This window comes from Aethalodelphis obliquidens, unplaced genomic scaffold (genome assembly GCF_003676395.1).
Source record: "Aethalodelphis obliquidens isolate GAN/ISIS:26980383/991018 unplaced genomic scaffold, ASM367639v1 scaffold28, whole genome shotgun sequence".
Classification (NCBI taxonomy): domain Eukaryota; kingdom Metazoa; phylum Chordata; class Mammalia; order Artiodactyla; family Delphinidae; genus Aethalodelphis; species Aethalodelphis obliquidens.
In genome coordinates, this window is record NW_020837972.1 from 15,893,472 (window position 1) to 15,965,299 (window position 71,828).

Here is a 71,828-nt window from a genome sequence, read left to right on the forward strand (position 1 = left end):
GCTTCAGTAGTTGTGGCGCACGGGCTCTAGAGCGCAGGCCCAGCAGCTGTGGCACACGGACTTAGTTGCTCCGCAGCACGTGGGATCTTCCCAGACCAGGGCTCGAACCCGTGTCCCAGCGGACTCCCAACCACTGCGACACCAGGGAAGTCCCAGAACATGGGCTTTTGTTTTTGTTCCCACCCTTGCTACCAAGCAATCACAAATCTTTCTGTTGCTTTCAGTTTATTTTTTCTGGATATTTCATATACATGGAGTCAGGGATTATGTGATTTTTTTTTCTTCTGGTCTGATTTCTTTCACCTACCATGACTTTATATTTAGCATAATATTTTTGAGATTCATTCATGTTGTTCTCAGTAGTTTGTTCTTTTCGTTTTTAATTTTTTGCTGAATAGGATTACATTGTATGAATATACCATATTTGGTGATATAGTCATCAGCTGGTGAACATTTCACTTGTTTCCACTTTTTGCTATTATTAGATGTGGTTTTAATTATGAAATATTTCAAATGTAGAAAAAAGTATAATAGCAAGCATTTATATAATGTTTACTGTGTGTCAGCCATTGTTGCAAGTGTGTTAGATACAATGGTGTATCTAGTGTGTTTGACACCCAGAGAAGGTCAATTTTGACACCCCCCCTTCTTTCTTCTTTTTTATTAAGTTTAATTTTTTCAAGCAGTTTTAGGTTCAGAGCAAAACTGAGGGCAACTAACAGAGAGTTCCTATATACCCCTGCCCTCACACATGCACAGCCTGCCCCACTATCAGCATCTCACATTCAGGGTGCATTTGTTACAACTGATGAACCTACCATTGTCACCCAAAGTCCATAGTTTACCTTAGATTTCTCTCGGTGATGTACATTTTATGAGTTTTGACAAGTGTATGACATGTATCTACCATCATAGTGTCGTATAGAATAGTTTCACTGCCCTAAAAATGCCCTTTGCTCCACCTCTTCTTTCCTCCCCTCTATCCCTGGCAACCACTGATGTTTCTACTGTCCCCAGTTTTATCTTTTCCAGAATGTCATATAGTTGGAATCATACAGAATGTAACCTTTTCAGATTGGCTTCTTTCACTTAGTAATATGCATTTAAGTTTCCTCCCTGTCTTTTCATGGCTGTGCTCCAATAATTGACAAATCTGTTTACACTGTGTATGGAACATGAATACGCAAAGATGATCAGCTTGGCAGTCATTGACAAGTTTTCAGAATTTAAAGGTCAAGACCAGAAACTGTATATTATTCATTTCTTTGCTAATCCAACATGTAGGGTAACAGTTTTTAAAAATACATTAATATAATTAAAAAGTATTAATCCGTTAACTTTTTGTCCTGTAATATTGGTTTTATTTTTTCATTAAAAATTTTACTAACATCATTATTTAGATGAAGTTTAATAAAATAATATTTTCACTGTTTCTTTTCGGGCCATTATTATTAGTCATTCATTTCAGGACTCTTACTGAAAGTTAAAGCGAGGGAGTGGTCAAGAGAATGAGACAAGCCACAGACTTGGAGCAAATATTTTCAAAATATTTTCTGATAAAATCTGATAAAGGACTGCTATCCGAAATACACAAAGAACCCTTAAAATTGAACAATAAGAACACGAACACCCTGGGAATTCCCTGGCCATCCAATGGTTAGGACTCCGCGCTCTCATTGCGGAGTGCCCAGGTTCGATCACTGGTCGGGGAACTAAAATCCCACAAGCCGCGCCCTGCGGCCAAAAAGAAAGAAAGAAAGAAAAAAAAAAGAACACGAACACCCGGACTAAAAAATGGACAAAAGAACTGCACAGATAACTCACCAAAGAAGATACCCAGATGGCAAATAGGCGTATGAGAAGATGCTCAATTTCATACGTCATTAGGGAATGGCAAAAATCACAAGATAACACTACACTCATATTAGGACGGCTAAAACTCAACCTAGTCTTTATTCACTCTGCGCTAGTGAGTAATTTCCCATGGTAAAAATACGTCCTTTTGCACCCAAAGAGTGAAGCCGTACTCCCAAAGGTACACGCAACACCTGAGGGGAGGGGGCGTGGCGCTTTCAGCCTTCGCGCTCGTGCGAGACTAAAAGCAGTTAGGACTGCCCCTGGCGCCTGATTAAAATATCTAATTTCAGCTGTTGGGAATTTTTTTCCCCCCGCATCCTACTAGTATATTAATTTTTATTTATGATAAATATCAATACATTTTTATTAATTTCTGAGAGTCCTCTCAGACTCATTTCAATTGGGCATGCATTCGTCCTGAGTTGCCTTCTGTCCCCAGCTCATTGTAAGCCCTCCATAAAGTTTGCAGCTTAGAATGATGATGTAACTTTTGCTAAAAACAACCCCCCACCCCCACCCCAAACCAAATCGTACCACCTCACAGGGGGCTTGGCGGGGAAGGAACTGAGGGTTTTGTTTTTGTTTTCGTTTTTCTCAGGCATTTCGGTAGCTGCCTATTATCCTGGGGGCGGTGCCGCGTGTAGACCCGATGGACCCTGGCGAGGCGGCCATCTTGGAGTCTTCCCGAAGGAGCTGCAACCTTCTCTTCGCGCTGGTGCCGCGGCGGCCTTGCTGGGCAGAATGAATGTGATAGACCACTTGCGAGACATGGCGGCAGCGGGGCTGCACTCCAACGTGCGGCTCCTCAGCAGCTTGTTACTTACAATGAGTAATAACAACCCGTGAGTTGAGGCGGGGAGCGGCCTGGGGCTGAGGAGAAAGCGGCGCCGGTTTGGGAACGGGGGCTGAGGGGACCTGGGGATTGGCGGGAAGGAGCGGCTGCGGGCCCCAGCTGAGGTTCCGAGGTCAGCGAGGGCCTCGTCGGGCGGAGCCGACTGAGGAACGAAGTTGAGTTCTCTGGGTCCCCGCGTTGTGCCGGGCGCTGGGATGCGCTCCCTGCGGGGGATGCGGCGAGCGGCTGCTTCGAGAAACGGAAGGCGGGGGCTCTGAGGACCACCTTGGCTAGGGTTTCCCGAAAGTTGGGAGCATAGGTTTTCCTAAGGAACTTGTCGCCCGGCATAGCGACTGTCACATCGCTGGGCTGACTCATCCCTTCCCAGCTCCTTCCCGAAGAACGTTTTCTCGCTCAACGAGGCTCAAAGAAGCCCAATCGCCTGGTTTTAGACCCTTGTCCTGCATTTGAGATTGATTTTTTCCCTGGGTGTGTCAGTAGGGTTTATTTACTTTCTCGTCCCTGCAAACACCTGAAAACGGGAGACTTCCTTGATGGGTGAGAGTGGCACCTTTTGAAGGACTCGCATTGCCCTTTTCACGTTTCCAAAGCTGCCGCTTATGGAGTCTTATTGCGGATGAAGCACAGGACTATTTCCAGCCTTGAGTGCATGTCGCCCCTGTGCTTAAATTTCTCCCTTTTGGTTAAATTAAAATTCCTTCCCACGGCCTACAAGGCCAGACATCTCTCTCTCACTCTGTCTGTGCTCCAGCTTCCCTGGCTATTCTTTCTGTTACTTGAACACACCAAGCTCGTTCTCAACTCAGGGGTTTTGCATTTGCGGGTCTGCTTAGAGTCCTCGCCTCAGAGCTGCCTCCTCATTTAGGTTTCAGCTCAGATATCCCTCCTAGAGAACTCTTTTTTAAAAAAATTTCATTTTTTTATACAGCAGATTCTTATTAGTTATCTATATCATACGTATTGGTGTATATATGTCAATCCCAATCTCCCAATTCATCCTACACCCCGTCACTTTCCCCCCTTGGCGTCCATACGTTTGTTCTCTACTTCTGTGTCTCACTTTCTGCCCTGCAAACCGGTTCATCTGTACCATTTTTCTAGGTTCCACATATATGCGTTAATATACGATATTTATCTCTTTCTGACTTACTTCACTCTGTATGACAGTCTCCCTCCTAGAGAACTCTTGTCTGGCCACCAGAATTGTCCCTTACCCTCACCATTCTATCCTTTTGCCCTGTGTTATATTCTACATCACTTTTTTTTTTTTAACCAAGATATAATTGACATACTAGTCTCAGGTGTACAACTTAATGATTCGATATTTGTCTGTATTGTGAAATGATCATCATAGTAAGTTTGGCTAACATCTGTCACCTCACATAGTTACAGAAAAATGTTTTTCCTGTGATGGGAACTTTTAAGATCTATGTTCTTCATCACTTAACACTTAATGAAATCAGCACAGTGCCTGTGTGCAGTACGTACTCAAACGTTTATTGAAGGTGCTAAGGAAATACGTGCAACCTCAGGAAGGTGAAATACCGTGTTCAAGTTCACACATCTAGTAAGTGGAAGAGCCGCAATGTCTGAATTTTGGTCCTTCTGACTCTAAGGTCTCCATTCTGACCCACCACAGTCTACTGCGTCTAAATGGCATTGTAATCTTCTACTGAGGGTGGACCCATTTGCATTTGGCCTGCTCTGGAAGCTGTCTGGGCCACTTAAGGGCGTTGCAGCTGTTCCTGCCTATTTAATTTCCATTAGTGCTTTTGGACCTCACTATGGGAGACCCATCATTTTACCACCATCCACTTAGTGTTGACAGTGAGGAGCCCTGGTCTCTGTCGGCCTTCTTTGTTTATTCTGGAGCCTTTCACCTGGTTCTGAGTGATTTGTCAAAGCATACAGTGTCTACCATTGGGAATTTATGCACCAGTTAGTCATTATTCTTGCTTCTTGAAGATGTTACAGGATAGTTAGAAGGAGTTTGGTCCTTTGATTAGACTTGGCCCGTTCTTTATTTTAGGCTAAACTGGCAGTTTCCTTCCTAGCTTCAGGAGGTGTTTAAATTCTGACCTTTATCATTTATATTTTAATATTTCTTAATTGCCAATACACACCATAAAAAAAAATCAAACAGTACTGAAGGGGTATGCAGATAAGTGTCTGACCCTGAGTCTTGACCCTCACTTCACTATTTCCCTTCTCCACAGACAACAACTTAACAGTTTTTCATGTATCATTTCAGAGATAACTTAGGCATGCATAAGTAGGCATGTATGTTACAATATATAAACATCTGAATCCTTTCTCTGAGTGTAGTATTTCTATCAAATCAACTATTTTCTTTCACATCTTATTTTTCACTAAATATATAGAATCTCAGAGTTGGAAGAGATCTCAGCTATCTGGACTGTACCTTTCAGTCCTTGACTTTCCTTTGTAACTTTATATCCAGTGTTTAGCCTACCTATCCTTTTTTTAAAATTATTTTTTTACTAAGATAAAATTTACATACCATCAGATTCACCCTTTTAAAGAATACATTTCTTGTTTTTTGTTTTGTTTTGTTTTGTTTTTGCGGTATGTGGGCCTCTCACTGTTGTGGCCTCTCCCGTTGCAGAGCACAGGCTCAGCGGCCATGGCTCACGGGCCTAGCCGCTCCGTGGCATGTGGAATCTTCCTGGACCGGGGCATGAACCCGTGTCTCCTGCATCAGCAGGCAGACTCTCAACCACTGCACCACCAGGGAAGCCCCCATTTCTGTGGTTTTAAGTACATTCACAGAGTTGTACAACTGTCACCACTGTCTGTTCCAAAGCATTTGCATTACCTCCAAAAGAAACCCCAAATGTATTAGTAGTCACTCACCAATTCCACTTGCCCCAGCCCCTGGCACCTACTAATCTATGGTACCTATTCTTGAGTATCCTTCATTTACTGAGCAGTTAACTGTCTCCAGAGTTCTTTGACTCTGACTGTTCTTTCATTTTAAGTGGCTGTAGGTTTTCCCTGTCAATGAAAAAATGTAAACTCTAAATGGGGGAAGGATGGGATTGGAGATTAAAAATACGAGTTTCCCATTAAGATTGGTGGCCAGTCATAGGCACTTATAACACTTGTGAGCAATATTCAAGGTTAAAGAAAAGGTTCTGAAATGTATTGGTTCTGTTACGCTGTCCTTAAACCCCTGAGACTCAAGGAAGTAAAAATTCTTGTTAGTGAAGTTTACTTCTGTATGTAAAAAAAAAAAAAAAACCTTTCATCAAATAAGGCTAATCCTCTCATTCTGTTCCACTCTGTCCCACTGGCTTATCCTAGTCTATTCCCATACTTCGGTATTTTAGTATTCCCATTTTCTTCAGTATTTGAAGAGTTTTAAGTACCCTCCAAACCTCTTTTTGTTCAGCACTTAGCTAAAAATGATTCAGAGTGGTGAGTTTCTCTTTTCCAGGTTCTTTAACCCTTCTTTGGTAATATTTAGTAATATTAGTTAAGTCATGATTGCTCTCTTTTGTCTGTATTACCCTAAAAATTGATGTTAATATGAGAGTTATGGATATATATCAGACTCTTCAATTAAGAGGGCTTGGGTTAAAGAAGGGGAGGAAAAGATACACAGTTGACCCTTGAACAACTTTCAGGGGAGGGGAGGGGGTGCCAACCTTCCCCACAGTCAAAAATCCACGTATAAGTTATAGTTGGCCCTTTATATATGCATTTCCTCCATATCTGCAGTTCTGCATACATGGATTCAACCAAGAGTGGTGTAGTACTGTAGTGTGTGCTATTGGAAAAAATCTATACATATAGGTGGACCCTTGTAATTCAAACCTGGTTTGTTCAGGGGTCAACTGTATTACATTTCTCTTTGTATATCTCTGTATTACTGAATTTGATTTAGATGTATCGATTGTTTTTATACTAAAGAGAACAATTTAAGGCAATTTTCTACATGTGTTGACCATATTGACATGAAGTATGACTCTTGCCTCTTTTTTGGGGGAGTAGCACTTAAGGTAAATTTACTTTTTTGTAAACTGTCAACATAAGGTGTATTAGGCTTATGTAGACACTAAGGAGAGCGTTCTTTCTTACATTTCAAAACAACCCATGTAGGGGGTATACTTTCTTTGTTTTCTAGTGAGTTATTCTCCCCATCTCAGAAGTACCAGCTTTTGGTGTATCATGCAGATTCTCTCTTTCACGATAAGGAATATCGGAATGCTGTGAGTAAGTATACTATGGCTTTACAGCAGAAGAAAGCCTTAAGTAAAACTTCAAAAGTGAGACCTTCAACTGGAAATTCTGCATCCACTCCACAAAGTCAGGTAATTGGAAGTAGATGTGTGATGTGGTTTTGGTTGGTTGGGTTGTTTTGAGAGCAAGAGACGCTGAAGGAATTTGAAAGATTGCTGATTAGATGTAGAAGAAGTAAAATAAAAAGTAATTTTAAAGGGGAGCTGACTGGAGAAACAAAGATGAAAAACCACTTAGATGCAAGAATGCATCCAACCAAGCACTAAGGGCTAGAAGCAAAGTTGACTCTATGGATGAATCTAAAAATAGAATTAAATTTTAAATTAATTAGTTTAAAAATTAAATGGAATTATCTAGGCTCTAACCAAAGCCTTTCATTGTTCCTTCCTTTTATTTTATTATTTATTTATTTTTTGGCTTAGTTTCCCAACCAGGGATTGAACCTGCGCCCCCTGTGTTAGAAGCGAGGAGTCTTAACCACTGGACCGCCAGGGAAGTCCCTGTTCCTCCCTTTTATACAAACAGAACTCAAAATCTAAAGTGTTTTTAATAATTTTAATGAAAGTACACTCTTAAACTGTAACTCAGTTTTTAGGATAGTGAGCACCTGGGGAAATTTATATAAAATAATCTTATGAATTCCTACTAGTTTTGGTTGCTTGATAATTAAATAAATGAAGGGTAAAAAATTATAATTTCACCATTCGACAGTCATCCCATTGCTAGAAATTAATCCTAATAGTAGATTCACAAAAGGTTTACAAGGATATATAACTAAGGCTGCTTATTGTAGTATTGTTTATAATGGTAAGAAACTGGAAGCAAAAGTGTTTATCAGTAGGATCTAGTTAAATTATAATATAGCCCTAGGATGGAATATGATGGAAATATTGAAGAAATGAAATATAGAGGTGTATGTGCTGATGTGGAAAACACTGTGTATATTAGTAAAGAAAATAAGGTTTGAAGCAGTGTGTTCACTACTCTTTTTGTTTAAAGGGGATAGTTTATTTATTTTATTTTTATTTTTTGGCCACACCCCACGGCTTGCGGGACCAGGGATTGAACCCGGGCCCTCCCTGGCCCTGGGCAGTGAAAACACGTTGTTCTAACCACTGAACCTCCAGGGAATTCCCTAAAGGGGATAGTTTATAGTTATATAAGTATATCTTGGTGTATGCCTAAAATATATATGGTTAATATACATGAAAAATTTTCTGTGTGCGTGAAGGAAATACATTTAATGGGAAGCTTCAGGGAGAGGGGAACTTTGACTTTTCAGTTTGAATCTGTCTTTAAATTTAAATTACACATGCAACTTATTTAAGAGAAGTGTCAGTAGAATGAACTGGAAGTGAAATTATGAGTTGTGTTCTGTATTTTTCCACATTAAAAAAAGATACAAAGTAACATCATTGCTTTTTTTTTAAAGACTGTACATCTTCCTCTTGTTTCTTTTTATGTAGAACCTTTGTTTTTGTTTTAAAACGAAGCTTTTTTTTTTTTTAATTTATTTAATTTTTATTTATTTTTGGCAGCGTTGGGTCTTCGTTGCTGTGCGCGGGCTTTCTCTAGTTGCAGTGAGCAGGGGCTACTCTTTGTTGCGGTGCGCGGGCTTCTCCTCGGGCTCCAGGTGCACAGGCTTCAGAAGTTGTGGCTCGCGGGCTCCAGAGCAAAGGCTCAGTAGTTGTGGCGCATGGGCTTAGTTGCTCCACGGCATGTGGGATCTTCCCGGATCAGGGTTCGAATCCGTGTCCCCTGCATTGGCAGGCGGATTCTTAACCACTGGGGCACCAGGGAAGCCCAGAACCTTTGTTTTTGTTATTAAAGAGCTGATTGCCAGGAATTCTGTTTTCTGACATTGAATGGAAGTCATGTGTATTATCCACACAGACTCATTCATAGAAGTAGTTAACTCCTTTTTTAAAATTTATTTATTTATGGCTTTGTTGGGTCTTAGTTGCTGTGCGCAGGCTTTCTCTAGTTGCAGTGAGTGGGGGCTATTCTTTGTTACGGTGAGCAGGCTTCTCATTGTGGTGGCTTCTCTTGTTGCAGAGCACGGGCTCTAGGCACGCGGGCTTCAGTAGTTGTGGCTCGCAGGCTCAGTAGTTGTGGCTCACGGGCTTAGTTGCTCTGCAGCATGTGGAATCTTCCTGGTCCAGGGCTCGAACCCGTGTCCCCTGTATTGGCAGGCAGATTCTTAACCACCACACCACCAGGGAAGGCCAGTAGTTAACTGTTTTTGAGCGCTCTGTATGCTTAGCACCATGCTGAACCTTCCATGTGAATCAAATACATTTAATCTTTAAAGAGTCTTTTAAAAAATTGACATACAATTCACAACATAAAATTCATAATTCAGTGGGTTTTAGTGTATTCACAGAATTGTACAACCATCAGTACTGTCTTAATTCCAGAATATTTTCATCACCCTAGAGAAACCTTCTGCCCTTTATCTCCCCAGTCCCTGGGAATCACTGACCTTTCTGCCTCTGTGGGTTTACCTGTTCTGGACATTTTATATGAATGGAATTGTGCAATATGTGGCCTTTTGTGGCTGGCTTCCTTTACTTAGCATAATGGTTTCAAGGGTGATCCATGTTACAGCATGGAATAAAGAATCAGTTCTTTATTCCTTTTTATTGCAGAATAATATTCCATTGTATGGATATGCCATATTTTAACTGTTCATTAGTTGATGGGCATTTGAGTTGCTTCCGCTTTTTAAAATAATTAATTAATTAATTTTTATTTGGCTGTGTTGGGTCTTCCTTGCCGCACGTGGGCTTTCTCTAGTTGCGGTGAGCGGGGGCTACTCTTTGTTGTGGTGTGTGGGCTTCTTGTTGCCGTGGCTTCTCTTCTTGCAGAGCCTGGGCTCTAGGCGCATGGGCTCAGTACTTGTGGCTCGTGGACTCGAGTGCAGGCTCAGTAGTTGTGGCGCACAGGCTTAGTTGCTCTGCAGCATGTGGAATCTTCCTGGTCCAGGGCTCGAACCCCTGTCCCCAGCATTGACAGGTGGATTCTTAACCACTGCGCCACCAGGGAAGCCTTGTTTCCACTTTTTGTCTATTATTAATGCTGCTATGAACATTTGTATACAGGTTTTGTGTGGACATGTTTTCAGTTCTCTTGGCTGTATACATAAAAGCAGAATTGCTAGGTCATATGGTACTTATGTTTAACAATTTGAAGAACTGCTGTACTGTTGAAGTAATATTTTGAAGAGATGTTTTCATTTCCTCTTAAGTGTCTTCCATCTGAAATTGAAGTAAAGTACAAAATGGCTGAATGTTATACAATGCTAAAACAAGATAAAGATGCCATTGCTATTCTTGATGGGATCCCTTCAAGACAAAGAACTCCCAAAGTAAGTTGAATTAACAACTTGTTACATATTTTTCTCTTCCCCAGTCCTTCCAACCCTTTTCTGCCATGTTTTCAGGGATTCCATCTGAACATTTTATCCTTGTCTCTAATTGCCACTTTGTTCACCTGTTCTCCCTGTTTAGAGAGATGGAGGAGTGACTTTCTTATGAGACCGTGAAAATTCAGCTAATGAAAGTGGTAGCTGGAGAATAATATTACATATGTTTATTTTTTGGTGTTTCTTATCGTAGGAAATATGATTTGCAGTATACTTCCAGGTAGCAGTAATACTTTTTAGAACCTCATTTTTTGCATTCTATAGGTATACGCATTTGATAGTGTGTGTTCCTTTCATTTTCAGAATTAAGACTACAAGATCCTTTTGTACGTTTGATTTGTCAACATATTATAATGTATAGAACACCTTCAACTGAAATCAAAAGTTCTGGTGTCTTGTCTGAGTTTAGGGCATTCAAGCTGTGTGCAGTGTGAACTTGGCACAAGTTAAAAATCTGGCTTTCCTTTTTTTTTCCTTACTGAGGATAATGGTACTTTCTCTGGTATAAGTTAAGTTCATGTATGTGAGAATACTTTTTAAAAGTACTATTCCATAAGGAGTGTTATATTGGGCATCTCTGATTACAGGTTTTTTTGAAGTCCAGTTTAGAAAAACAATGAAAATCTTAGCTCTTAGGAGTAAATTCACATCAGTATTTAATATTCTTCATACTCTCATGTCCCCTACCGTCCTCATTTCATTGAAAAACTGTTCTGTGCAGTGTGTGCCTAACAATAAGGAATTTTATAGGTATGATGTCTATGTACATCTTCCTGCCCTTAAAAGAAAAGGAATCATAACCAGTAGGGACCTGGTGTATTTAGTTAGTGTTTTTTCACCCAGGTGTTACTGAGTTTTAAAAGTAAATAATCAAACTTTATGAGAACGTGTTGAAGCATCTCCTCATGTTGAGGATTTATTTAATATTTTCTGAATTTTCAAAAGTAAGCTATTTCCTCAGTATATTTTATGGTGATAGCTGTTATTAAAAACATTTGTAAGTATATTATAGATTAACTTGTCTCATAGTAAGCTGGGCGCTCTATACTAAATTATGTTCTGGTACGCTATGAAAGTGTTACTCCAAGAATAATTTTTTTGTATATGTAAAGAGTGTCTTCTTTTGGAAAATGCTGTTTTGATTATAAACTTTGCATGGTACCTGTTCCTTATCTTATTGGAAATGTACCGTAATTTCTTCCCTGATGACTTGAGGGAGTTCAGGGACATTTTTTAAAATGAGTAATGGCAAAGAAGCTGAGCTTTGTATCCAGCACTTTGGTGTTTACAGCCATCATTTCAGGAGAGACCAGAGGAGTCCACATATGTTAGGAGTACATATCTTTTGTTCTTCATTCTGTAGAGCTGTTGTAGCCAGGAGCAAGCAAAGATGTGTGCCTCACACATAAACCTAGAATATTTACAGTTTTTCTTTCTTGTCCGTTAGGGAGTTAACTGGCTTCTCAGTCTGTGTAAAGAACAAGGAAGTGAGTCAAAATAAATGTTTGTTAATGTATGGTAAACACCACCACACATTCTTTCACAATTTTAAAGGAAAATTCCAGTGTGAAATTATTATATCTTGGAAAATCTTCAACTTTTAAGAGAAACATACCAACAAACAATTTCTCACTCAGTTTTTAGAACACGATGACTGCTTGTGTTTATTACTGGTAGAATGTGGCTTTAATGATGCCCACAAGTAAGGATCTGTTTTAAAAAGAATTGACTTTCCTACTAGGTAGTACTCAAAACTCACTCTTTCAAAGTGTCAGGTAGTTTAAAGGGAATTTTAATATTTGTTGAGACAGATGGTCCGTCCGTCGTAGTTTGCTAATAATAAGCAGTCAAGAAAGGATATTAAATTTAATTCTTTTATTTTTTTCAAGTATTGACACCAGTACTGGAGTTTTCCTTTAAGTACCTTTTTTTGCATTTCATCATAGCCTAAAATGGAAAATCTGAGGCCAAATAAAAAATAGTTTTGAGTCACTTTGCACGTTAGTAGCTCGGGCCGTTGTGCCGTGCCATCTTCCCGCCTGTGCCAGGGACCTGCCCGACTCATTGGCCGCCATGGCATCACATGAAGGCAAGCTTTTCGTCGGAGGGCTGAGTTTTGACACCAACGAGCAGTCACTGGAGCAGGTCTTCTCAAAATATGGACAGATCTCAGAAGTGGTGGTCGTGAAAGACAGGGAGACCCAGCGATTGAGGGGCTTTGGGTTTGTCACCTTTGAGAACATCAACGATGCCAGGGACGCCATGATGGCCATGAACGGGAAGTCTGTGGATGGGGGGGCAGATCTGGGTCGACCAGGCTGGCAAGTCGTCTGGTAACCAATCCCGCGGGTACCGAGTTGGCTCTGCTGGGGGCCAGGGCTTTTTCCGCGGGGGCCGAGGCCGGGGCCATGGGTTCTCCAGAGGAGGAGGGGACCGCGGCTACAGGGGGAGCTGGTTCGAGTCCAGGAGTGGGGGCTATGGAGGCTCCAGAGACTACTACAGCAGCTGGAGTCAGGGTGGCAGCTGCGGTGACCGGAGCTCGGGCGGGTCCTACAGAGACAGCTGCAACAGTTATGCTACACACAACGAGTAAAAATCCTTCCTGCTCGAGATCGTCCTTCCAGTGGCCGTATATTTAAAAATTTTGGGAGCTCCGCTGAATCGTTAATGTGTAGTGATCACACGTCCTTGTACCCACTTTTGTAGTCTTACTGGTTCTGATCTTGTCAAACACAGCCTGACTGCTTCTGGCCCCCAGATGGCCTTGTTACTACACTTTGCTTTTTAAGGAAGCGCTTTCCATTTTTAAGAGTCTTAAAAACGTTTTGAAGAGCACTTCCAGTTTTACTTTTACCATTTTACTGTGAGCCAAGAGGTTTTTTTCAGAAAATCACCAGGGGTTGTGAGAGTTTTGTTTTTTGTTTTCGGTTGTGTTGCTTTTTTTCTTTTTCTTTTCATTGGGGTCGGCCCCGTAAAGTTGGGTGCCCCGAGTCACTTCTCTTTGAGATTGAACAGACTCTGAATCTGCTCTTTGTCCGAAGCTGAGCAAGTTGTAGCTTTTTTCCAGCTCGGTGTCATGTTTCTGAGTGTAGCGTGATAGAACCGTGCAGGTGGCAGCAGAGCACCCGGGCTGCCCTGGCCTGGGCGTCCACCTGTCCTGTGGGACCCACAGTAGATTTGCAGACATCCCCGAGAGGTTCTTGAAAATGTGTATTTATATTGTCCTTTTTTGCCGGAAGACGTACACATGTCCTGTCAATGTTGTATCTGAAGGGGTGAAGGAATTCTTACAAGCAGTTTTCTTTGGCTTCATGAAGCCGATTAAAGACCATCTGAATGAAAAAAAAAAGTTTTATTTCCAGTATCCATTATTTCATTGTTTGATTCAGTATGGATTAATGGCGTACTAGATTTTTATATACTATGAGTTCATAATTGGAACAGATGTTGATGTTCTTTATCTTCATAGTAATTTTTAGTAAGTGTCTGGCATACCAAGCTACAGATAATTGAGGAGATTGGGGATTGGCTTTTTTTTTCTTTTGTGCCCTCATGTTGACTGCTTCCTTAGGGTAATGATCTGGCAAACAATGTGTTCTATTTAATACCTATTAATTTTAAATTGGAAAATTGTGTTTTTGTCTTTGTACTATTAAGAATATTTATCCCTTCCCTGTAACTTCTATATTCTTTGGAACTTTTAGGTATTCTCAAATTTTCCCTGTTGCATTTTTAGGAAGGGTTTTTCTTTTTCTTTTTCTTTTCCTTAACTAGAGCTTTTCTGAGTTACATATTTGAATTGTGCTAAAAATGCATTCACTAGATTTAAATAGTGTAGCTGATCTCAGGATCATCATCACCTCTAGAGGTCAGTTAGAGTTTGATTTTTGTAGCATTACTTTGATCAATCAGACAGTACCTGTGGGTCAAAGCTTTAAGCATTAGAAAGGCTAGAGTCTAGCTGCTAGACCAATTGTCAGAGAGAAGCGAAGTGTTTTATTCTGTATCTGTCATTTCCTTTTTGGGGAAAATTCATCTGATCTTTTTTAATTAGCTGTGTTAAGAATTCCTCACTTTCTCATGCTGTGATATTAATTGCATTTAGAATATATAAACTTAAAAAATAAAATACGTAAACAAGCATTTTTAGGGTAGTTCATCTTCTGTCTTAAAAATCAAGGTAATTAGAATTCTGTAACATTTCTCAAATGAAGGTTACTTCCATTTCCAGAGGCAGCATCTTTGGTCCAGTATTTTTGGACCTTTTGGCTGGGTAAGTGAGAAGAACTTGGGGGGAAATGGGAGGACATAGGAAAAACAAAGTAGTAATTTCCTCTTTGGTTTGAAGAATGGGGTTGGGCTTTATTTCCACACAGCTTTGGGTAGATTTTCCAGTAAAAAGTAGAATAGCTGATAATAAAAATCAGGACTTATTGATGGTGAGATTTTGTTTTTAAATATATACTTACCTTATTGTCCTTTCTTTTCATTACAGATAAACATGATGCTGGCAAACCTGTACAAGAAGGCTGGTCAGGAGCGACCTTCAGTCACCAGCTATAAGGAAGTGCTGAGGCAGTGCCCATTAGCCCTTGATGCCATTCTAGGTACAGGTCATTCTCCCTGTTTTCATGGAGTGTTTACTCTCTAAGATAATCTTGGCTGTACATTAGAATAAGTTTATTTTTTTTAAAGTTGACCATGCTTCACCTCCAGAGAGTGAGTCAATAGGTTACTGTTGCCGTGTATTCTTTCACTGATCAAGAAATACTGTAGTTGTTCTGTCATGTCCATCTTGCTTAGAATAGGGAAAGGGTTGCCTTATAACCTAGGGAAAGGGTAGCCTATTGCTTTTTGCATTGTAGAAGAAGGATGCTATGCCTCACCTTCTTTCTCCTACTTTTTGTTGGATTAGGTTTGCTGTCCCTTTCTGTAAAAGGTGCAGAGGTGGCATCAATGACGATGAACGTGATCCAGACCTTGCCTAACTTAGATTGGCTTTCTGTGTGGATCAAAGCGTATGCTTTTGTGCACGTTGGTGACAACTCGAGAGCAATCAATACCATCTGGTGAGAGCCACAAAGTTGATTCAGTATTCTTGGGGCCCTTATATGGGGGTTTTATGTATATAAATTAGCAAAACAGAAAAATGGATGCTTATCTGTTGGTATTACAGCCAATTGTCCCTAGGCTTTGCTAGTCTGTTAATGTGCTGAATGGTCCCAGATGTAATAGTCTCTGTTAAATGTAAACTTGGACCAAGTTTAGCTCTGTACTTGCAAAAGTAATAACCCTTGCAAAACAGACGGCCTTAGTGTGTCATACTTGAACCTGGAAGAACATCTTTTCGGATGCCCCAGAAGCATAGATTATTGCAGCATCTGACCTGGGTTGCCTCAGGACTGGGATTTTTCTTTCTAGTCAGGTAAAGTCCAAGGACAAGAGTGGGGTTTGTGTTAGGCAAAGTCATTTGGTTGAATAATAAGTAGCTGTCACTTTGAATGACATTACATTTAACACCGTATAGTATATGTTATCCTCTGAAAAACTGCAACCAGAAAGTTTCTAGGTAATGAGAGAGATTTCTGCTTTATTCTGTGTATTTACTATCCAGTCTTGTATAACTTTAAAAGCTCAGAATAAGAAAATCTAGTTACACTTTTTTTTTAGTCTTTCCTTGTGAAAAATCTTGTACATACATAAAAGAAAATAGTGCCCATATACCCATCACCCAGATTCAACAACTAAGAGGATTTACAATAGACTTTAAGGTTCATTGTTTAATATTTTAAAGTTCACTAGAGAAAAAGTCCTTATTGAGAGATAACGTGGACCTACTGGGAAGCTTGGCAGATCTGTACTTCAGAGCTGGAGACAATAAAAACTCTGTCCTCAAGTTTGAACAGGCACAGATGTTGGATCCTTATCTGATAAAAGGTAAGTAATTCTTGGGGCAGGATGGAGGTCTGTAGAGGGGCAAATCAGAAGATAGGGAGAAGATGTAACATGATCTTCTGATACAGTTTTTTGTAAAAAAATATTTTATAAAATTGATTAGAGTAGCCTTTTACCTTTTTTTTTTTTTTTTTTAGGCCTTGACAGTGTCTCTGACACTTGGGTAATTCCATTTTGAGCAGTTGTTTTTGCTTGAATTTAAGTGTCATCACCCCACAGATCATTATTTAGCTTTCTTTGTTTGGGGAGGGATCATAGCCCTTCCTTATGATTTACAGATTTATGATGTGCCTGACTGAGAATTTGGATGGCATCCCCAGGACCGTATATCCTTTTAGGGAGTTTAGCTTTACTGTGTCCTTAAATGTAGTTAAAAAGGAGTAAGTGAACAGATACTAAGAAAGTGATCAGGTGGTTAAAGGAAGTAATTAGAAGTGAACAACAAAAAAATCATTGATTTAAAAGAAGATTGCTGCTGAAGGAGGTAAGCCACAGGGACTTCCAAAGGATGGCTGTTGGGTGAGTGGCAGTGAGTGAAGGGTAATGTGTGCAGGAATAGTAGGAAATAAGGTTGGATAGATAGGCTGAAGTCTGCTTGTAAAGGCCCCAAAAAGGTCATCAGAAAAACATGGCCTTGTGACAATAAACAGTTTTGTAGACTCTTTTTTTTTCTTTTAATAAATTTATTTATTGATTTATTTTTGGTCGCATTGAGTCTTCGTTGCTGTTCACAGGCTTTCTCTAGTTGTGGCGAGCAGGGGCTACTGTTCGTTGTGGTGCACAGGCTTCTCATTGCGGTGGCTTCTCTTTGTGGAGCACGGGCTCTAGGCACGCAGGCTTCAGTAGTTGTGGCACACAGGCTCAGTAGTTGCGGCACATGGGCTTAGTTGCTCCACGGCATGTGGCATCTTCCCGGACCAGGGCTCGAACCCGTGTCCCCTGCATTGGCAGGCGGATTCTTAACCACTGTGCCAGCAGGGAAATCCCAGTTTTGTAGAGTTGACAGAGCAGGGAGGGGAACTTCACAAGCATGTAGATGGGGAAACAGATCCAGAAAGATGAATTTGTTTGCCCAAGGTCCCCTCCTGCCCATTGTTATTCCTCTTCTTCAAATTGCCTGTGCCCATGATGAAAATGATGTTTTAGAAGTAGTAGCCCGGCAGTAGAGTCAGCATCTTGGAGTTAGAAGCTCAGACCCGAGTCCAGGGGCCAGCAGGGAGAGCTGCAGTAATCTTGGTTTGAGAGGCATTTTCTTTGGAATCTGAAGGAATATTAAGGAATGGAGGGGAATGGTGGTAAGAGATGGGTGACAGCGAGCTTGGGGCTTTTTTTTAATAGAACATGAGCGAAAATAAGGGGGGGGTAGGGCTGGGGGATGATCTTAAATGAACTAGACTCCAGAAGGAACTAGATGCTTTTTCTAGAATAGGCTAACTTTTTCTGAGACCGTCATATTAAGTGTGTACTCCTGACTGTGTCTAGACCTGTTGGAAGAGAGAAGTTAATTTGATGCCTTTTTTTGGCCTTTTCTGGTTATGTGTTAGGATAGCTGTATTATCACACCACAGGATATAGGGACAAATAGTTCCTGAAAATAACAGGCTTTCAAATTGTGAGGTAGGTCCTTCTACTCTTTTTTTTTTTTTTTTTTTACTTTTGGATGTGTTTTGTCTTTTTTTTGTGTGGTACGCGGGCCTCTCACTGTTGTGGCCTCTCCTGTTGCGGAGCACAGGCTCCGGACGCACAGGCTCAGCGGCCATGGCTCACGGGCCCAGCCGCTCCTCGGCATGTGGGATCTTCTTGGACCAGGGCACGAACCCGTGTCCCCTACATCGGCAGGCGGACTCTCAACCACTGTGCCACCAGGGAAACCCTGTTTTGTCTTTTTAATAGTCATTCTGTAGGAAACTGGGAATGCTGGTGGGAGGAGCTCATGATGGTGGAGAGGGCTCAGACCTTGCTGGAGCTGGGGCCTCAGTGTGGACTCTTATGAAGGTTACACCTCCTTCAGAAAAGATGCCTGCTGCTTTAATGAGCCTCTTCCTTTGTAGGAATGGATGTATATGGCTACCTCCTGGCACGAGAAGGGCGGCTGGAGGATGTGGAGAACCTTGGCTGCCGCCTTTTCAATATTTCTGATCAACATGCGGAACCCTGGGTGGTCTCTGGGTATGTTTATGCACTCCCTTTTCTCCCCAGTTTTAGTAGATTCTTTAGGAAATTGTGGTTCCTCCTCAATAGAATATAGATTTGAAAGCTTTGGTTTAAGGGATAATCAAGACTTGGATTCAAATCATGGTCTGCCTGTGACTTTGGATACATCATTTACTTCTCTGAGTCTGTTTTCTCATTTGGAAAATGAGGATAATACCCCTGCTTTATGGGGTAGGTGTTTACTGAGATAGTGAATGTATCATGCTCAGCACTGCACCTGAACACGGGCAGCCATCAGTGAGCAGGCCAGGAACTGTGCTGCTGTTATTAACCTGGCTTTACAAATTCTCTGAATGTCTCTGACCTGATAACATACCCAGATTGTCAGGTTCTTTTTTTTTTTAATTTTATTATTATTTGGCTGTGTCGGGTCTTAGTTGCAGCTCATGGGCTCTTCGTTGCAGTGTGTGAGCTTCTCTAGTTGCAGTGTGTGAGCCTGTGGGCTCAGTAGTTGCGGTGCACGGGCTCTAGAGCATGCAGGCTTAGTTGTCCCGTGGTATGTGGGATCTTAGTTCCCCAACCAGGGATTGAACCCATGTCCCCTGCGTTGGAAGGCTGATTCTTAACCACTGGACCACCAGGGAAGTCCCCATCAGGTTCTTTTTTGTAATTTTTCCCTTCCGTATCAAGATTTCTCCCTTAAAAATAAATATTCAGTAGATTCTTGTTGTTCTGTTTTTTCACTAATATCTTAGGCTAAAGTTGTAAGGGGTTTGTAGTAAGGATCACGTAGAGGGCCTTTTCTCTGATTTTCCTTTTTGAAGAAGTTTCTTTATGGTCTTATCTCAGATAACTTTTGGTTGTTTTTTCCTCCAGGTGTCATAGCTTCTATAGCAAACGCTACTCCCGAGCCCTCTATTTAGGAGCCAAGGCCATTCAGCTGAACAGTAATAGTGTTCAAGCTTTGCTACTTAAGGGAGCAGCACTCAGAAACATGGGCAGAGTCCAAGAAGCAATAATCCACTTTCGGGAAGCTATACGTCTTGCACCTTGTCGCTTAGATTGTTATGAAGGTAAGATAAAAAATATAGATGAATGGTGTGGATTTGTAGATGTGGCGACAGCACTCAGATGGAAGGTTTTGTTGGGCCAGCAGTTTCCAAAGTTTGTTGTACATTGGAGTCCTCTGGGGGAACTTTGAAAAATCCTGATGCTAGGTCACTCCAGTACTGTTTAAGTCAGAATATTTGCTGTTGGGATATAGGCATCAGTACTCTTTTAAGATCACAGGTAATGCCATTGTGCAGACATATTTGGGAACCACTGCATTAGGCATTATAAATTCATTTATGGCCGGACTTTTCACTCCATACTTTAAATCCAGTTTTTTCATGTTTTGTTTCTGATTTTTGGTTAGGGTATAGTTGGGTTGGTTTTTTTTGTCATGTTTTGTTTCTCAAACGTGGCCCACTCATTAACGTGAGTTTCTCTGTGCTGGCACTGTGCTGGATTGCTTGGTACGTCTTTATTGGTTTTTTTTTTCTTCTTTTTTAAAATATTTATTTATGTATTTGGCTGTGCCAGGTCTTAGTTGCCGGGTGTGGGATCTTTATTTAGTTGCAGCATATGTGGGATCTGGTTCCCTGACCAGGGATCGAACGCGGGCCTGCATTGGGAGCGCAGAGTCTTAACCACTGGACCACCAGGGAAGTCCCTGTCTTTATTCTTTTTTACAATTGTCTTACCTTGGGCCAGAAATATTACTCATAGGGTAACTCAGTATCCATATGACAGTGTTGGTTGTGGGAACTGGTCAGTTCATTGTGACCTCTGGAGTAGGCATGATCAGGGTCAAACTTTGTTATGTACTATTTTAAGTTCGTGTGAACTGCCCCTAGGAGTTCAAAGCTATGCCAGCTTCAGCAGCATTTGGTGACTCAGTCGGAGACGTTAAAATAGATCTTACAAGATGCAGTTCCTCCAAAGCATATTTTTATAAGAATTTAAAAATAAACCCAGGAGTCTAGGAGTGATTTGCTCTTAACAGGAAGATGAGTTCAAATTTGAGAAATAAAATTTGGAAGTTGGTGTAAAGAACAAATCTGCTTAGATAGCCAGAGAACTATGCCTGTTGTGGATTTGTTCTTAAGAAACTGCAACAAACCAAGCTTTTGGTTTCAGATTAAATTCTTGATCCTGAAACTGTAGCTTCCCTAGCCTCCCAGCTGCTTTTATCACGCTAACTTCTGTCTGCTGTGTGCCTGTTTCACAAGAGCCTAGGAATGCAGCTAACTGCATTACCACAGTGAGTGGTTGGACACAGGATAGTTAGAGTTGTTCCCCAGTTGGCCAGTGAGGCTTTATGGGATGCCTTCACTCAAGCCACAATTTGGAAATTTGGATCAGGGTGACTTGGTTATGCCTTCTGGTGGTTCTTGTAGCCGCCAACCAAGCTTTCTTTACTGGTGGGGGCCCTGGATCAGTGAAGTGCATTCTTCACATTTCCCTCTGAATTTCCAGTGGGGCTTTAGCAGGAAAGTAAAACTATTCAGTAGGTAGTTACAACCAACCACCATATTCTGAATCCACCACGTTACCCTTAAGAGTTAGGTAATTTCTGGTTAAGTAACCATAGTGTGTGGTAGAATGTGCACATATATTATAAATGCCACTAGGGTGGAGGAGTATACAGAGAAAATCTGCCAGGGAGTGTGTGGGTTTGGGGTTTAAGCTGTTTTTCTGTTTTGATGAGTGCTTTGGACGAAAAAGTACCTCCTCTGTTCTCTTTGATTTCTTGGCATGAACAGTTGAGAGTTGACTGTACTTGAAATGTCCCCGTGGAGCATCTTGCTGTGGGTATGGAAAGAGGCAGGAGCTGCCGATCTCAGTGTATTTGATCCATCTGATTAAGCCCTTTCCATCCAGTTTAGGGAAACCCTCAGCAAATGCTTCTTGAGATAACGTTTATGTTTCAAATGAGAAGGTCTTCCTTTCTCCTGAGGTTGCTCCCTAGGTCCTTTAGTTTTTAGAGCTGGACATTCGCTGTGGACTGTAGGAGCCCTCCCCCTTAAATGTAGGACTAAAGGTGACTGAGCACAGCTGGAAATTAACAGTTTGTTAAGAGGCAGCAAAACCTTGGGTTTTGTTGGAAACCTCCTCTTTCACAGTATGTTAATGTCACATTAGTTAGTGTCACATTCGTTCCTCTGACTTGCAGCTGGGCTGCCTACATGCTTTGGTTTACTTGTGCATGTTTGTTTCCTTCACTAACTGAAGGTGCCTTTGCGCTACAGGCTTTTTCCACGTCCGTCAAGTGCTCTGGGGAAGAGCACCTCTTAGCTGTTCCATCAACATACCCTTCAGTCTGATCTCACCATCAGACTTTTCCCTTGGCCTGCCCTTTGTTTTAAACTTTGAAGGTTTGTAATTTGGAAGGCTGTCAGATGGAAGTATGGCTTGGAATGGTAATGTGGTTGAACTTTGTGTTATATTTTTTCAGGTCTCATCGAATGTTACTTAGCCTCCAACAGTATTCGTGAAGCAATGGTAATGGCTAACAATGTTTACAAAACTCTAGGAGCAAATGCACAGACCCTTACCCTTTTAGCCACCGTTTGTCTTGAAGACCCAGTGACACAGGAGAAAGCCAAAACTTTATTAGATAAAGCCCTGACTCAAAGGCCGGACTACATTAAGGCTGTGGTGAAAAAAGCGGAACTGCTTAGTAAGTGTATCTTGTTTACTTCCCTGTTCGTAGTTAATTGTGTAAAACCTGATCTCAGTTGGATTCCCTAGTCCCAGTTGGTTACAGATGACCAAACGGGTGTGTGCTTTTTTTTTTTTTTTTTGCGGTATGCGGGCCTCTCACTGTTGTGGCCTCTCCCGTTGTGGAGCACAGGCTCTGGACGCGCAGCCTCGGCGGCCATGGCTCACGGGCCCAGCCGCTCCGCGGCATGTGGGATCCTCCCGGACCGGGGCACGAACCCATGTCCCCCGCATCGGCAGGCGGACCCTCAACGACTGCGCCACCAGGGAAGCCCTGGGTGTGTGCTTTTGCACTAGGTCTGAGCCCATGTGAATTGGTTTATATTTAGCACAACCAAATGTAATTGGCTTAGAATGACTTTCGTGGAGTGGCTCAAACCAGGTGTACTTGGTTAGTACCTATTCAGCTCACTTTGTCCTGAACTAATTTGGGCCGAATATAACTGGTTTTAACCAATTTGAACTGTTTTGACCCATCTTATGACTTCCCTTTTTTTTTTTTTTTTTTTTTGCGGTACGCGGGCCCCTCACTGTTGTGGCCTCTCCCCTGCGGAGCACAGGCTCCGGACGCGCAGGCTCAGCAGCCATGGCTCACGGGCCCAGCCGCTCCGCGGCATGTGGGATCTTCCCGGACCAGGGCACGAACCCGTGTCCCCTGCATGGGCAGGCGGACTCTCAACCACTGTGCCACCAGGGAAGCCCCTGACTTCCCTTTTAGACTTGGTTTTTTAAGTCCTGATTTATGATGAACTGAGTTTAGGGTAGTTTAGCAAATAAAATCCATTCTGGCTTTTTATATGAACTTTGGTCGTGAGTAAGTTTTTAAAAATCAGAACTCAAACTGCAGAGTTCCTAATGGAATAAGAATTCAAACGACCTTGTTCTCACTTCCTGCCACACCACTGTTCTCTTGACATCTATAAATAGATGTTGGATTGTGATCATTGTTGTGGTTTTGTGTATATGACTTGCGATGGGAATATATTTCGAAATGTTGTGTAAGTAGGAAAATGAGAGTCTTTTTCTTTTCAGGCAGAGAACAGAAATATGAAGATGGAATTGCTTTGCTGCGGAACGCACTAGCTAATCAGAGTGACTGTGTCCTGCATCGGATCCTAGGAGATTTCCTTGTAGCTGTCAATGAGTATCAGGAAGCAATGGACCAGTATAGTATAGCACTAAGGTAGGCACTTAGCCTCCCATGGGGGGAAGGTCATTGAGGGGTAGAGGAAGCAGGGAACAATGTAACAGGAGTTCTGGAAACACACACACTTTGTGCCCATGGTTGAAAACAGTAATAATAGTAATGGTAGAGTTGTTTGTAAATTTATGACTTCTGAAGTCTTTTCCTTAACTGATATTAACATTAAAGAACTGTTTCACTCATAACCAGCCACACCACTATAACATCTGTTTTCATTTGTGTAGATCATCTTCCTGGCCTTGCCAACACATATACGTATTTTTATAGGGTTATACGTAGTATATATTTTATATTCTGCTTTTTCAATCAACGTATTGTAAGTACTTTCCCATGTTTCTACCTACTGTAGTAGTTAAGAACTTAAGCTCTGAAGAATACTACCTTTACCACCTGTTATCTTGGGCAAGTTACTAACAGATTTCCTTGTCTATATCTACCTTATTAGGTATTAAATGATTAAACGAGGATTAAATGATTATTCCGTGTAAAGCTCTTAGCACTGTGCCTGGTATATAGTAAATACTAAATAAATAGTGGTATTCTTACTGCTTAATACAGAAGTGATTTCTTTGAGGGTCGTCTGTGTGTCTATAAAGTTATGGTGGAGGCCTGTCTTTAATCGAGTCTGATCACATCTATTTACTTGTTCAGCAGTTAAGCACCACTCATGTGCCTGGCATCTCAGTAAACACTGGGGATGCTGTGATTCCGGGAGCTCTCAGTCTCAGACGTGCAGACTGATAGATACCATGTGCTAAGTGCTTTCAAAGCAGTCTCTAGAAGGCAGGGTGGGAGTGCAGAGGGTGGGGAGCGCTGCGTGTGGGTGAGAGCTGTATGGAAGGTTTCAGAGAATAGGAGATGTTACAGTCAATCTACAGTTACATAAGTAGGGACAGGATTCCAACATGGGTTTCATTTGCTTTTTGGAAACCCAGAAGCAAATGTGAAAATAAAATATAGAAGCGGAATTTGCTAGAGATTGGACACCGGCTGGCCTCAGTGATGGTCACAAAGGCAAGAGGAGAGATTGCTTAGGAACCAAGTAAATAAATGTTCTGGACCCTCTGAACTTTGAGGGTTTTGGCATGCACAATACTCTTAGCTGCTACAGTCAAATGCCCAGGTTGGGTAGCTTTGGGTCCTGGGGTCTAACCTAGGAGTTGACAAATCTGTTCCATGGTAAGCATGATGATTTTGGTTGACTACTGAAATGCTGATATGTTTAATTATATCATAAGAATATGGAACAGTTTTACTCACAGAAAAATAAGTATTTTTTGTAAACTTGTAACTTAAAAACCTAATACTGTTAAATTATATTTGAATTTTTCTGTTAATGGTTGTTTGCTACTTTTTCATTTGTGTTATCTAGTATCTTCCTCTAGCAGAATGCTAGGGGTATTAAGTGTGAAAAGGTTTAAGAAATAAATGGAGAAAACTCAAATTGAGAATTCTAAAACTTAGGACAAGATGCCTTTTTTCACTTCTAGTGGTGGACTCCCTCAATCTTCCCTATGGAACTGGAGTTGTTTGGAGAGGCCAGGCATTAGCAGTTTCTCTGTGACTGGGTGGTCATTTCACTGCTGTGCCAGGGAGAGATGACACATCAGCCAGCAAGAAGCAAGGCAGAGATTCAGGCCTCTCCTTTGTTTTGTTGTCCCCTAGTTTGGACCCCAATGACCAGAAGTCTCTAGAGGGGATGCAGAAGATGGAGAAGGAGGAGAGTCCCACGGATGCCACTCAGGAGGAGGATGTGGACGACATGGAAGGGAGTGGGGAAGAAGGGGACCTGGAGGGCAGCGACAGTGAGGCGGCCCAGTGGGCTGACCAGGAGCAGTGGTTCGGCATGCAGTGAGGCAGGCACAGCTCCGTGGCCACACTGGCCTGCCCCGCTCTGAGCACTTCCATGGACTGAAGGAACCTGTAGGAGCCCGCTCTCTGGGAGGACAATGATTCAGCATGTGATTGCAGCAGGGGTCTCTGCCCCTTGCTCCGTATTTCTAGTAGTGACTTCATTTTTAAAAACTGAGCCTGACCAACCTTCCATATATCTCCATCCTCCTCTGCTCCAGTCAGGGAGGACCAAGTGAGCACTCAGAGGCCCGTGGATGTGTCGGGGCTTCTGGGACAGAGTGCTTTTTATAGAACTAACTTCTAAATCTGAAAGCTCGAGGAATAGAAAGTCTTTTGTCTGTGATGTTGTGGATGGGTTTAAAGGAGCGACCTGTTCCCCAGAGCAAGAGTGTCATCTCCCAGCAGCAGCATGGACTGGCCCTTTCAGAGAGGGTTTCCTGTCCCAGAAATCATTATCCTGGGTTGTCCAAACTTCCCTAGTAACCTTGCTTCTTTCTGCAATGTTAGTAATGCCTTAAGCTGACAGTTGCTGTTTTGCAGAACAGTTTTCCTATTTGCTAATCTGGTAACTTGCCTATGAGCCTGGGCCGAATCTGAGAAACAAGTGTGACCTAGAGCATGAACAGAGGCACAGTTGGGGTAATTAATAAAACTGTTTTTTGTACAGTAATGATGTTGGGTTGGTCAGAATGGAAGCCCTTTATAGTTTCTTTTTTTTGGTCTCTTATTTACAGTGCATTGATTCAGCTCTAGAATTATTTGCCATAAATAGACTCTCTTTTTCCCAGGGAAAGGATTGGGAGGAAAGGGAGCTGGGAGGATTGGGAACCTCAGGTAATACTGAGCTGGTTCATCCATTCGCATTTTTGATTGGTAAATTCCTGGGGAGAGTCTTTGGCCAGATTTTAGACTGAGTCTGCCTATCTCTGTCAGGGGCGCTGAGGTCAGTGTCTGGTTTCAGCATTCTATTGTGGGGTCAGCAGGGGGCTCATTCCCTGGGCTCGGGTGCTGGGAGACTACCCACCCTCTCCCCGTTGTTTAATATGTGATATTTTTGGAGGTGAAGGTAGTGGGGGGTGTCACAGCTAACCCCAAATTCTCATCAAAATAAAATTAGCCAAAGGTGGTACAAAATGGGAATTTGACATAAATGGAAAGTTCTGTCTTAATGTGTAAAAACATAGAGTGTACAATAGTTTAGGAGCTTAGAACATCTGATAACTGCAATTTAAAGTGGGCAAAAGGTTACTGTTAAAGTATCTTTCAGTATGAGAACCAAAGCTTGGGCAGCATCATTTGATGGAGCAGTTTTTAAAGAGCCCAGCAGGCAGTTGGAGTCATGCCAGGTGAATGTGTGGCCCAGAGAAGACACTGCTCATTTGTGCTCGCTGCAGGATGCAGGCTCGTGTCCTTCCTCAGCTCGCCTCTGAGCATCCATGATCAGTTAGTGCTTTGGGAGAAAAGGTGAAATCTCTCCTCTGGGGAAGAAGCCCAGCCACACCCTCCTGACCTTGTTTCTGCATGTCAGGCTCATCACCATGAGCCCTGAGATTCTCTCAGGATCAGTCTGTGCCTTGGAACCCACACCTGTGCACCGCCTTCCATCAGCAGCCTCACGTTCCTCCCCTTTCATCTCTGCTGGGAGCCCCTGGATCAGTCTGGCCTGTCCATCCCAGCAACACCCTGCACTGGATTCCTCAGGCCCTCACACCTGCAGCTCCAGTATTTCCATCTCGGCAGTGCTGGGGTGACAACTGGGTTGAAGTGACAACTGAAACTATTTTTAGAGCACCTGACATAGGATTGAAAATACTCTCAGTTTACGTCAAAGAATCAGAGGAGTTTGAGTTGGAGGGTGCTGAAGCGCTTCCCTGCCAGTCACTTGCTCTCATAAACAGAAAACCTCGTGAGAGTGAGGAGCCCCAGGAAGCAGGGGCACAATCAGGCTGACCAGCTCTGTCGCTGTCCCACTGATCCACTTGCAAGAGACCAAGCAACCTTATAAGGGATGCCCTTCCACATGCCTGCAGTCACCACAGGTACCTTTTGCTGTCTGGATTTTCGCACAGCCAATGTGGAGATGTTTTAATTGATGCTTGTCATTCCTCCTGGCTCCTTCCAGATTGTTTGAAGCATAGGTTTGGAATCAGACTGGGTTGGGTTCTAAAAGTCTCAGCTCACCTGTTAGTGCTGTGGGTCAGGGGCCAGGTGGTTAGCCTCCACGTTCTGGGCTCCCTCATCCTCCTCTGGACTGAAGACTGAGTGATCCTGTGAGGAGTTCAGCATGGTCCCCATTGGGAACATTATCGCCATCACAAGGGTAATGGAGATCCCAGTTCTTTCCTGGGGAACTGGGGACTGGTGGTATCACTCTGAAGACTTCTTGCTCTTCTCTCCTGGAGGTCCCTCTGCTGAGCAGGGAGGCAGGGTCCTAAGGAAGGTGTTCCAGGCTCTCCACCTTGGCCCTTCACCCTTCACTTCTGAACCCATGCTGTGTGCCAGGGACCTGGCAGATGTGACCCCTACAGAGCTTATGTCAGGAGTGCTCCTTGCCAGCCTTAGTTTGGAGGCCACACTCCTGCCTCTGAATTCTTCCCCAGAGAATGAGGCCAGCTTTTGCCTGAATCAGTAATTCTGAAACTTGATTATGCTTCTCAGTGATACAGATCTCTAGGCTGGACACCAAACTTTAATCAAAGTCTGGGCCCTGGGCCCAAGAGTCTGCATCTTTAATCCCATCCCAATTTACTATTCTGATGCAGGTGTTCCCTGGTCCAAATATTGAGAAACCTGGGAGAAGGGTTTGAGGGCCCCAGAAGTTGCAGGCCTGACCTTAGAGGGCCCCTGGGGGCCTCACTCTGTAGTTGCCTGTGGGTGGGGCAACTCCCATGACCAGGCCTCTTGAGCCCATGTCCAGGCCTGCTTGCTGACCCCGAAGCCATGGGCACTGACTGCTGCATTCTCTCTGCTGACAATAGGCAGTGAGGCCTGACTCAAGAACCTCACTTCAGCGTCCAGGGACAGCAGCCATGACCAGGCCTGCCAGGAATCCCTGGCACTGGGAGGGCCTGTTGAGGTAAGTACCTTACTAAGGTTTTCCACTTCCCCCAGGAGCTTCCCTGCCCTGGGGCAGTGGAAGGGGGTACCAGTCATGGGCCACAGAGGGCAGGCTTTCATTGTCTAGACGCTCTGACCTGCCCTGGCTACACCTGGGCCTCCACCATTTGGGGCCAGGGTGTGTGCAAGATGTCAGTTGTTGCCATCACAGAACATGTTACTTATTTCACAAACTACATGGTACCAGCAACACCAGGAAAAGCCGGAAGATCACGTAAGTCTCCTTAGCAGCCGTTAGAAGAAAACAGTTTAAAAATAACCAAGTACCCTCATGCATTGCTGGTGGGAAGATAAAATAATATAGCTGCTGTGGAAAACAGTCTGGCAGTTCTTCAAAAATTTAAACATTTGCCATATGAACCAGCAATTCCACTTCTGGGTATATACCCAAAAGAATTGAAGCAGGGTCTCAGATGCTTGCACACCTGTGTTCATAGCAACACTATTCACAATGGAAATAACCCAAATGTCCATTGTTGGATGAATGGACAAACAAAATATAGTATATCCATACAAAGGAATATTATTCAACCTTAAAAAGGAAGGAAATCCTGCCACATGTTAACAATATGGATAAACCTTAAGGACATTACGCTAAGTGAAATAAGCCAGTCACTAAAGGACAGTAGAATGATTCTGCTTATGAGACCCCTAGAGGAGTCCGATTCAGAGAGACAAAGTAGAATGGTGGTTACCAGGGCCTGGAAGGAGGGGGAATGGGGAGTTTAATGAGTACAAGTTTGGAATGTTGAAAAAACTGGAGGTGGATGGTGGTGATGGTTGCATAACAAACTACTTAAAAATGGTTAAGATGGTTAAAAATGGTTAAGCTGGTTAAAAATATATATATCAAAAAAAATTAAATGGCCTGTAATTCTGCCATTCAGATAACCCTGTCAGCCCATGTGTTTGTAATATATAGGTGTTATATAAACGTACACATGGTTAAAATTAAGAGAGAAAGGTGTAAAATTAAAAATATATCTGCTTCCCAATCTCTACTGAATCCTAGTGTCTCCACAAAATAAATTTTCTGGACTACATTTAGAAAAATAGTCTTGAGCTTTTACCTAATGATAATGGTATGAAAGTTACACTAAATTGGTCATGCTGTACACACAGAAATTCCTTCCAGCGGTATCACTGCTCTTCCTTGCCTTAACAGTTCCACAGAATCCCATTCTGTGGATGGAACCATTTCTATAACCCTTCTGCTGTTGGTAGACCCCCGTTTCCAGCTTTGTATGTAATTATTACAGTGTGAACTACCATGAATATGTTTTGGCATAGTACTCCAAAGATAGGTCAAGTTCCTTGTAGTGAAATTTCTGATCTCAGAGTATGTGCATTTAAAGGCTTTGATGGATGCTGTCAGATTGCTCTCCAACAATAGATGGGAGTGCTTGTTTCCTGAACCTTCAGGAAACACTGGTGTCATCAAGCGTTTTTGTTTTTTACCGGTCGTCAGTGTGATAAAAGCTCTATCATTTTGATTTGCTATTTCTTGCGCACTCGTCTGGCCTGAGCTATAAGGTAAGCCCTGTGCCTGTGTTATCACATTTTAGCCTCACACTCCTGAGGCATCACTGAAATTAGCCGCATTTCACAGATGAGCTAATAGTCTTCATCTGTCCAAGATTTCTCATCCTAGAGTTTGTGTGTGTTCTTAACTGTGATCTCTGCACAATTTTATAGTCTGTTAAGGAAAAAATGGGCTCTAAGCACCCCTTGCTGTCCATCTTAATCCTCAGTCTCGCTGGATTTAAGGGCTGCCAAACCGTCTGGCAAGGGCAGCATCAGAGCCGGCCACTTAAATCTTCCAGTGTCTGTCTCTTTATAAACAACCCTGTGGTGACCTCCGTTGTGCTCACAGCTTTTTCCTTCTTTGGGTAAATTCCCAGGAGGGGAATTTCAGAGTGAAAGGATATAGTGATCTGTTTTGGAACTTTCAAGGGGGCTGACTAGCTGGTCCTGTTTCTGTGAAGCGAATCTGTAAGCTCAGGCCAGCCCTGTGGCCTCCCTGTTTCTGGTTGGTGTGCCCCAGCTGCCCCAGTCTACCTAGGGAGTCCATCCATTGGCTTCAGGTTAGGGGTGAACCAGGAGATTCCCAGTCTCTGGAACTCCCATCTCACTTCCTCTTGCTGGAGTGGGAGCTTATGGTGGACTCTGGTGAGGTCTGCGGAGGCCTCTACCTTTGCTTTCTCAGGCCTTTGGAATTTGGGGACCTCTTCCCTCATGGGACAGCCCTTGCTGGCTCTGTGTGTGTGTGTGTGTGTGTGTATGTGTGTGTGTGTCAGTGGTGATTGCGGGCTACTTGTGTCCTCTCTGAGCCTCCATCCTTCTTTCAGTCCCTCCTTGGAGGAATTCCACCCTCCCCACTACGAGGGCTGAGCCTCTCAAAGGGAGGGCCTGTCCCTACCACCAGGTAGAAGGCTCAGGTCAATGGCCTGTCACTGGCTACTTAACCTCTCTGTGCCTCCATCTTCTTTTGGAAGAGAACTTAGGGAGTCGGGACCCCTCTCTGGGTCGTCCAGTGTGTGGGGCTTTGTGGCAGGGCTGTCAGCATTGGAGCCTTTGGGTGGGTCGTGTGGGAGGGGAGTGGCCTCCCAAGGCTAAACCTTGGTCCTTTTGGGGTCAGCATCCTTGTGGACATGAGCCCTGCCCTCTGGCCCCCTTTGGTGCTGGATGAACAGATTTGCCCTGAGCCCCTCTCAGTGCCAGGTTTAGTCCTACATGGGTCTGTGGCCCAGAGAAATTATTTTTAATTTTTGGATCATTTTCCACTTATGACTTCAGTCCACTCTACCCACCGGCCCATCTCCCTTGTCAGGCCCCTGGGGCAGTGGGGATTTTGTCCAGGAATTGAGAGGGAATGGTAGCAAGCAGGAATCTTTTCTGAGAGAGGCCTCTGCCCTCCCGCCTGGGTGGTGCCCAGACTGAAGCCCCATCCTTGATGGGCTGAAACAAGCTGATCTCCAAAGCCCCACAGGCCCCTACGGCTCCCCAGTCCCATGCTGCTGCTTTGCTGAGCTTGATGGTGTTTGACGGGAAGGGACAGAGATGACCCCTATGCACAGTCCCCATCTGGAGCTACTCTAACCAGCCGTGTTGACCAGAAAGACAGCTTCTGTCAGCTTAGGGGAGGCCAGAGGGAGCCACCTCAGAGGACAAGGCCATGTGAAGACCCCTAACCAAATATAGGAGAACCGCCTCCCCTGAAGAATAATTGTGCCAGGGCACTAGGGTCGGAGCCTGCCTAGGGGACAGATAAGTTTTTCCTTTCTTTTTAAATAAAAATGTAAAATTTGTAAAATATAGCATATATATAGAAGTATATGAAAATATGTAGAAACACACATGTACACTTTATCCAGGACAAGAAATAGAACATTTTCACAATCCCAGAAGACCCGTTGTGCTCAAAACTGATAACATCCCATTGCCTCCCTCCTTCTGCCTGCCTTTCCCCACTACCCCAGCCAGAGGTAACCACTATTTTGAATCTTGTTTTTATATACTTCCTTTACTTTCTGACCCTGGAAGTTCAAGTGAACCTTCAACAGATAGCTCATTTTTCTTACCTGTAATATTGTTTTTCCATTTTATTTTCAATTTTACCATGTTTTTATCCTAAATAATACATTTATTTGCTGTTCTTGAACTTAATGTAAATAGAATCATGTTGTCTATATTTTTCCATGATACCCTTACTTAACATTATTTTAAATATTGATTCATATTAATACTCCTATAGCTTCATTTTTAATTGATAGACATTATTTTTAGAACAGTTTTAGATTTAGAGAAAAATTGAGTAGATAGTACAGAGAATACCCATATACCTTGCACACAGTTTTCCCTGCTAACATCTTACATTAGTATGGCATGTTTATTACAATGAATGAAGACTGATACATTATTATTAACAAAAGTCCATAGTTTATTCAAGTTTCCTTTAGTATTTACCTTATGTCCTTTTTTGGTTCCAGGGTTCCATCCAGGGTAGCACATTACATTTAGACATCATCATGTCTCCTTAGGTTCCTCTTGGCTGTGAAAGTTTTTCAGAGTATCCTTTTTTTTTTTTTGATAACTTTCCTTGAAAATTTGGTGAGGAGTGGTCAGGCATTTGTAGGATGCTACGTTCATTTTTCATTGCTATATAATATTCCACTGGGTGTATCCAACACCCCCATCTTATTAATTCTGCCAATGACAGACATTTTAGTTTCTAGTTTTTTTCAAACAGTGCTGCTATGTATGTTTTCATATGTGACTTCTGTGCATAAGCACAGGCTTGTGTAGGGTTACACTCAGAGGTGGAACTGATGGGTGTAAGGTATGCACGTGTTCAGTTTTACCAGATATTGTCAAACTGTTTTCCAAAGAAGTTGTACAAATTTACATGCACACCCACATCTGCAGTCCTTTGTCCTATTTCCTCACTGGCATTTGGTATTGTCAAACCTTAATTTTCTCCTGGATGTGGGATGACATAGTGATTTTAATTTACAAGTTTCTGTTTTTGTAACAAGATTGAACATCATTTCATATATCTAGGAATTACTTGTGCTTCCTCTTCTGTGAAAAAAATTTTTGCCCATTTTTCTATTGAGTTATTTATTTTTCTTGTTAATTCACAGAAGTTCTTTATATATTCTGGATGTAATTCAGAATACGAGTTGCAGATACCTTCTTCCAGTTTGTGACTTGCCTTTTCATTCTCTTTTTTAACATTCACCTTTTTGTTTTTTCATCTTTGGAAGTCAGAGCTATGCTATCTCCAGCCTTCTTTATTTATTTTTTGGAAATATTTATTTATTTTTGGCTGTGTTGGGTCTTAGTTGAGGCACACGGGATCTTTTGTTGTGGCGTGCGGGCTTCTGTCTAGTTGCAGCGTGCATGCTCTCTTGTGGTGCGTGGTGCGTAGGCTCTGTAGTTGTGGTATGTGGGCTTAGTTGCCCTGCAGCATGTGGGATCTTAGTTCCCTGACCAGGGATCAAACCTGCATCCCCTGCATTGGAAGGCGGATTCTTAACCACTGGACCACCAGGGAAGTCCCCTTCACTCTCTTTAATAGTATCTTTTTTTTTTTTTAAGACTTATTTATTTTTTGGCTGCGTTGGGTCTTCATTGCCGTGCACGGGCTTTCTCTAGTTGTGGCGAGTGGGGGCTACTCTTCGTTGCAGTGTGAGGCCTTCTCATTGCAGTGGCTTCTGTTGTTGCGGATCACAGGCTGTAGGCGCGCAGGCTTCAGTAGTTGTGGCACATAGGCTTCAGTAGTTGTGGTTTGCAGGCTCTAGAGCACAGGCTCAGTAGTTGTGGCACACGGGCTTAGTTGCTCCGCGGCATGTAGGATCTTCCCAGACCAGGGCTCAAACCTGTGTTTGAGCAGGCAGATTCTTAACCACTGCGCCACCAGGGAAGCCCCAATAGTATCTTTTGATTAACAGAGGGTCTTAATTTTAATGTACTTGAATTTACCAATCTTTTTCTTTATGGTTGTATTTCCTTCATTCCTTCCCTCCTCCCTCCCTCCTTCTTTCCTTCCTTCCTTCCTTTCCTGTTGTTTTTTGGCCACACCGTGTAGCTTGTGGGATCTCAGTTCCCCAACCAGGGATTGAACCTGGGCCACTGCAGTGAAAGCCCAGAATCCTAACCACTGGGCCACCAGGGAATTCCCTATGGTTGTATTTTTTAATTCTTATGAAATCTTTCCTCATCTCAGAGTCAAAAATTTATTCTCTTATATGTACGGTGCGAGGTAGGGATCCAATTTTATTGATTTTTAAAAATTTAGGTTTAAACATGCATAACCACCAGGTATTAAAAAATTACCTGCTTTTTCCACTGATTAATGCCAACTGGGTTACAAATCAGGTGTTCGAAATGAGCAACTCTGTTTCTAAGCTCTCTTTTCCATACCGTTGGTCAGTTTTTCTATCCCAGCACCTATACCTCATTGTCTTAATTTTACTGTAGCTTTATAAAATTTATTGATATTTGGAAGGGCAGGACCCCTTGATCTTATTCTTAGACGTGTTCTGGCTATTCTTAGCTCTTTGCACTTCCATTAAATTGTTAGTATCAGATGGTCTAATATATTTTCTAAAGTTAGATTCACAATTTTCAAAAGGGCATAAGGTGAAACTTCCCCGTCTTCTTTCTTCTCCTAATTCCCTCCTCAGAAGCAATCGTAATTACTAGTTTTGTGTGTAGTTTTTCAGAAATAATTTGAAATTGCATGTTTGTATATATACTATACCACCCCCCGTTTTGTACCTGCACTGTTCATCGGCAGAGTTTATTTAAAAAGTAAACTTTTCGTATTCAGTGAAATCTTTCTTAATAGGTCATGATGTATAAATATCAAAGACATAAAAATGTTAAACTTTGTACACTTTTAGTCCTGAATTAAAACCATTTTGATTTTAAGTAAGTTTAACTTACAAAATGTATTTTATAATTTCTACAAATTTTGACGAAAAAGCAGCCAATTTCAGCTCCTCCAGCACTTCCTAGCTGACTGCTGGACGTGTTTGTATCTCTTCCTGCTGCTGGAATCAAGTAGAAGCACGGATTGCTTTTCAAAATAGAAATATCTGGGTCATGCAGAAATCACTCTCTCAAAAACAGCAACAGGAATAACATATTTAGTATGTTCTTATAATGTTACTATTGATTATATTTGGGGTTGGTTCTATCGTCTTCTATTATCCTTTCTATCCTTCTTATTTTTTTAATCTTTTTAGATTTCTTTCATTTTTGTCCTTCTGTTGATTTGTTAGTCTTGCCTCTATTTCTGTCATTTAGTGTTTACCCTAGGAAGTAGCAACATACTTACCAGTGTATCTATGTCTGGAGCTAGCCAGTGACTTTACCATGCTCCTGGGTGACAGAGGCCTGCATATCACTTAGATTGCTTACCCCTGCCCCTCATCTAGAGTTTCCCTTAGTGTGAGTCTGCTGGTGAAGAATTCTGTTTTTGTCTGAAAATATTTGACTTTGATTCTTTAATTACTGTATATTTTCTCCAGGTTTAGAATTCTAGGTTGCCAGTAATTTCAGCACATGAAGCTGTCATCTCACTGTTTTCTGGCCTCCACTAACTGTTGTGAAGTCAGCAGTAGGCTGTCACTCTTTAAAGGTAGTGCCTTTTTTTTTTTTTTTGCCCTCTGTTGCTTTTAAGATTTTCTCTGTCTTGGCTTCTCTGCAGGTCACTATACTATTTCTAGGACCGGATTTCTTGTTATTTACACTTTTTGTGATTTGTTGGGATTCTTGCATCTGTATTGTCATTTCTAGAAAATTCTCAGCCATTACCTCTTCAAATAATACTTCTCTCATACTCTTCTGAAACTATGATAAAATGTATATTTGACTTTGTCACCTTTCTCAGTCTATCTTCCAGGTATTTTTACCTTTCTTCTGTATTTTCTAGCTTTTTTTTCCTTTCTCTGCTGCATTCTGCTGTATTTTCTTTTCATCTGTCTTCCACTTCATTTGTTATTTTGCAGTGTCCACTTTGATACCACGTCCATCCATCCATTAAGTTTTTAGTTTTGGTTCTTATACTTTTCATTTCTAGGGTTCCATTTAACTTCCCTCTCTGCTATGTTCCCTTTTTTTTTTTGGCTGCACTGCAGCATGTGGGATCTTAGTTCCCAGACCAGGGATCGAACCTGTGCCCCCTGCAGTGGAAGCATGGAGTCTTAACCACTGGACCGCCAGGAAAGTCCCTATGTTAACTTCTTTTTTCTTTAAAGATTTTTTTTTGATATGGACCATTTTTTAAAGTCTTTATTGAATTTGTTAACAATGTTGCTTCTGTTTTATGTTTTGTTTTTTGGCCGTGAGGCATGTGGGATCTTAGCTCCCCAACCAGGGATCAAACCTGCACCCCCTGCATTGGAAGGTGAAGTCTCAACCACTGGACTGCCAGGGAAGTCCCCCTATGTTCACTTTTAATAATTGCTGTGTCCTGCAGATTTTCATCTATTTTTCTTTAAGCAAAGTAAGCATGAATGTGTTCTTTTTATTTATTTATTTTTAAAAAAGATTTTATTTATTTTTGGCTGTGTTGGGTCTTAGCTGAGGCACGCAGGATCTTTCGTTGCAGTGCACGAGCTTCTAATTGTGATGTGCAGGTTTTCTCTTCTCTAGTTGTGGCGCACAGGCTTAAGGGCATGTGGGCTCTGTAGTTGTGGTGCTCGGGTTCCAGAGCCCATGGGCTCTGTAGTTTGCAGCATGCAGGCTCTCTAGTTGAGGTGCGGAAGCTTAGTAGTTGTGGCGTGCAGGCTTCGTTGCCCCGCGGCATGTGGGACCTTAGTTCCCTGACCAGGGATCCAACCTGCGTCCACTGCATTGGAAGGCGGATTCTTTACCACTGGACCACCAAGGAAGTCCCAGTATGAATGTTTTATATCTAATACTTTCCATATGTGAAGTCTGTATGAATCTGTAATGTGTGTTTCTGTAGGCTCTCACTCATGGCACCTTGTTTTATGTACTTGGTTGTCTTCTACTGTGTGCTGCTTTGAAAAATAATTGTGTGGTTCTCCTATGACGTAAAATGAAGGTGCCTTCCCCCCAGACAGGATTTACATTTATTTCTGCTTGGTGCTTAGGAGTACTATCAGTGACTTTAAATTCATGCCTTGAAGTTTCATAGCTTACCACTAGGATAGAGTTTGGGCTGCAGATATTTTCCTGGTTCTGCTCAGCACCAAGGCAATGCTACCTACAGTTCTTTGAGTTTTGGGGAAGGTTTGCTTGTACCCTGAGGTGTTAGCCCTTCAGGGGTCACAGCTTAATGTCCTTTGAGACTTCCCACTTTTGGTGGGCCCTGGATTTGACTTTGCCTTTTTTACTCTGTGAGCCCTCAAAACCCCTGCTTGCTTTCACAGCTTAGTTTATTGGGATAGGTAGATGCCACTAGGAGAGAAGTTGACCTCTCCTAGTGGGTATTCTGATGATCTCTCTTGCTTTCTCTTAGATTTTTGCCTGGAAATTCTGGACCACCTTATAGTTCTTTGATGCTTCTATGAGGATTTTTTAAAAATTTGGTGAGTGGCCGAGATGGTGGAATAAGAAGACCCTGAGCTCATCTCCTTCCATGGGCACACCAGAACTACAACTGTTTATACGCAGCAACTATTGATGAGAATGACATGAAGACTAGCAGAAAAGATCTTCTGCAACTAAAGATAAAATGAAGGAACCATGAGACAAGTAGGAAGGGTGGAGACGCAGTATAGTCAAGACCTATACCCCCAGGTAGGCGAACCACAAATGGAGGATAATTACAATTAGAGAGGTTCTCCCCAAGGAGTAAAGGGGTCTGAGCCCCACATTGGGCTCCCTAGCCCAGGGACATCACACTAGGAAAATGAGTCCCCAAAACATTTGGCTTCAAAGGTCAGTGGGTGCTTTTAAAGGGCACACACAAAATCATGAAAACCAGCTTTACAGTGGAAGAATGGATAAAGGAGATGTGGTATGTATCCATCCATGTTGTTGCAAATGGCAAGATTTCATTCTTTTTTATGGCTCTGAGTCATATATATATATATATAGAGAGAGAGAGAGAGAGAGAGAGAGAGGGAGAGAGAGGGAGAGAGAGAGAGCTTTTAGACTTATGGAAAAATTAAGCAGATAGTACAGAGGGTTCTTATATACCCCAGACACAGATTCCCCTGTTATTAACATTTTTTAACAATATGGTACATTTTTAATGATACTTATACATTATTATTAACTAAAGTCCATAATTTATTCAGATTTTGTTAGTTTTTTCCTATTTCTATTCCAGGATCCCATTCAGTAGTATTGTATTTAGTCATCATGTGTTCTTAGTCTTCTCTTGGCTGTGAAAGTTTCTCAGACTTTCCTTCTTTTTGATGACCTCAACAGTTTTAAGGACCATTGGTCAGGGATTTTACAGAATGTCTTTTGGGATTTGTCAGATGTTTTTCCTTTGATTAGACTGAGGTTATGTTTTGAGAGGAAGACCACAGGTAAAATGTCATCTTCACTTCATATCAAAGGTACATGCTCTCAGGATGACATCACTTAGCTGAGGTAGGGTCTGTCAGGTTTCTCTACTCTGAGTCACTTTTCCCCCTGTCTACATTATATGTACTTTTTTTGGGGGGGTGGGGGGCTGCATTGGGCCTTTGTTGCTGCACACAGGCTTTCTCTAGTTGTGGTGAGTGGGGGGCTGCTCTTCGTTGCGATGTGCGGGCTTCTCATTGTGGTGGCTTCTCTTGTTGCGGAGCATGGGTTCTAGATGCTTGGGCTTCAGTAGCTGCAACATGTGGGCTCAGTAGTTGTGGCGCACGGGCTTAGTTGCACCGCGGCATGTGGCATCTTCCTGGACCAGGGATCGAACGTGCATCCCCTGCATTTGGCAGGCGGATTTTTAACCACTGCACCACCAGGGACGTCCCCATATGTACTCTTTGGAAGTCACTATGTGATTTAAGCTCAGGCTTAAAGAACTTCACCTCTGTAATGGCAGAGTGCCTATAGAAATTACTTGGATTTCTTCTACAAGGGAGATTTCTGTTTTCTCCCATTTATTTATATCAGTATGAACTCATGGATATTTATTTTATACTTTGGATTATAATTCAATACTACTTTATTTTATTGCTCTAATTGTTCCAGCTTTGGCCATTCAAAGCTTCTTCACTTGGCTCCTGTGTCCCTTTGAGATAACTTCATCTCCTTGATCATTGTTTTTGTGTTTGAGCACTTCCTTGCTTTCTGGCACTAGTGTTCTCCAGGCATTTGTACATTTTCTGCCTCAGTCCTAGAATCAGCCATTTCTCTAAGGAGACTTGATTCCTTTAATTGGAGAATGGCATCAGAAACCTAAACTGGGAGCTAAGTGTGCTCATCGCCACTGGAGTGTCTGTCCTTGCTTCTTGGCCCACTCAGTTGACAGTGTAATACATGTATATATACACATAACTAGAAATATTTCTATATGGAATTTTCTGTATCGATATTAAGCTAAACATAATTTATCCTGGTGTTTCCAACGGTAATTCACTACCACATGGATCATTCTAGCTGTCTTCCCTTGCTTATCTGTAACCTCCTACTCCAACAGTGAGAAAACTGGCTACCACCATCTGCCATCTATATCACAGCATTTTCACTTATTCTCAGCAACCATCATTACTGAAAACTTCCTCTTGTTTTTTAAAAGAAATAGTAGAATATTATTTGGCCTCTACATGTTTGCGTGTTTGCAGGGTATTTTTTGTTTTCTGTTTTTTTTCTTATACTTGATTTCTAGTATCATAGCATTGTGGTCAGAAAAGATGCTTGCTATGATTTCAGTTTTCTTATATTTACCAACCCCGGTTTATGACTCTATCCTGGAGAATGTTCCATATGTACTTGAAAAGAACGTGTATTCTGCTGCTTTTGGATGGGATGTTTTATATATATATTCCATTTGTTCTAATGTGTCATTCAAGGCCAGTGTTTTCTGTCTGGATGATATGTCCATCGATCTAAGTGGTGTGTTAAAGTCCCGTACTAATATTGTGTTACTGTCAGTTTCTCCCTTTATGTCTGTTAATATTTGCTTTATGTATTTAGGTGCTCCTATGTTGGGTGAATATATATATACAGCTGTTACGTCTTTGGATTGATCCCTTGATCACTATGTAATGTCCTTTGCCTCCTGTTAAAGTCTTTGTTTCAAAATCTACTTTGACACAAGTATTGCTACTCCAGCTTTCTTTTCATTTCCCTTTGCATAGAATGCCTTTTTCCATCCTCTCACTTTCAGTATGCCTTTTGATCTGAAATGAGTCTCTTGAAGGCAGCATATATATGGGTCTTCTTTTTGTATCCATTCAGTCACTCTATGTCTTGGAGCATTTAGTCCATTTACATTTAAAGTAATTATTGATAGGTATGTACTTACTGCCATTAAAAAAAATAAATTTATTTATTTATGCAGCCTGATGCAGCCATCAGGTCTTCGTTGTTGTGTGCGGGCTTTCTCTAGTTGCGGTGAGTGGGGGCTACTCTTCATTGTGGCGCGCGGGCTTCTCATTGCGGTGGCTTCTCTTGTTGCAGAGCACAGGCTCTAGGTGCGTGGGCTTCAGTAGTTGTGGCTTGCGGGCTCTAGAGCACAGGCTCAGTAGTTGTGGCGCACTAGCTTAGTTGCTCTGCGGCATGTGGGATCTTCCCAAATCAGGGCTCGAACCTGGGTCCCCTGCATTGGCAGGCGGATTCTTAATCACTGTGCCACCAGGGAAGTCCCACTTATTGCCATTTTGTTAATTGTTTTGGGGGTTGTTTTTGTAGTTACTTTTTCTCCCTTTCTTCTTTTGTTCTCTTCCCTTGTGGGGAATATGCTACTAAACAAGCAGTGGATCACTGAAGAAATCAAAGAAGAAATTTAAAAAACACTTGAAGACAAATAAAAGCAAAAACAGAACGATTCAAAATCTGTGGGATGCAGCAAAAGCAGTTCTAAGAGGGAAATTTATAGTGATCCAAGCCTAGCTCAGGAAACATGCAAAATCTCAAACAACTTAACTTTACATCTAAAAGAACTAGAAAAAGAAGAACAAACAAAACCCGAAGTTAGTAGAAAGAAAGAAATCATAAAGATTAGAGCAGAAATAAAGACTAAGAAAACAATAGGAAGGATCAAAAAAACTAAGAGCTGATTCTTTGAAAAAATAAACAAAATTGATAAACCTTTAGCCAGACTCATCAAGAAAAAGAGAGAGGGTCCAAATCAATAAAATCAGAAATGAAGGGCTTCCCTGGTGGCACAAGGGTTAAGAATCCACCTACTAATGCAGAGGACTTGGGTTCGAGCCCTGGTCTGGGAAGATCCCACATGCTGTGGAGCAACTAAGCCTGTGCGGCACAACTGCTGAGCCTGTGATCTAAATCCCACAAACCACAACTACTGAGCCCTCGTGCCACAACTACTGAAGCCTGTGCGCCTAGAGCCTGTGCTCCGCAACAAGAGAAGCCACCACAATAAGAAGCACACGCACCGCAACAAAGAGTAGCCCCTGCTCGCCACAACTAGAGAAAGCCTGCCTGCAGCAACGAAGACCCAATGCAGCCAAAAATAAATAAATTAAAAAAAAAAAAAGTCACAACCCACACCCCAGAAATACAAAAGATCATAAGAGACTACTACAAATCACTACATGCCAATAAAATGGACAACCTAGAAGAAATGAACAAAGTCCTAGAAATGTACACTTTCCCAAGACTGAACCAGGAGGAAATAGAAAATACATAAACAGACCAGTTACCATTAATGAAGTTCAATCAGCAATAAAACAACTTCCCTCAAACAAAAGTGTAGGACCAGATGGCTTCACAGATGAATTCTGTACATTTAGAGAAGAATTAACACCTTTCTCAACTATTTCAAGAAATTGCAGAGGAAGGAATGTTTTCAAACTCATTCTACAATGCCAGAAATCACTCTGATACCAAAACCAGACAGAGATAGCACAGAAAAAGAAAATTAGAGGCTAGTATCACTGCTGAACACAGATGCAAATCCTCAAGAAAATATTAGCAAACCAAATTCAACAAGACATAAAAAGGATCATATGCCATGATCAAGTGGGATTTACCTCGGATGTAAGGGTAGTTCAATATCTGCAAATGAGTGTTATATACCACATTAACAAACTGAAGAATAAAAGCCAGATGATCATATAAATAGATGGAGAAAAAGCTTTTGACAAGATTCAACATCCATTTATGATAAAAACTCAACAAAGTACATATAGAGGAACATACTTCAACATAGCACAGGCCATATGCTTGCTGCAACCAGAGAAAGCCCGCGCACAGCAACAAAAACCCAACGCAGCCAAAAATAAAAATAAATTTATTGTTTGCAGGTGACATACAATACATAGAAAATCCACAGGATGCCACCAAAAAATTATTAGAGCTCATCAATGAATTTGGTAATGTTGCAGGATACAAAATTAATATACAGGAACCTGTTGAGTTTCTATACACTAACAATGAAGTATCAGAAAAAGAAATTAAGAAAACAATCCCATTTATAATCAGATCAAAAAGAGTAGGGCTTCCCTGGTGGCACAGTGGTTGAGAGTCCGCCTGCCGATGTTAGGGGACGCGGGTTTGTGCCCCGGTCCGGGAAGATCCCACATGCCGCGGAGCGGCTGGGCCCGTGAGCCATGGCCGCTGGGCCTGTGCGTCCGGAGCCTGTGCTCCGCAACGGGAGAGGCCACAACAGTGAGAGGCCTGTGTACAGCAAAAAAAAAAAAAAAAAAAGTAAAATACCTAGGAATGAATCTAAGGAGGTAAAAGGCCTGTACTCTGAAAACTATAAGACACTCATGAAAGAAGCTGAAGAAGACAGAAACAGAAGAAAGATATATCATACTAATGTATTGTAAGAATATTGTTAAAATGACCATACTATCCCAGGCAGATTCAGTGCAATCCCTATCAAAATACCAGTGGCATTTTTCACACATCTAGAGCAAATAACTCTAAAATTTGTATGGAAACACAAAAGACCCTAAATAGCCAAAACAATTTTGAGAAAGAACAAAGCTGAAGTATGTTCCCTGACTTCAAACTATACTAAAAAGCTACAGTCATCAAAATAGCATGGTACTGGCACAAAAAAACCAGACATATAGATCAATGGAAAAAAATAGCCCAAATGAGCCCACGATTATATGTGCAATTAATTATGACCAAGGAGGCAAGAATACACAATGGGGAAAAGACAGTCTCTTCAGTAAATAGTTTTGGGAAAACTGGACAGCTACATGCAAAAGAATCAAACTGGACTACTCTCACACCATGCACAAAAATAAAGTCAAAATGGATTAAAGACTTAAATGTAAGACCTGAAACCATAAAACTTCTAGGAGAAAACATAGGCAGTATGCTCTTTGACACTGGTCTTAGTAATATTTTTTGGATCTGTCTCCTCAAGCAAGGGAAACAAAGCAAAAACAAACAAATGTGACTACATTAAACTAAAAAGCTTTTGCACAGCAAAGGAAACTATCAACAAAATGAAAAGGCCACCTACTAAATGGGAGAAGATATTTGCAAATGATACATATGACAAGGGGTTAATATCCAAAATATACAACTCAGCATCAAAAAACCTGATGAAAAAATGGGCATACGATCTGAATACAGTTTTCCAAAGACATACAGTTGGCCAACAGGTACGTAAAAAGATGCTCAACATCATAGTCGGGGAAATGCAAACCAGAACCACAGTTAGCTGTATTACCTGCACCTGTCAGAATGACTTATCAAAATGACAACAAATCACAAGTGTTGGGGAGGGTGTGGAGAAAAGGGAGCACTCCTGCACTGCTGGTGGGAAAGTAAATTGGCATGGCCACTAAACAGTATGGAGGTTCTTCAAAAAAAAAAAAGCTACCACGTGATCTAGTAATTCCACTCCTGCGTATTTTAGAAAAGATACATGCACCCCTATGTTCATTGCAGCATTATTTACAATAGCCAAGACATGGAAGCAACCCAAGTGCCCATCAGTAGATGAATGGATAAAGATGTGGAACATAGCAATGGAATATTACTCAGCCATGATGAAATTTTGCCCTTTATGACAACATGGATGGACCTGCACTTGAATATTTCACTGGGCAGTAAATGTGTATTGGACGTCATTGCTTGCTGGATCATAGATCTAACCTTGGGTTTTCTGAAGGCTGCATTAATACTCCATGGTAAGAATGTTCTTAGCTTATTTAGCAGCTAGCTTGTTTATTGATGGGCATACAGGTTATTTCCAATCTTTTGCTAACAATAATGCAGCAGGATTACGTTTGGCTTTGTAAACATGTGGGGGGATTTCACCAAAGTTAAGTGCTTGATCAAAGGGGATGGATATTTAAAAATGTCATAGATATTGTCAGATTGCCCTCTAGAGATTGGGCCAATTTATATTTTCACGATCAGCATGAGCTCTTTCCTAATGCCAGCTGCAAAGGAGAGATCATTAAACTTTTATCTTTGCTAGTATGTTTAGAGAATATGCTTTGTTATATGCGTAGCACATCTATTTTACTAACTCCAGAGAGGTATATGGTATTCCAAAACTTTTACGTTTTTATGTAGTCAGTTTATCACTCTCCTGGGATTTTGTGTCATGCTTAGAAAGTCTTCTCAGCTTCCATGTTTTCTCCTGGTACTTTTATGATTTAAAAAAAAAACATCTCAGATTTGCAAAAGGCATAATGAACCCCTACATACATGGCACCCAAGCATTACTTACAGAAGTGAAACTCTGCTCTCCCTCCCTCTTGGAACTAACCACTATCCACCTACTCACTTCCTATCCCTGTGGCTGGTGTCTGTGAACTTGTTATTTATGTTTGCTCCTAGTCCACAGAGGTGAGGAGCTTGCACTGTGAATCCACCACATGGCTGTTTAGTTTAGCTGACTTTCTGTGAGCTGGACTTTCTCATCAAGGAAGCCAGTGCACATGCCTTAGCACAGACAGGCACTGGCCCTAGGGCCAGGTTAAACAGTATGATATGGTCATGGAGTTCCCTGGCCGTCCAGTGGTTGACTCTGCACTTCCACTGCAGGGGGCACACCACAGGTTGGACCCCTGGTCGGGGAACTAGATCCTGCATGCTGTGCAGTGCAGCCAAGAAAAAAAAAAGGCTATGATATGGTCTTATTTTGGGTATTTTAAACTTGATATACATCGCACTTGGTGGCACCGTGCAGGGAGGTTTATCTGCTGATGCCTGGTTTGTTTATTCATTTTCACTGATGCAGAGTGACTCCAACATGCCTTAAATATACTTACCCATTTTCCTGTTGTTGGTCATTTAGGTTGGTGCTTTTCTTTTGCAAACATCCTGGTATGGCTCTTCCAGCACTTGTGAGGAATCCCTAAGAAGGTAAGGATCTGCCAGGTTGTATGTTAAGAGCATCTGTAAATGTACCAGATGATGATACCCAATTGCTCTACAATGTAAGGATGGCCCATTGTCCACATCCTTGGTATTAGAAGACCCGTTTTTTGGTCAATTGATGGGCATGAAATGGTATCTCATTGTGAATTTAATTTGCTAGTGAGATTGAACATCTTATATTTACAAATTTTGTTTATATCATTTAGCCATTTTTCTTTTGGGGTATAACTTCATTTTTCAAACCTTCTGATCCATTTGCAGTTGATTGGGTGTGAGGGATACAGCCATATTTTTTTTCAGAATAACCAGTGACAATGGATAACCCAACTTTTACCTACTAAGCTAAAATGCCACCTTTCTTAGATAATACATTTAATGACTATAGGTTTTATACCTGAGGTTTGTACCCTTCCTTGCTACTCTTGCATTTTTATTAGAATCAGTCTGATTAAAACATTTGGTATTTTCATATATTATTATTATTGTTTTTTGCAGTACGCGGGCCTCTCACTGCTGTGGCCTCTCCCGTTGCGGAGCACAGGCTACAGACATGCAGGCTCAGCGGCCATGGCTCACGGGCCCAGCCGCTCCACGGCACGTGGGATCTTCCCGGACCGAGGCACGAACCCATGTCCCCTGCATCGGCAGGTGGACTCCCAACCTCTGCGCCACCAGGGAAGCCCCTTCATATATTATTAATAATGTATGACGTGTATCATCATTCATACTAAGATGTTAATCTCCCCTGAATTATTAAACTTTCATAAAAATAAGGTGTTCTTATTGATCCAGTATGACCATTGCTCCTTTCTGTTCACTCCTAGGCATTTTCCCTTCTCTTGTCTGACTACAGTGACTCTCCAGAACAGTGCTAAGTTGTGGGCAACAGTGGATGGTGAGTCTAATTCTGGAATTCAATACTTCTGGCTTTTCATTATGTCAAAAAATGGGAATTATGGGTACTCAAAAGTTTTTTTTTATCCTTTACAGAATGGATGTTAAAATTTATCAAATATTTTTCCCATGTATATAGATTTCAGTTCCTTTTTTTGGGGGGGAACCTCCTTTCTCTTTTTTTTTAAATTGGAGTATAGTTGGTTTACTCAGCTCTTTTCTATATCTATTAACAGTGGGATTTACATTTTGCATCTGAGTAGTATTACAAGTATCTCTCCATCACTATAGTCTCCAAGCTGCTGACAACTTTTAAATCATGTTATCTCTGAAAACCCCACTCATGACACACTCTTTTTCTCATACATAAGGGGAGACAGTGGAACCAGGGCAGGAATATTTTATAGATCTCATGTCACACAACCAGACCTTCTACCACTCTGCTCTCCTATGCAGAAAGTCAACAGGAACTTTCTGTCCCTTTTATCTACCTAAGGGCACAACTGCTCAGGGTGCAGGGCTGGAGGTCCTCAGTGCACATCACCCACCCCTCCTGCAGGAGAACAGTCAACACCACACTGTGAACTTATCATAGAATAGATTTATTTACCTGAAACCATGTCTGTGCAATGCCTGTTGCCAGCACAGAAACAAACTGCTTTCTATTTACAGTCTATGTCAAACATGCGTTGATAAATTGACGTTTAGCATTTTATTGATATAAATGCATCACAATATTCGTATTGCACCAACATCTGTCTACTGCTTCTGATTTCATTAAATAAGTTACATTTAATACAGTGCAAAATAGCTGCACACTCAAAATATAACCGAAGTTATGAACTGGAAGCCTACATTTTTAACCATTCAACACCTGTAGTGTTTTCAATAAATTTATAAATAAGCAAACTGTACAGGGCCAATTAAAAAGTAGCATGTTTCAATGACACCATAGAGAAATCTGGCTACTTACAACTGAAGGCATGCATTACAACTGAATATTGTACATTTATTTAAGCTATGACATTTTGCACAGAGAAATATGGCAACTTGGCTGATGGCTTCTAAGCTCTTGGATAAGGTTTCAGAACCTCATTCTTCTTGCAGCAAAGAAACCAAATTTCTCTGGAGAGGCTTCCTGATTCATTAAGCTAAACTGTACATTTGTAATTATTTTGATTTAAAAGCTAAAAACCCCACTGGTAATACACGTTTCCTCCACATAACACACAATGAGTTGGGGAGTTTTTTCTAATTTTCTTTTTCCCCCCAACATCAATCATGCAGAGGGCTGGTAGATGTGTTGCTAAAAAACGCACATGCACGCAACTGAACACCCTTAAATTTCTGCAAAATGGTTTAGGAAGCGGTTACTCCAGTATTGCTGAAAAGGAAAGAGAGAGGAAATCAGCTTTATGAAATATGGGGAGGAAATGTTAGAATAACTAATTTAAGATTAATAGTGACAGATGAAAAGGAATATTCGGTTTGATCTTTTAAGATTTTAAGACTAGCATTTCTGATCAACTGTCCCTGAGGGGTTGCCTACACAGGGTAGCATCCAGAAGCACTGGCTCAGCAACACAGGCCCCTCATGTCACCTGGCTACAGAGAATCCAACCAGGCAGACACTTAATCGCTTCAGGTATAACAAAAGTTACGAAGTCCTCAGTTAGCAGTGCAGAGGGTAAGGAAGGCGAAGCAGAGTGAGCAGCGTGGTAATCAGCGCCAAGCCTCTCTCCTTCCTTCCCCGGGGGCCAGCCTCTGGGCTGCATCCAGTCCTAGAAGGGGAATTGCTTATCACTGTTCCCTTTCAAGAAAAAAGGCTGCAGATTACCCTCACATGCAGGGTGGTGGTTTTGACACAATTTGGTGCCTCCGCCCTGCAGACACAACAGGCTTGGCAGACACTGAGCTAATAACGCTTGTGGTCTTGGATATTCCTGAGGTCTGCCCACCACACGGACATTCAGGGGCCTGAGGCCCCAGTTTGAAGGTAATGTGGCAGCCGCTGCTTGTGAGGGAAGGTGGCAGTTGCCCTGCTTGTCTCTGAGCTCTTGCAGCTCTCCCTACCCAACGTGTCACCTGCACTGTACAGATGCAGAATGAGCTGCTGGCACAGTACCCCACTTAGGAAACGTGTAAGACTGCCATCTCCTGGGCAAAGGGTAAAGCTCTACTAAAGAGGTCAGTCTGGGCATGGGGTGGCAAAAAAACAGAACACTGATGGGATGGGCCTTCAGCCCACTTGCCCGTTGAGAAAGAACCTGGAGCAAGTTTCAGGCAAGAGCTGCCTGAGAGCATGTAACATGATGGGTCTGAGGATGCTGCCGTCCTATCCAGCTACTGATAGCAGCAGAAGCAGAGAGGCCAACGGTGCCTTCCTGCGGGTACTTGGTGAGGATGGGGCTGGGTACCTGCTGCTCCCTATAGGACAGAGGCCAGGGATGTGCCCACAGCAGCACCAACTACTGAGGAGGTGCCAATCAGACGTTTTTTGGTGGCGAAGCCTGAAACAGAGCAGACAAAAGGACTCTGCACCACTGGGTCTTTCCCACTCCCAGCTGTCTGAGTTGAGGGAAATGGGTGCCTAAACCACCTCTGTGGGCTGGACAGGCCTGAAGCTGAGAAAGCACAAGGTAATAGCCTTCCGTACCATTCAACTTACTTTGCAAGGGCCAATAATAATCAAGGAGCTGAGTCAGGAAAAGTTGACCACTGAATGGCACCCCACCCAACAAGCTCAGACACCCTGGTTTGGTTTGCAGCCGAGACACACTCCTTGCATTTGATCTGCTCAACCTGTTTCTACACCCCATAACACTAAAACTGGCAAAATGTTATCCCCTACATTCTCTGCCAACCAAACCAGCTCCTCCTCCTCTGAGAGGCCTCCATGAGCCAGGCCAGGACTCTAAATTAAGAATCCGCCTCCATGTGACCTTTCTACCCCCTTACATGGAGACCTCTTAACTTCGCAGCACCTTGTCCTGCTTGATACCTGTTAACCTTTCCCCACACGCTCAGCATTTACATCATGTTTTCTGGCTGGCCCTGTATCCAGCTAGGGCCCAAGTACCTTCAAGTACCCACAAGAACTCTCGGGGTTTCACGTGTAGTGAGCTACCACCCTGAATACGAGCTGCTGCCTAGGCCCTCCTTCACCCTGGCTAATGATGGGGCTGGTTGTTTGCTAGCTGAGCAGAACTATGGCCAGTATCTTTTCTCTCCAGGGTACATTAAAGCACAGTTAAATCTCAGCTGCAAAGAGTATGACCCAGAAGGTGGAAAAAGGTGGCCTATTTAAAATGAACCAGGGAATTCCCTGGCAGCCCAGTGGCTAGGACTCAGTGCTCTCACTGCCGGGGCCTGAGTTCAGTCCCTGGTCAGGGAACTAAGATCCCACAAGCCGCACAGCGCAGCCATAAAAAGAAAAAAGTCATGCAACAAATGATGCATGATTTTATTGGTTACTTGCTTTCACTCACTTTTTGCTTTTTATTGAACCAGGTAGCAAGATTCTGGGACAAGTCCTTGCAGCTAACAAAGATCAAAGGAACCATGACAAGTTTTTGTGAATCCTCATCTTGGCATTTGTGAAGGCACCTGTCAGTCTGACCAAAGCAGAACTACCTTCTCTTCCCCCAGGCCCTCCCCAACTGACATGTGGCTGTGCTGTTATCCTAGGCAGTGGGTGGCGTCGAGAACAGCTACCCCAGCCCACAGGTGCCACGTAAAGTCATATGCCCGCTGCTCTCAGGGTGCCTGACATAAGGGGCTTACTCATTAGTGTCATATAGCCAGCTCATTTAGTGGCAGTAACCTTTAGGCTAAAGCATCCAGATTTCAGGGAATACTCACGTTAGTTGATGGATGTTGGAAGGCATTGGAGGAAAACACCACAGTTAGGACTGTTAATGACTTACACACTGTTGGTTAAGACTGATCTCGAACATGCGCAAACATTTGTCATAGTAACGATGGTGGTGGTTAGTGCCACATTCAAATAAAAATAGTTCTATACAATATGTTCATTTGGTCATGTGCTATTTACAGATTTTACAAAACACATACACACACATACACACACATACACACTTGCCCTTATGTCCTCTACACCAGGCTAAAACAGGCCAGCAGAAACTTGCATAAAAATGTATCACAGATAACAATTAGTGCCTATACACTAAAAATAAAATTCCTACAACCACCTATGCAGCAGAACAGGATCCTTCTTCCCCTCAAGCACAGTAAAACTAAAAGTAAAACTAAGAACTTAAGAGAAAGTTGGACATCTGTTAGTTCAAACTAAGCCACTTAAGAGTTAAAAACAAGACAGTTATTTTTCTCTGTCCATTTAAAATGTTTTATTTTTCTTTTTAAACTAGATTGTGAAGTGCCACTGAAATAGGCAATGTTGGCAAAACAATGTCTGTTACAATAAAATACATTAGACATTTAAATAAATAACCTTAAAAACTATGTGAGGGGACATGAACCTGGTCGATTGAATCTGGAACAATGTTTTCTGCACAAGCGAGAACAAGCATACCTCTTGTTAAGACTGATGTAAACAGAACCATCAAAACCCTACAGGAGAAGCAGCCGAGCGGGGTGGGGGTGGAGGTGGGGTGGAGGTGAACAAGGGCCAAGGGGTGAAGGGGTGGGGGTGGGGCAAACCAAAAAAAAATACTGACTGAGGTAGCAGTACTCTGCTCAGTGCAGAAAAATTGGCTTATGAATAAAAATTAGACTGTGATCTCAGATTAAATCCAGATGATCATGCAAAAGACACAATACATGCTATTTAGTTTTAGAAAAAAACCACACACATTCATTTCCTAAAATCTGCTGCCAATTAATTTGCTGACAATGTCTGCTGGCTCAACTATTTTTTTATACAAGGATGAGTATTAAACAGAACACTGTACATGCTTTTTCATCTACAAAAAAATATTTGCATAAAATAGTGTTAGTTCTCTGTACATGTCAATGGACACTTTAATTATGTGTATAAAAAAGGAAAATCTTGCCCCACTGGAGTCAGAAAAAGCAAAACAAAATCTAGAGTATGAAACCTCCTTCACCAGCCAGTATGTTCATGTGAAAATTCAGCAGAAATAGACAGTTGCTTTAAACAATAAAAAAATTAATTGATTAAGTTAAACATCACCTTTATGCAAAACTGTCAGTCAAGACCAGAACATATCACTAAAGTTAGTGTCTGTGCTATAGACCCAGATCACCAGGGGCATTATGAGCAGCACAAAGGGCCAGGAGATCCCATCGGTGCATGCTGAGAACGAGCAGGATTTGGTGGCAGGCTGCACACACTCTTTACCAGGTTCTAGGTAGTTGCGGGCCACAAACTTGAGGGTCTCATCCATTAGAATCACAGGCAAGGAGATTTTCAGCACCATCAGCCACTGGGTCAAATTCAGTGGTGTGATCTGGAAGATAAGCTGAAACACAAAGAAACCTCATCAAGCTCCCTGACTTGCTGGACAGGCAGCCAGGCCCCAGCCCAGGCTCCCCCCACCGCTTACTGGCAAGGGTTCCACGTAGAGGATTAAGAAATGGAGTGACATGGACAGGCAGATGGAGCCCACGAGCCAAATGTTCTCCCAAGGGGGCATCCTCAGCAGGGACTGGTTTTCAGACAAGCTGCAGAACAAGGAGAGGTAGGTGGGTGAAATGTGCCTGCTGAAAGGGCAAAGGCATATGCCATCACCGACAGAGACTGTTCAGAACCACACTTCAATAAGGTGACGGCTAACTTGGCACTGCCTATTGCCTACTGACCTAATTCTATTAAGTTTCTACAGTGGCAAAGTTAAGGAAGAATGTTCAGATGTAGGACAGACTTCCAATTTAAATCTAGGCTTCAGCACAGCAATCCCATTTCAGTGTGTTCAAACCTGCTCTCAATTGCCCTTGACACTTAGGCTATTTTGAAATTTCCATTTTTGTCACTGGCTTAATTAGGTGATACTGTTTGTCTCAATGCTGAAGGGCAAGAGCTCCTTCCCTGTGGGCACTGGCACACAGGGGTGCAGAAGTCCCTATTTTTGGCCTCTGCTGTCTCTTGAAGAACATGTGGCTAAGCACTCCCACTACTTCCTGGAGGTGATGATGACTTAAGCTCTTAAAACCGGTGCTGCTTGTTCTTCCTTTTGGGGAGGGCGGAGCTTTCCTGTGATTCTCAATCAACCAGGAAACACACACAATCCCCCAGCACCCTGGCTGTCAGGCTCTTGCCCCAGCATGCTGAGAAGACTCACTGACCTGTTGAGGGCGTTGCACATCTCTATGGTTACTAGAACAGAGAGCGCCATTGTCATTGGGTATGGGGATTCAAAGACGGTACAATCTACTCCTTCAAAGTCCGGGTTGTCCTCTTTACACTGTAGGAAATGGCTCTGCAACAAAAGCCCAATCAAGTTCCTGATCAGCCAAGGACATTTCCAAAGTCCACACACCAATTCCACACCAAACCCAGAACACAGACCCACACAAAATCTCACCGCATTTCCCAGAGAAGCCCTGGTCCTTCAGAATAACCTTATATGCAACTGCTTACTGTTAAGAGTATTAAGATTATTTGACTGACATCCAAACCATAGAAAGCTCAAGGACAACTGTTTGTGAAGACTTACACCACCTTGCATCTAAGGTACACAAAGAAAGGTGGCTACGTACCAGCTGGTAGAAGGACACTCTCGGACCACCCTCGGCAGCAATGAACCACCACGCAGCAGCACCCACCGTAGCAGCGCCAACATAACCTGGGAACAAACATCATGACACTAACACACATGGGGTTTACGGCCTGCAGCGTTACTGCAGGTGCTGCCTCGAGGGCCAACCCCTAGGACAGAGATCAAAGACATGGTATGTCAATGAGCCTGTGCTACCACTGGCACCTGCTCACTTGCATCAGATAAAGCAGCTAGGCTGATGGTTTCCGTAACGAGAAGGGTGTCTGTGGTACAGAAGAACCAGGCAGCTATTCCTCCAGAATTTGTGAGGAAATGCACCTACTAGAATTGGTAGGACCTTCACACTAGCCATGCCCTCTCTAACCAGCGGCCAGTATGTTAAGGCTGCAGGCACGTGTTCTCCATGTAAGGAAGGCCATGCTGTGCTAGAGCACCAGATCACACCCGTCATGACTTTGGCAAACTCATGCTACCAGTTATACACTAATTTATTTGCTCCATCAAGGGCCTGGCAGAACCTTTATATGGAAAGGCCATTAGAGCAGTTAGTGCAGAACGCTGAGCACATGGCAGTGCTTGAAGCCAATTCTGGGACCATCCCTTCCCCCACCCCAACAATTACTTTTGAATTCAGCAAGTTTATTATAAAGAAACAACCAAGGGTAGTGAAGAACACAGGCACTTGAGAATAAGAGACTGTCCCAATGCAGTAGTATCCACTGAAAGGTCCAAGTGCACACCCTCTAACCCAGCAATTCCAACAGAGCAGTAGGCAGGTGGTGCACAGCAATAAGGCAGCTATACTGGTACTGATGTAAAACTACCCATAAAACAGGGAGAAATACAAAAGACAGGGTTCAGCATACAGGTGTATACAGCATACCATCTCGCTTGCGAAAATAAACACCTAAGATGGATCTATTTGCTAAAGTATCCCAAGAAGGCGTGCCGGAGGGGAACCAACTGGTTGAGAGCCTTCCTGCTTTATGCCACTGTGTGTTTTTTGAGTGTTAAATCATGTGAACATATTAAAACAAAACAGTTTCCTATGGGACCCTAAGGAAGTCATTTAACCTCTCTGGGCCTCACTTTCCTAACCTATGAAATGAGGAAGAGAGAAGCAGCATCCTGGGTCAGGACGAGGTCTACAAAGGCCACACATGTGGAAGAACCAACCATTGCTGATGAATGCACAGATCCCTTCTCTCACTCAGGGAAAGGGGGACTTCGTTTTACATTTTGGTGATTTAAGGCCTCAGTCCTCCCTGTATTTCCTTTGCCCATAGATTAAATCTGAGAACCTCATTCACAAAGGCCCAAGGAAGAACGAGGATGCTAAAGTAAAGGAATAACTTTACTGTAAACTGGGTATACACAGCTCATTAAACTGCAAAAGGGCAGTCTCCATATTTTGCTCCCCTAATATGGAAACAGAAAAAAAAGGGGTTTTAAGGGATGCATTTACAAAATTTGGACTCAAACATTCGTTTAAAAATCAATAATATAAAAAACTGTACTCACAGCCAATAGCCAGGTAACGGAAAAAGAGCCACCCACTGATCAGTGGTTCCTTTGGGTTCCGGGGTGGTCTGTTCATAATGTCCAGATCAGGAGGATTGAACCCCAGTGCAGTGGCAGGCAGGCCATCTGTCACCAGATTGACCCAGAGCAGCTGGACAGGAATTAAAGCCTCAGGAAATCCAAGGGCTGCTGTTAGGAAAATACTGTTTCCATCCAAGAAAAGAAGAAAAAGACCCCAAATTATTTTTGGCCACTATTTAAAATAACATCACCACCCCACCTTCCTCCATAAAAATCAGTGGACAGCAATGATTGTTTTAACTTTTTCCCTGGGCAATCATAAAACATTTGTTATATCCAATTTCAAATTAAGTTAACTTTTACAAGACCAAGAATTTTATGTTACCTTATATAGTTAATTTAAATTCATTTCTATGTTAAAGTGTATCCTTTGCACACTGGAGCAGCCGTAGACAGCCCTCCTGAGGACCAGAGGAAGTACCTCTACCTTCACAAGGGCCTCCTTCGTCTTGCCCGGCCCTCCCTCTCTCCCGCTGCACTAAGAGCAAAGCTACTGCCACATGAAGAGCAAATCTGGAAAACTGGTCATCACAAGCCAAGGAATATATGTGAGCTGGTCATAGGGACCCACCAAACAACTTCCCCGACATTGGACGAGATGAGGTAGCGGATAAACTGCTTCATGTTGTTGTATATCGCCCGTCCCTCCTCCACGGCAGCCACGATGGTGGAGAAGTTGTCATCAGCCAGGACCATCTCAGAGGCGGTTTTAGCCACCGCGGTGCCAGAGCCCATGGCAATGCCGATTTCAGATTTCTTCAGAGCAGGAGCATCATTCACACCGTCTCCAGTCTGAAAGGGTTAGAAACCCACCACTGGTTTACACCTGCCACCTAACACGCTGCCAACAAACGCTCAGCCATCCTAAAGCCAGGGAATGAATGGAGCTGTTGGGCCTCTGGACAACAGAATTCTCTGGAAAAGTTTTCGTTTTTGTAAGTTGGTGTCATAAAACACATTTCACCTGGGAAATGTAAAATTGCCAAACGAGCTATAATAGGTGACACTTCAGAGGGAAGTGGGACAAAGGGGACTTCAAATTATCTGTATTATTTTTTTACCAAACAAAACACAATATGGCAGTCAAGACAAAATACTTGTATCCACATGGATAAATCTCAAGTAGAATAAAGGCAGACTTCAAAAATATGTAAACTATAATATATAATATATATAAAGACCAAAAAAGGGCAGAAACACTTAAATATTGTCTACAGATACAAAACTATCATTCCCATGTATGTTTTCTATAGTAAACACCCAGTACTGAATTCAGAATGGTGCTTTCCTCTGGGGGAGAGAAGGGAAGGGGGAGGAAAGAGGAAGGGAGGAAGACAACTATAAAAACTGGTTTCAATCAACAAAATTAAGTTGTTTTTAAGAGTGTGAAGTTTCACAGATAAGCAGCAGAAAGCAAATATGACACAATGTTAACATGTCTCAGTGAAAAAATCAGATGCGAGGAAGAATATGGGAAATGCTTCATCAACAGGTAGCTCTTAAGAGAACACATCACCAGTACATCTCATCTCAGGTAAGGCTATCCAAAACTGGGTGACAGAGTGTGGATTATGTCCTGAATCAGCTTTTAGAAACATGAGATACAAACATGTATATTTTAACCACAACAAAGATTAAAAAAGATATCACCAAATATTTCCCCTGTGACTGATTCAGACTTCCAGGTCTTAAACTTCTCCAGAATCTTCCATGCATGCAACATACAGCATGCCAACTACTGGTCAACAGAATCCTTGATAAACAGCCCCAGATCATGACAAAAATAAAGAAGTTCCAAATATGGGAGCTATTACTAAAAATTTAATGGTCAGAATTAGAATCTGCTGTGTCTGTGCAGTCTGTTACCTGTACATGTATAAAGACACTCACCATGGCTGTAATCTCATCAAAAGACTGAAGAAACTCTACAATTTTAGACTTGTGGGAAGGTTCAACTCGAGCAAAACAGCGGGCATTCAAGCAGGCTTCTCTTTGGGCTGAAGGACTGAGCTCATCAAACTCCCGACCCGTGAAGGCCTTTGACGTCACATCCTCGTCCTGCCTGAAGATGCCAATGCGCCGGCAGATGGCCACAGCGGTGCCCTTGTTGTCACCGGTGATCATGATGACCCGGATGCCTGCCTGCCGACACAGCTTCACAGAGGAGGCCACTTCAATTCTTGGAGGGTCCAGCATGCCCACACAGCCAACAAAAGTCAGATTGGTCTAGAGTTAAAGAATCACCTTATGTCAAAACAGGAAATTCTGGTTTTCCCCCCAGTGTGGACAGCAAAGGTTTCTGCATTTTCTTATGATAGAATTCACACCATTGATATAAATCCAATGAAGAACAGTATTAATTCCAATAAGTCAGAAACAATTAAAAATCACTACATTCTTGTTACCAAATTCTTTAGCTTTCATAATAATATTCTGAAATGAGGGAAAAAATATACCGAGGAATAAAAACATTTTGATAGTGGCCAATTAGTTGCCCATACTACCCAAATTTGTTCCCTGTTCAAGGCTTCAGGAAGTCACATACTTGATATGAAAGTATTCCATAAGCAGAAAAGTAGACGGAATCTCTCCACTTGGACAATTTGACCTTTAGTAACTAACTGGGTGTTTTAAAAATAGCCTCAATTTTTAAAATATCTTAAATTTACATGAGAGCTGCAAAATAGGTTTTTAGCCTTGATGATTCTACTTTGAAAGTAACAGGCCTGTATTAAGTTGTTAACTGTGTATGTTTGAAGCAGCAATCTAAATTATAAAGGTAATAAATACATTTGGCCTGAAGAAAAACAAATAACCACACCCTTTTCTCGGCAAAAGCAAGACTCGTTTGACCTTTTATTGAAGGAGTGCTGTCTGAACACAATGAATGTGCAGGATGTGGGCAAGGAAGCTTTTCATTAGCTAACCTCATATTTAATAAAGTTGGCAGAGTCCTCCAGGTTCATTTCTTCTCTTCTCAGTGGGTTGTCGTGAGTGGCCAGAGCCAGGCATCGCAGTGTGTCACTGCCGCTGCCCCATTCCCGAATGACAGACATGATCTTCTGTTTGACTCCAGGAGTCATGGGGACTTTAGTACTTCCAACTCGAATGTGGGTACACCTGTCAATGACACCTTCGGGGGCACCCTGGAAATGTTACAGATTTATATCAACAATTTTATTTATTACCTCACCCAGGATTCCAATCCTGTTAAGAACATCTCAACTGCAATCAGTTGTACTTGCCTTCACAAACATTTTGCTCATCGATGTCCGGCTTGGTTTGTTTGGTGTACAGTAAACCGACATCGATTTTCTATCGCGTGAAAACTCTAGAGTAAATTCTTTTTTCATCAACTGTTTAATGACCTATAAAGAGAACATATGGAGTATTATTGGATGGCAATTTCTGCACAGTTTTGATTTGTTAAACAAACACTCACTAAGTACCTATTATGTGAAAGGCAATAGGGATACAGCAACAGACAAACCAAGTTCTCACCCTCACAAAACTTACCCTCTAGTTTGGGAAAGACACACTAGAATGTGAAAGTAGATTATAAGTGCTACGGAGAAGAATATTTAAAAATAAGCAGGGAAGAGAGAAAATTATGTATGACTGCGCTTTTACATAAAGTATTGAGAAGGCAGTATTTGAGTAAAAATGTGAAAGATGTGAGTGTGGCAGAGAGAACAGACGTGCAGGCTGACGTGACCTGGCACGTTCAAGGAGCCTCCAGGCCAACATGGCTGGAACAGAGTTTGCAAAAAAGAAGTGAGAGGTTAATGGCAGGAGTGGCAGAAGCAGGTTGTAGGATCTTAAAAGTCAATGTAAGGCATCTGGCTTTTGTAACAGATGAAACAGGAAGACAGTGGAGGGTTTCGAGCTCTGGTAGTTAAGTATTAGCTGAAGCGGGGGCAAGGAACACCACTTAAATATTCTAAATAGCTTTAGATAGCTAGTGGGTACTATATTAGATGTCAGCACATGGACAGTATTTGAAGTCATGAGGTGAGAGGAGTTCAAGGGAGTAACTGCAAACAGAAAAGGCCGAGGACTGGGCCCTGGAACCTCTTCACCTCTGGTGGGATGTGGAAGATGCAGCCAAGGAGATGGCAGGGGACAGGGGGTGGGGGAGGGAGGAGAACGAGTGAAGTGAAGGACTTTCAAGGAGGGAGAGACTGACAGGATAAACTGACAGCTCAGGTAAAACGAAGACTGAGAATTAACCTTCAGATTCAGATTTGGACTATGTATACAATCATGTTACCTACAAAATAAACATACTTTATCCTTCCCAATTTTTATATCTTTGATTTTTCTTGCCTTACTGCATGAACTAGGACTGCCAGTACAACACTGAATAGAAATGTTGAAAGTAGAAATTCTTCTTTTGCCATTAGATATGTTAATTTTGTGTAAATACACCATCAACTTGAAGATAAGTTTGTTGAGTTTTTATCATGAACTGAGATTAAATTTCATCAGATGCCTTTTCTGCATCTATTTAAATGATCTTACGGTTTTTTGCCTTTACTCAATTATGTGGTGAATTACATTGATTTCTCCCTAATTCAGACAAGTATTTAATAATAACTGTAGAAATCCCAAAGAACCTCAGCATCCAATGTAGGCAATTACAAGTGGGCTGAAGCCATCCTCTCAGCAAGAGTTGCCCCAAGCAACAAAAAGACAATCACTATGAATTCTACATTATTTGACTGATACATTACTTATGTATTTAGTTTCCATTAAGCATTTGTACCAATGACTCTAGGAAGACTGAAAGAATGGGTAGTGATTCTGAGTGAGGTGTGGACCTCGGCGCCAGACACATCCTAGGGGGAGAGAAGAACAAAGCCATTGCTTCCAGTATCAGGGCTGTGAAGATCAACAGTCCTATCCAAATGGGCCGCTAGGCCTTAAAAAGCTGGTCCTGCTCTATTCACCTCTGTACTATAAAAGGTTCTTGCTTTCGGGGGCGGGAGGAGCAGGCAAAAGTTCATTTCTGGGAATTTTCAGTGAGTGAGCACCATGACAGTCATTTCTGATCCCTTCACTCAGCTGCTGTGGCAAAAAATGAGGCAAAGGAGGACACAGAGCAAGAAAATACTTAGACCGCAGACTCTTACAGAACAGACACTCCTGCCCTTATTTGCAGTGGTCATTACAATTAACGTACCACTTTTTTAAGTTCCATGCTGCTACTTGTTTCCCTTCGTTGAGCAGTTACAGGTCTAGAATCATATAATTCTAAACCTCAGTCTCTGTGAAGCTGAATCTTCGGGTTGCTTCTCGAGGGTTTAGTCACACCAACTAATAATAGAGCTGTCAGACAATGTGGCTTTGCAAGGATTGGCCCCCTACTTAATGACAATTGGGGTGAATTCCCTATAACAGAAACAAAGGGCCTGGATGTCTGTTTCATGAAAACCATGTAAATCGGGGCAGGATGCCATAGGAGCTGCCCAAGATCCTCATGGCAGTGAGACTGTTAGTTGTGAAGCACAAATAGGGCGACTATACTTCAGCTGAGACATCCTCCATGCCGGTGCAAGTTTTGATTTCTCGGGATAGTATAAAGGAGGCAAAACAATGTAAAGGAAACGGAGTGCCAGAGCAGAAGTCCAGTTCTGCCTCACACTGTCGCCCACCTTAGGCTGCCTGTGCTGTGTGGTGCCACCCTACTCCCCCAAAACACACTGCCTCCTAATCTGCCCTGGATATCCAGGGAAGGATGAAAGAAAGGAAACGTAGTGACAGCTGACCATTTAGTAGAAATGAGTCTTGCTTTTGTATAACTAGGAAAGGCTATATTTTTAACTTTCCATTTCTCCTTATTCTATCTACCAGGAAACCCTGACTACAAATCAAAGAAGTGCTACAAAGAGGAGCCTCAAGCACTAACTGGCAGCCATTTGGAGATGATAGGTACTAAGAGATTATGTGTGGCAGAACCCAATTCCAAAGAAATCTAAGCGCCAAGGCTGGGAGGCAGCAGGTACTGGGAATAGGTCTGGAGGACCCACCGTACGATCTCCTGGCTACACCACCCTGCACTGCACGAAGATGATGTTGTCCCTGGTGCAGAGGGGCAGGTGTGTTTCCAGGGTGGTGGCTTGTGGGGGTGGGCCCAGACGGAGACTCTGGGGCCTGACCTGCTTCCTTCTTAGGTACCTTCTGCTCCTGCTCGGCATCACAGTCCCTTCAACCCGTCTTCTCCGGCTTCTGCAGTTCCCATTTCTGAGCTTCCTTAGCTCGCTTCTTGGCACTATGCTTCTTCTCTTCCTCTTGTTCCACTTGTACGTACCGCTGCCTGTTACTCTGACCTTCGTGTGTTATAACATCTTGTTTGCACACTGCTTACGCTGCTTCTCATCTAAGCAACCATTCACCACTCTGTCTAGGACAAAGGCTGGATCTGTCCTGCAGTAAACTGTCAGTGGATTCTGTGTCCTTGAACACTTGGTACAGCTGGACCTGAGTAAAACCACCTGCAACAGAGGCTGACAGACACTGGCCATCTGGTCAGCCTCCAGCACCTGGGTGTCCTCAACAGACTGGTCCATCCTGCCTGCCACTTTGTTCAGCCCAAGAAACCCAGGCTCTGGGGCTCCGACAGGCAGGCGGAAGGCAGCTGAGGAGCCACAGATTTGTCTAGTGTCTAGGGCAGACACGCCTGCACCCTGCAACACGGCCACCTCACTGAGCTTTGAATGTCAAGCTAGCCTTGTAGTTGTGGTTATTCTGCTCAAATATAACACGTCAAAGTTCCGATATATTACTAGACTCAATCTGCTAATGTTGTGCTGAGAATCTCTACTTCTATTGATATATTAAGTCGAATACTAGCTTGTAACTTCCTTTTCTTGTCGCATCCATGTCAGGTTTTGGTATCAGGGTTATGCTGGCCTCATCAAATGAGGTGATAAGGGTTTCATTTTCTGCACTTTTTTGTTTTTTTGTGGCCATGCTGAACAGCTTGCAGTGAAAGCACCAAGTCCTAACCACTGGACTGCCAGGGAGCTCCCCCAAACTGGCATTTCTTTAGCATTATACAGAACCGGGCCTGAGGAATTTTTGTGGGGTAGATTTTAATTACAGATTCAATTAATGTAACAGACACAGGATTATTCCATTTTTCTGTGTCAGCTTAGAAAGCTGTGTTACTGAAAGGACTTGTTGATTTCTTCTACGCCGTCAAAATTGTTCAGAATAGCTTTCTGATCTTGTCTTTGCTATTTCCCTTCTACTTGTATTTAATTTGCTGGTTTTCTACTTTCTTCAGATGGAAGCTTATTTATCTTTTTGTTATCAATTTCTAGTTTAATTCTTTCACGGTCAGCAACCAGCTGTATTTCAATCCTTTGTAATTTGTTGAGTCTTGCTTCATGGACCAGTAATATGGTCTATTCTGGTGAATGTTCCTTATGCATTTGAAAAGCATATTAGAAGTAGCACGATAGGGACCTTCCCTGGGGGCACAGTGGTTAAGAATCCACTTGCTAAAGCAGGGGACACGGGTTCGAGCCCTGGTCCGGGAAGATCCCACATGCTGTGGAGCAACTAAGCCCATGCGCCACAACTACTGAGCCCGCATGCCTAGAGCCTGTGAGCCACAACTACTCAGCCCACATGCCTAGAGCCCATGCTCTGCAACAAGTGAAGCCACCTCAATGAGAAGCCGGCGCACCACAACAAAGAACAGCCCCCACGTGCAGCAACGAAGACCCAACACAGCTAAAAATAGATAGATAAATAAATAAAAATAAATTAAAAAAAAAAGTAGCACAATAGAAATAAGTGTTGGATTGAGTATATTTACAGTGTCTTTCCACATCCTGATTTTTCAACTGCTTGTTCTGTCAATTTTTGAGATAGATGTGTTAAAATCTCCAACTCACTGTGAGTTCATCTACTTTCCCTTTTATTTCTGTCAACTTTTGCTTCGTGTACTTTTTTTTTTTTTTTTTTTGCAGTACGCAGGCCTCTCACTGCTGCGGCCTCTCCCGTTGCGGAGCACAGGCTCTGGACGCACAGGCTCAGCGGCCACAGTCCACGGGCCCAGCTGCTCCGTGGCACATAGGAGCTTCCCAAACCGGGGCACAAACCCGTGTCCCCTGCATCGGCAGGCAGACTCCCAACCACTGCGCCACAAGGGAAGCCCTCTTCGTGTACTTTTTTAATTTATCTTTGACTGTGTTGGGTCTTTGTTGCTGTGCGTGGGCTTTCTCTAGTTGTGGCGAGCTCTTCATTGTGGTGCATGGGTTTCTCACTGTGGTGGCTTCTCTAGTTGCGGAGCAAGGGCTTTAGGCACACGGGCGTCAGGCACACGGGCTTCAGTAGTTGTGCATGGGCTTAGTTGCTCCACAGCATGTGGGATCTTCCTGGGCCAGGGCTCAAACCCATGGCCCCTGAACTGGCAGGAGGATTCTTAACCACTGCGCCACCAGGGAAGTCCTTGCTTCGTGTACTTTAAATGTGTTAGTAGTACACATGCATAAACAATTGGACCATTTAGCACAAGGTCATGGGCAACTTGGACAAGAGGTTTTGATAGACTAGAAGGAGGCAAAAGCTTGACTGGAGTGGATTCAAGAGAATGGGAAGAATGAAACAATACATAAAAATAGCTCTTTTGAGAAATTTCACTGTGAAGGAAAAGAAGCAGGGTGCTTAAGGCAAAAGAAAGTTTTTAGATAAAAAACATACTATTATTTCTCTAATGAAGATCCAGTAGAGATGGGAGATTGATAAGCAGGAAAGATGTTGGGGCTCACTAGACAAGGAGCAGCTGGGTTTTGCTGGGAGCAAGAAGAGTCCATTTCACAGCACTGGGGGAGACAGCAGACCTTATGGGCACAGAGGCTGCATGTGGAAATTATCCATTGATTACTTTTATTTTCGTGGTCAAATGGCCAGACCATTTTACCTTATAGTGAGTATGGGGAAGGAGATATTGCAAGTTTGAGGAAATAAGGTATACACTAAGTTATCTAAGAGAGTAAGAGAGTGAGCAGACTAAGAATATATGGTCTGAGTGATGGGCAGCATGAATAAAACACTAAGCTCAAATACTGACCGAGTTGCAGGCATTTGCTCGTTCTATTTTAGAAAGACCCTTCAATTCAGTATCAAATACATTCATCTTCTCTACCAGGCAAGTGAGAGCAGTCTCTGTAGCTTCTCCAACTTTTTCATACACACCCTTCGCCTGTAGTAGTTAAAAGCATACAAATTACAAAAAGGGAAAAGTAGTAAATTTTCTTTAATAAAGACTTTTTCCATAGGTGGATAATCTCTTGCCCATTGTACCATTATTCTTTGGGCCATTTTTATCCTATTCTGGAGCATATGATCCAGATAATTAAAAATAAACTCAAAGCATAGGTGTGCATTTTATCTTTTTCTAATAATTAGATCTTTCATTTCCCTTAACCATAAGAAGCCAATATTCACAGTATTAATTCAAACATAGGGAGCTTTCAAACAGTATTTGTAATTCCTTGTCATTATTTATCATTCTACAGAGTTTACATTCTGTTTCCGTTGGGGACTGGCTTGCCTTTAGAAACCAAAGAATTTATCTCACTGTTTAAAATTAAAAAGGGAGGAAAAAAAGGTTTTCTGTTGGTTAAATTTTATATTATATCATCATCATCATCATCAAAACAACCTTCTAAGCCTCAGCCTGTCCTCTAGGACATAATGTTACCCATCTTAAAAAGCAAGATCAATACCCTATACTTTCAGGAAAAAGTATCCTGGTTTTAATCATTTATAGTAACTAAGCTATACACAGAAGAGAACATCATGTACGCTACAATTCCTAGTTAAGTAACTGCAATGCTCAGTCACAGAGAATATATGAAAGGCTTCCAGCTTCCTTTGGGTAGGTCATGCTGGCTCTGATAGAGATAGGCTCTTAATGGAAAGGGAAAATAAAACCAGGAACCCATACTTTCAAAAAGGGAGGAAGGAAGGCTGGATTTTCATTCCACCCACCGCACCCTTGAACTAGGAACAGCCAGGTCTAGTTTCTCATTTGTGAGGAGGCTTACCTCATTGTAATCCAAAGCAGAGTCATTACAGAGAGCGCAAATTGTTGCCAATTCCACAAGACCATCATACTGATGACAATTCACTGGTTTATCATCTTTATGTCTGTCAAAAGAAAAAGTAACTCTTAGAACACACTGTGGTCATCTCTGTTGATTCTTATTTAATTATTTACTAATAAATAGAATTTTGTGGACAACAGACTGGCAAGCATTCAAAAGAAATCTGATGCTGGAGACAGAATATGTCTCTGGTATCAGCAGTCAATCAGTAAAGACCAGGAATTCTTAGTTAATGAAATTCCTCCACCACTGGTATCAATGAAAAACAAACAGGAATTCCCTGGTGGTCCAGTGGTTAGGACTCGGTGCTCTCACTGCCAGGGCCCTGGGTCCAATTCCTGGTCAGGGAACTAAGATCCCGCAAGCCGTGCAGGGTGACCAAAAAAACCAAACCAAAACCAAAACCAAAACCAAACCAAAGCAAACCAGAAACCCCACTTGAAAATTTAGGCTTCAAAAGATGAAAAAGGGTCACTGGCTTATACAACCTGTAATGTCAATTTCAATTTCCAAAGTATGTATTATCAATTTTGTTTTTAAAGAAAATGAACTACTCTGATAAACATGAGCCACATTAGGAAAACTGTCTGAACATTTTAGAGACACTGCAAGTCTATACAAGCACCAAACTACCAGAGTGGAGCCTTTAAAAGACAAGGAGGGATTACTCACATTTCTCCGATAGGTGCATATGTTGATCCAGTTATGGTAAACTCATTAAGGGAACAAGTATCACTGTCAACTTTGTCCAGAATGAACATCTACAGAAAAAAAAAGCCTAAGTGTTGAAAAGGTATAAAAAATATGCTAGAAAAAAACATGTAACATTTGCTAAGACAAAAGGCCTTTCTCACTTAAGTATAAATGTTAATGAAAGTGATTAATTGAAGCTCAGCATGAGGAATATTGTCCCTTATTCCTGCTGGACACTATTAAGACTGCCTCCCCCATCCACCTAACAGTCTGAGAAACAGCATCACTGAGGAGCTGAATAAATAATAAGCAGCAACAGCACCAGACACAGAAGAGAACCCACGTGAAATCTGAGTTATGAGGACTCTGGGTCAGTCAATTCCAAGACTCAGCAGTACTCTTTAGAATGCTCAGAATTCCAAATTTCAAATGGCTGGCTGAGGAAGTGACACAGGTATTCCTGCCTTAGAGCTAACAGTAAAAGCCTAGGAAGAATAAACTCACGTTTCAGAGTTGCATAAAAACTCCCCAAGTAAAATAAGACAAACTGCTTCTCTACTTCTTCCTACTTATTTTTATTGTGGCAATAGCTCATTTTCTATGAAGCTGCACAACTACGTGTATACAGTAAGGAGCCCGCAGAGCTGAATGAACTGATGCTACCAAGACAATACAGATGGAAGCAGGCTTAGGAAAGAATTCTTAATTTTACAGAATAATAAAGTGACATAAGCTAGTTTCTTAAAGATGGCTTTTTTTTCTTGGTTTGTTTTCCAATTATAATTCAGAAGTCCAGTTTGGAATGATCAAACCATTCTACAATAAGGAATTTTTAAAATGTTAAACTAAAGTAAAAAAGGGCCATGTAATGCTTTAAAAACATCTTTTCAGAGCATTCTGACTCATATTCAGTAAGAAAATCTGCTCATTTTTATTTTAAAATAACTTCTTTTGCCTCATAAGATTTGCTTATTATATAGCACATACTTTTTTCCCCACATCTTTATTGGAGTATAAATGCTTTACAATGTTGTGTCAGTTTCTGTACAACAAAGTGAATTGGCTATATGCACACATATATCCCCATATCCCCTCCCTCTTGAGCCTCCTTCCCACCCTCCCTTATCTCATCCCTCTAGGTCGTCACAAAGCAAGGAGTTGATCTCCTTGTGCTATGCAGCAGCTTCCCACTAGCCATCCATTTTACATTTGATAGTGTATATACGTCAATTATAGCACATACTTTTAAATTCCAAAAGCTTCATTTCAAAAGTACACTCAGAACTAAATCAACCTTGGAACTGAACTAAAGCTATGAGTAAGACAAAACGATTTTTTAAAAAATTAAAATATACAAGTAAAACTGTGATGACTCCTGATAAAAGGTGTTAGTTCAAACACATATAACTGGTTTGTCAAATGAGGAAAAGATTCATGTCCAAGGTCACATGCAGCAAGATCACCAATCCCTACAACTTCTAACAGATACAACATCTAAAAAAGGAAGCTTGGCACAAAGCTCTTTCCAAAGATGTCTGACATTTACAGAAGAGGAAACAAAGGACTAGAGAGGTTAAAAGATGTGCTCACAGTTACACAATTATTAAGTGGAAGAGAGAGAACCAGGTTTACCAATGTTTCCCATCAGAAAATTCAACTTTACCTTTCTATTAAAAGTTGTGCGACCCTCGGACATGTCACAACTTCTCAGAGCCTAAGTTTTCTAACCTCTTGAGCAGGATTACCATACAATTCAAATAAAGTCACATGTGAAAAATTAACTGCACTAAGCCTTACCAAAGCAAGTTGGCATTATTATTACTATACACCATGCCATTTCTTTAATGACACTGTTTATAAAAGTGAAACTCTTTGGGTCTATACCAGAGTTCAAAATATTCTAAGACATTCAGAATTCTAACACACACCAACTAAATCTGAATGCACATGGGCATTTTAGACTGCAAGCCAGTAAACCATTTAGAAACTGCATGATGAAAGTATCCCGAAGTCAAGGGCAGTTATGCAATCCACTGCAAGAAACCTCCTGTAGAATACTGATTAGCATCAGCTTTCTGCCGCCAAATGTAGAACAGAACAAAGAGCCAAGCTATTTCTTTAATAGAACATTTTAAATCAAATCATTTAAGGGAAAATGTAAGAACAAAAACATTTTTATCATGGATTGTGTTTTAGTCTTAGTTTGAAGTCTGAAGCTGCCACAATCTTACCATTTTTTTTTTTTTTAAATTTATTTATTCATTTATTTATTTTTGGCTGTGTTGGGTCTTCGTTTCTGTGCGAGGGCTCTCTCTAGTTGTGGCAAGCGGGGGCTACTCTTCATCGCGGTGCGCGGGCCTCTCACTGTCGCGGCCTCTCTTGCTGCGGAGCACAGGCTCCAGACGCACAGAGCTCAGTATTTGTGGCTCACGGGCCCAGTCGCTCCGTGGCACGTGGGATCTTCCCAGACCAGGGCTCGAACCTGTGTCCCCTGCATCGGCAGGCGGACTCTCAACCACTGCACCACCAGGGAAGCCCAATCTTACCATTTTTTAAAGATTACAATTTCACACACTGCTTTACCTTCATGGATATAAGGACTATTCTGAGGAATTAAAGCTTACAGTCTAAGTTTAAACAATTTCCTGGGGGAAACCAAACAGATAAAATGAAATTCCCTTTCTCTCCCCCAATCAATCAGCTTTTAGCGGACAACTAGCTTTTAGCAGATTCGTCCAACCTTTTTTGATTCCAAGGAAAGAGAACTTAGGTAGCTCAGTTACACCCTGCATCTACTCAAGAAACTCAAGACAAGCTAAAAGGTTACCACTTGAGAGAACACCCCAGTGTGTTTTAAACACCTGTCCATTCACTCTAAATCTGGGTTTTGGACAACACAAAAAGTTGAGGGTGGATGTATCAAAAAAATACCACGACTATAAATTTGGCAAGAAAAAGATTCAGAGGGTTCAACTGTATTAAAACAAGAACAATTTCCAGTGCTAAAAAAACATTAACTAAAACCTGGAGATAAGGCCAAGGGGAGGATGGCATGTCCTTTCAATGTCATTCAGAAGCATTACTTAACAAGCACACTCAAAGATTTAGTGTTTTGGAAAAATTTAACATTCTTTCACTGTGCTATTATTAAGGGCTCATGTTTTATGAAGTTGTGGCTTTTTCTCCTGTATAAAAGATAACCTTAGTTTTACTGCCCTATAGGATATTAACCAGTTTTTGTAATCTAACACACATCAATTCTATTCTAATATTGAGCACACTTCCTCACATGATCCTGTAACCAGTTTTACCATCTTACTGATTCTCCCTCATTGAATTAATGAGCCAAATAGAATCTCTGACATGTGTCCACTCAATATTTGTATGAGCTGTGTACCTTTTGGAAAATTACTTTGACTTGTACATAGTAGTAGTAGTTTTTTTGTGTGCGTGTGTCAATTTTATATTTAATTTATCCTTCCAGTTTTACTGAGATATAAGTGACATACAGCACTGTATAAGCTTAAGGTATACAGCACAATGATCTGACTTATGATCATCATGAAATGATTATCACAATAAGTTTAATGAACATCATCTAATATATACAAAATAAAAAAGTTTTCTCCTTGTGATGAGAACTCTTAAGATTTACTCTCTTGACAACTTTCATATATAACGTACAGCAGTGCTAATTATATTTATCATGTTGTACCATTACATTCCCTAAGACTTATTTATCCTATAACTTTGTACCTTTTGATCACCTTCATCCAATTCCTCCCCCTCCCACCCACACCTCCGCCTCTGATAATCACAAATTTGATCTCTTTTCCTATGTTTGTTTTTGAAGTGTAATTGACCTAAAACTTCCTGGTGCATGGGATAGTGATGCGATACTTCTATACATTTCAAAATGATCATCATGATAAGTCTAATTCTCATCTGTCACCATACAAAGATATTACATTATTATTGACTGTGTTCCCTGCACTCTACATTTCATACCCATGACACACTTATTCTGTAACTGGAAGTTTGTACCTCAATTTCCCTCATCTATTTCTCTCATACCCCACCTCAAAGTTGTTTCAACAAAACCTAGGGAAATTGAATTACATGAAAGAACTTCATTCAGCTGTACCATTACATTATTTCTTTAGTTCTTATTTTGCTAAGGGAAGGTTTAAAGTTTTTAATTTTATCCCCAAGTGATGGTCAAAACAACCTAAGAAAGGAAGGATGAACACAGAGAATGAAGCAAGTTAAAGGCAATTATTTACTTTTCAAGAAGAAAACATGTCTCATTCAATGTGTTAAGGAAGTACCAATTAGAATTTTATGTAGGCAGGTAACTAGCTGGTTTATAGAACTCTTCCTTTGAAGCTCGTGTTAACATACATACACTTAGAGAAGAACAGGGAAATAAAGTAAGCACAGTCACCTAACACATTTACAGACTGCTTACAGTTATTTCCCCAGTACAAATATATCAGCCATGTAGGTAACCTTTATTTCATGACATAATTTTGGGAATTAAATGATTAATTCCCCTGGAGTATAAGAAATTACCCTTGGGCTCAAGCTACACATACCACCCAATTTGCTTAAAGCACATAAAAAGGTATCAAATTATAAATCAAAGGTTTTAAGATCCAGCAATCCCACTCCTGGGCATATATCCAGAAATGATGAAAAGATATATGCACCCCGGTGTTCATAGCAGCACTATTTACAATAGTCAAGACACAGAGGGGAACTTCCCTGGTGGCGCAGTGGTTAAGAATCTGCCTGCCAATGCAGGGGACACGGGTTTGAGCCCTGGTCTGGGAAGATCCCACATGCCGTGGAGCAACTAAGCCCGTGTGCCACAGCTACTGAGCCTGCACTCTAGAGCCTGCGGGCCACAACTACTGAGCCTGCATGCTGCAACTACTGAAGCCTGTGCACCTAGAACCCGTGCTCCGCAACAAGAGAAACCACCGCAATAAGAAGCCTGCGCACTGCAACGAAGAGTAGTCCCTGCTCACCGCAACTAGAGAAAGCCCGTGCGCAGCAATGAAGACCCAACGCAGCCAAAAAAAAAAAAAAAGAAAAAAGACATAGAGGGACTTCCCTGGTGGTCCAGGGGGTAGGTGGTCCAGTGGGTAGGACTCCACGCTCCCAATGCAGGGGGCCCAGGTTCAATCCCTGGTTGGGGAGCTGGATCCAGCACGCATGCCACAACTAAGAGTTCGCATGCCGCAACTAAGAGCCCACATACAAAGAAGTCTGCATGCTGCAACTAAAAAAAGATCCTGCATGCTGCAGCTGAGGCCCAGCACAACAAAGAAAGGAAGAGGGGTAGGGAGGCAGGGAGGGAGGGAGGAAGACATGGGAAGAAACCTAAGTATCTGTCCATCGATAGATGAATGGATAAGGAGATGTGGTATATAGATATACAATGGAATATTACTCAGCCATAAAAAAGAATAAAAATAATGCCACTTGTTATATGTGGAATCTAAAAAAAAGGGTATAAATGAACTTATTTACAAAACAGAAGTAGAGTTATGGATGTAGAAAACAAACTTATGGTTACCAGGGGATAAGCAGTGGGGGGGATAACATGGAAGACTGGGATTGACATACACACACTTCTATATATAAAATAGATCACTAATAAGAACCTGCTGTATTAACACAGGGAACTCTACTCAATACTCTGTAATGGCCTATATGGGAAAAGAATCTAAAAAAAAAAGCAGGTATATGTATATGCGTAACTGATTCACTTTGCTATACACCTGAAACTAACACATTGTAAATCGACTATACTCCAATAAAAATTTTTAAAAAAAGGAAAAAATAATGCCACTTGCAGCAACATGGATGGACCTAGAGATTATCATACTAAGTGAAGTAAGTCAGAGAAAGACAAATATAGTATCGCTTGTATGTGGAATCTTAAAAAAAAAAGACACAAATGAACTTATTTACAAAACAGAAATAGACCCACAGACATAGAAAACAAACTTATGGTTACCGGAGGGGGAGGGGGAGGGGGAGGGGAAGGGGGAGGAGGGATAAATTAGGAGTTTGGGATTAACATATACCTGCTACTATATATAAAACAGATAACCAACAAGGACTTACTGTATAGCACAGGGAACTATACTCAGTATTTTCTAATAACCTCTAAGGGGAAAGAATCTAAAAATTATATAAAAATTATATATATATATATATATATATATATATATATATATGAATGAATCACTTTGCTGTATACCCAAAACTAACACAACACTGTAAACCAACAGTACTTCAATAAAAATAAAATAAAAAAATAAATCACACAGGGAGCTCTACTTCACTTCGCTGTACAGTAGAAACTAACAATATCGTGAAACAA

The 71,828-nt window shown here is 41.9% G+C and overlaps 2 protein-coding genes, 1 long non-coding RNA gene and 1 pseudogene across 4 annotated transcripts in view; 3 read left to right on the forward strand and 1 right to left on the reverse strand.

Annotated features, from left to right (window-relative positions):
• Positions 1 to 2,491: 2,491 nt before the first annotated feature.
• ANAPC7 (anaphase promoting complex subunit 7) lies at positions 2,492 to 25,999 on the forward strand. Its single transcript, XM_027124804.1, is given in 12 exon segments — positions 2,492 to 2,573; positions 2,576 to 2,699; positions 6,858 to 7,044; positions 10,221 to 10,340; positions 14,893 to 15,004; positions 15,313 to 15,466; positions 16,192 to 16,334; positions 18,404 to 18,521; positions 19,383 to 19,579; positions 22,006 to 22,230; positions 23,304 to 23,454; positions 25,141 to 25,999. Coding segments are annotated over 12 exon segments (1,788 nt in total). The 5' UTR covers positions 2,492 to 2,506; the 3' UTR covers positions 25,331 to 25,999.
• LOC113629887 (cold-inducible RNA-binding protein pseudogene) lies at positions 11,516 to 13,746 on the forward strand (annotated as a pseudogene).
• A 10,304-nt stretch (positions 26,000 to 36,303) lies between the features above and the next one.
• On the forward strand, positions 36,304 to 45,940 carry LOC113629888 (uncharacterized). The gene is made up of 4 exons (XR_003436742.1): positions 36,304 to 36,460; positions 37,442 to 37,722; positions 45,323 to 45,390; positions 45,901 to 45,940. It is a non-coding gene; the product is annotated as an uncharacterized LOC113629888 (long non-coding RNA).
• Positions 45,941 to 46,880: 940 nt separating this feature from the next.
• The window catches only part of ATP2A2 (ATPase sarcoplasmic/endoplasmic reticulum Ca2+ transporting 2), a 61,740-nt gene continuing 36,792 nt past the window's right edge, over positions 46,881 to 71,828 (reverse strand). For both annotated transcript variants that reach the window (XM_027124802.1, XM_027124803.1), the window contains 12 exons: positions 65,414 to 65,502; positions 64,682 to 64,784; positions 63,703 to 63,834; positions 57,866 to 57,988; positions 57,548 to 57,766; positions 56,511 to 56,846; positions 55,192 to 55,412; positions 54,540 to 54,742; positions 52,999 to 53,084; positions 52,585 to 52,718; positions 51,846 to 51,963; positions 46,881 to 51,761 (listed from right to left, as the gene is read on the reverse strand). In XM_027124802.1, the coding sequence (XP_026980603.1) occupies positions 51,492 to 51,761; positions 51,846 to 51,963; positions 52,585 to 52,718; positions 52,999 to 53,084; positions 54,540 to 54,742; positions 55,192 to 55,412; positions 56,511 to 56,846; positions 57,548 to 57,766; positions 57,866 to 57,988; positions 63,703 to 63,834; positions 64,682 to 64,784; positions 65,414 to 65,502 (2,034 nt within the window). In that variant the 3' untranslated portion in view covers positions 46,881 to 51,491. The remainder of the gene's footprint in view (positions 51,762 to 51,845; positions 51,964 to 52,584; positions 52,719 to 52,998; positions 53,085 to 54,539; positions 54,743 to 55,191; positions 55,413 to 56,510; positions 56,847 to 57,547; positions 57,767 to 57,865; positions 57,989 to 63,702; positions 63,835 to 64,681; positions 64,785 to 65,413; positions 65,503 to 71,828) is intronic.